The following is a 72,089-nucleotide window of genomic DNA, read 5'->3' as shown; positions in this document are numbered from 1 at the left end:
AATTCTCCTGTATTTGTGGTTAAGAAAAAAATCAGGTAAATGGAGAATGGTGACAGATCTCAGGGCCATCAACAAGGTTATTCAACCTATGGGCCCTCTGCAATCTGGAATTCCTTTGCCCTCTTTATTACCAAAAGGATGGCCTCTCATAGTTATTGATTTAAAGGATTGTTTTTTCACTATATCTTTGCAAAAAGAAGATAGAGAAAAATTTGCCTTTACAGTGCCTACTTATAACAGTTCTCAGCCTTCGAGGAGGTACCACTGGACCGTTCTCCCCCAGGGTATGTTAAATAGCCCCTCCCTGTGCCAATATTTTGTGAACCAACCATTGCAAATAATACGCAAGAAATTTCCCAAATCTATAATATAACATTACATGGGCGACATTTTGTTATCTGATTCAAACATGGATACCTGAACAGACTGTTTGAAGAAATAAAGATACTTTTACCTAAATGGGGATTGCAAATCGCTCCTGAAAAGATTCAGAAGGGACATTCTGTTAATTATTTAGGTTATAAAATAGGTTTGCAAAAAATTAAGACACAAAAAGCACAAATTAGGAGAGATCGCCTACGGACTCTTAATGGCTTTCAAAGACTGTTAGGAGACATTTCCAGTCTACGACCAGCTATTGGAATAACACCTGATCTAATAATTCATTTGAACAAAACCTTGGATGGTGATAAAGATTTAAACAGTCCCAGAGAATTAACAGCTGAAGCAGAAAAGGAACTGACAATGATTGAAGAAAAATTACAACAGGCACATGTAGACAGGGTGAATCCAGAGCTCGATTGTATTCTTGTCATACTACCATCAAAAATTTCTCCTACAGGAATTTTAATGCAGAGAGATGATATTATTTTGGAATGGATCTTTTTACCACATAAACCAAGTAAGAAACTGAAAACTTATGTGGAGAAAGTCTCTGAGTTAATTATAAAAGGCAAGCTGAGACTTCGTCAACTAGCAGGCATAGACCCAGCAGAAATTATAGTGCCTTTCACTGCTGATGAACTAAAGAAATTATGGGAAGATAATGAACCATGGCAAAGAGCTTGTGCTAATTTTTTGGGAGACATTAATAACAACTATCCAAAAAGCAAGAGGCTTAACTTCATAAAGAGAACTTCTTGGATTCTTCCTCGAATCGTCCGTGATGCTCCAATAACTGGAGCCCGTACATTCTATACTGATGCCAATAAATCAGGGAAGGCAGGTTACAAATCAGAAGACTTGAGTAAGGTGGAACAAAGTCCGTATAATTCTGTCCAGAAGGCGAAATTATATGCCATTCTTATGGTGCTAAGGGATTTTAAAGAACCTATTAATATAGTCACTGATTCACAATATGCAGAAAGAGTTATTTTACATATTGAAACTGCTGAATTTATACCTGATGATACTGAACTAACCTCATTGTATCTCCAGGTTCAAGATTTGATCAGGAACAGGCTTTGCCCTATGTATATAACACACATCCGATCCCATACGGGTCTACCAGGTCCTCTAGCACAAGGTAATGCAGAAATTGATCAATTATTGATTGGCAGTGTGCTACAAGCCTCTGAATTTCATAAAAAACATCATGTTAATAGCAAAGGTTTGAAGAAAGAATTTTCAATTACATGGCAACAAGCTAAGGAGATTGTAAAGAAATGCCCTACTTGCTCTTTCTATAACCAAACGCCACTGCCTGCAGGGGCTAATCCAAAGGGCACCCAAAGGAATGAAATCTGGCAGATAGATGTGTTCCACTTTGCAGAATTTGGCAAATTAAAATATGTTCATCACACCATTGACACTTATTCAGGCTTTCAGTGGGCAACTGCTTTAAGTTCAGAAAAAGCTGATTCAGTAATCACTCATTTATTAGAAATCATGGCTATCATGGGTATACCTGCACAAATAAAGACGGATAATGGTCCTGCTTATGTCTCTAGGAAAATGAAACGGTTTTTTGATTATTACAATATCAAGCATGTTACAGGTATACCATACAATCCTACAGGTCAAGCAGTCATAGAAAGATCAAATCGAACTATAAAGGATATGTTGAACAAACAGAAAGGGGTGGAAAACACCCCCAGAAATAGGTTACATAATGCTTTGTTAACCTTGAATTTTCTCAACGCTAATGAGAAGGGAACAACGGCTGCAGAAAGACATTGGATAATGGAAAAGTCTACTGAACTAAATCAACCAGTTTATTTCAAGGATGTGCTGACCTCACAATGGAAGCCAGGAGATGTGCTGCGTTGGGGAAGGGGTTTTGCTCTTATCTCCACAGGTGAGGAAAAATTGTGGATACCATCAAAATTAATAAAGGTTCGGTTTGAAGAAGATAAGCCACTTGGAAAAGATAAATAACAATTCTTTCATAAGGATGGCGAACATACTGATGGTAAGAAATACAGATAGGTTGGAGGCAGGGTTCTTTTCTTATCTCCACAGGAAAATACTCATCTTCAAAGAAATTGAGGGACCCTGAATATTTAATTACTGATGGATGGACACATTTTGTAAGTATTAATTTATATATATATGTCTTATTAAACATTTCTTTATAAATATATAGAGCTGGTTTTGAAGTTGGACTCTGGCTCAGTCCCGCTCCAATTCCAAGCCTGTTAGTAAGAGAAAAACCCAGAGTTTCTGGAGTTTCTGTCTCATGTCAAGAGCCATGATATGGGACAGAAAGGAATATGAGTTTAGAAAACATCTTTGCTTTTCTTCATATCTATCATACTTTTCATTGAATATATCTATCATGCCTTTCATTGAATATATATATATATATGTCTATATATGTCTATATGATTAATGTTTAAGTTTTTCACAATGAACAATGAGTTTTTCCTGAAGTGACATTTGAAGTTTCCAGGAAGAAGATGGGGCCCCACAACAACAACTCTACCTGGTTGATATGACGTCATGATACTGATAGTGCTACTACAAGACCTGTTTTGGATACCAGCTGCACAAGACGATCCCAACTTGGTTAGCTGAAATGGTGCACATCTTGTACAACATTCTGGCCAGACCTCCACAAAATACTCAGAGATTATTTGCAATTTTAAAAGACATTGATCTTGAAATTTAACCATCATTTTACTTTCACAGGATCCCCCAGAAAGAACATCGCCCCCATGACAGCTGGAAGTAATTCTAGAGGACGACGTCCCCTCTCCCAGTAAAGTTTACCCCTGGGTATAGGGACATCATTTAGGGGTTGGGAGGTTGGGGGAGGAATTTTATAAGCTCAGGGATCATTTTGAAAAAAAAAAGAGGGAATAATGGGATAATAGATTTATAATTGTGAGTTACTGCTTTTAGACAAATATATTGGTATCGATTCTTGTATATTGATACAAAGTTAAATTATATTGACTATTGTATGCATGCATGTTTCTATGTCTGTTTAAAACATTTTTATGTATTGACATATATTGTATTGATATATATATATTGTATATATTTACCATATTGCAGTGTACATTTCTACCTCTGATTAAGATACTTATATAATGTTTGTGTATTGATATATATTTACCATATTGCAGTGTATATTTGTACAGTGTTTATATTTGGAGGTCATTATCCTCATTTGTTACACAGTTGTTTATTGTCTTAGTCTTTAAGTTAGATAGATATTGAGAATTATATAGATAAATAGTCATCTAAGTTTGTCATTTATAATTAGACTAATCAGGTTCTCTAGATATATAGAGATTATACTCAGTATAGATATATAATCTTCGACCTCTTCAAAGAGCTGTAGAAAATGGCCTTTAATCTAACTCAGAGTTTCGTGATAGTGAGACACAATTGCTCCTGGCAACACCTCTCTATTCCCGAGAGAACGTTGAGCACCAAAGACACTCCATCTGGAGCCTTTTTTATTTGGCAGAACTGGCCTTTGGGCAAAGAAATGCCCATACCTTGACCACTGACAGAGATACAGAGTATGCATCAATGGATAAAACAGGACTGTCATATCCTGCCAAGACAGGGTAAGATAGTTTTGAAAAGTTCCTTGCCTTTAATAATGGTATGTCAGTTATGTTAGGCCTTAGCCAAAATTGGTTGACTCAACGTTGCAAACGAGACTTTGGGTGACTGCCCAGGTAGTCAGTTGTCTCTGTCAATTGTTGCATATTTTGGATATATCTCGTTTGTTGAGTAGTGTTTATTCCCTTTTCAGATCTTTGACGGAGTTGAAGATTATATAATTGTAGTTACTCTCTACATTATTTGGACTCCTTGAGATAGAATGTTTAGCAAAGATTTTGTTCTCAATATTGTTTGTTATATTTATTATTTGTTGTTATTGTATATAGTTGTATTTGGTTTAGTTCTGTCTTATTTAGACAAAAAGGGGAGATGTAGGGATAAGTTCCGCCCCTTAGGGGGCGTGTTCGCCTTGGGCTAATGTTTGCCTATAAATTTGGCAAGCGTGCTCCCAGCCGTCCCTTCTGCTTTTCCTGGTCTCCGCAGGAACGGAGGTTCTGTAAGTCTATTTCGACATTAAAGCTATATATATATATATATATATATATATATATATATATATATATATATATATATATATAATCTGTCTGCATTCGTTTACGCCGTTACAACAATGAGAGATAACAAAGAAAGTCCCCTGGCCCCTGCTGGGAAAGAATCAATGTGCATACTGTAAGGAACTAGGGCATTGGGCGAGAGACTGCCCAAAGTGCCCAAAGAAGAGGACCAAGGAAAATGCCAAAGTCCTTAGCCAGAGCTGGGCAGTGATTAGGGGAGATGGGTTTGGTTCTCCTTCCTGAACCCAGAGTAACCCTGAGAGTGGAGGGGGAAAACGTTAATTTCATGGTAGATACAAGAGTTCAAAATTCAATACTCAAAGGCTGATGGACCCATGGCCAACAAAATTACTTGGATCCAAGGGGCCTCGGGGGCAAAGCTCTGTTCATGGACTGCCAGAAGAATGGTGGGCTTAGGAACAGCATACGGGTAACCCACTTCTTTCTGGTAATTCCAGAATGTCCCTATCCCCTATTGGGCCAAGATCTATTGACAAAAATGAAAGCCCAGACACATTTTTCTGATAAAGGAGTTAAGAAGCTCCATGAAGACAGAAAGCCTGTTAGTAGTGACTAATAGCTTGATTGAAGACTATAGGCTGCATCAAGTGGCCATTGAGTCTGAACCCTAATTGGAAAAATGGCTCCAAAAGTTTCCATTGGCATAGACTGAAACAGGGGATATGGGATTGGCAGCTCACCTTCCCTTTGTTTATGTAGAGATCAAATCAGGGGCAGATCCGGTCAAAGTCTGCCAATATCCCACGTCTCCAGAGGCCAAGAAGGGCATCACCTCACACATCAGGCTACTATTTGTCTTGGGAGTCCTCCGTCCTGTGCAATTGACCTGGAACACACCTTTGCTGCCTGTTAAGAAACCACACACCAATGACTATAAACCAGCTCATGACCTGAAAGAGGTGAATAAAAGGGTGTTGAGACCCTCAGGAATTAAAACCAGAGATGGACCACAGAAAATCATAAACCTTGTCTCTAAATGTAAAGCCCATCAACTAACCAATGCTGTTGCTGATCCTAAAGGTCCTGGAACCCGACTCAGAGGAAAGAGGTCTGGTGCATATTGGGAGGCAGATTTCACTGAAGTTAAACCTGGAAAATATGGATATAAATATCTGTTAGTGTTTACAGACACCGTTTTGGGATGGACAGAAGCATTCCCCACCAAACATGAGACAGCACAGGTTATGGCAAACAAGCTCCTAGAAGACATCCTGCCCAGGAATGGATTTTCTACTATGACAGGATCAGACAATGAACCAGCTTCTGTGTCCCAGGTAAGTCAGAGTTTAGCACTGGGGAGTGATTGGAAATTACATTGTGCTTATAGACCCTAGAGTTCAGGACAGGTAGAAAGAATACATAGAACTCTCAAAGAGACGTTTACCAAATTAGCCCTGGAGATGGGCATGGACTGGGTGAACCTCCTCCCCCTTGCCTTGTTTAGGGTTAGGAACTCACCCTATCAGAAGGGGCTGAAACTCTTTGAGATTATGTTTGGGACCCTATTCTCTATTATTCCCAACCTGCAGGCAGACTTCCTGGCAGACAGAGCTGGATGACAGAAGCCTTTGATGCCATACTGGGAGTCCAGTGGGCTCATAAGCATGTATGGCCAAAATTCAGAGCCCTTTATGTGTCTGGTGCCCCTCCTAAATCCCACATGTTCCAGCCAGAGGACTGGGTCTACGTCAAAAGGAACCCCCAAGAAACATTAGAGCCCAGGTGGAAGGGATCTTCCGTCATCCTACAGAGGATACCCACTGCTGTTAAGGTTGATGGCATAGTCTCCTGGATCCATTACTCTCATGCCAGACCTGCAGATCCCTTCACACTCAGAGAGGAGTACAGAGGAGAAGGATGGGGAGTCAACAGGGACCCCGACAATCCCCTCAAACTTGGGGTGTGATGCTGCAGATGGTTCGGCCCCCTTGGACCATGCTGACTGCTGCCTTGCTGCTTCTGCCAGTCAGTGCCAGTGTCCCATTGAACCCCCACCGTGCAGTGAGTCAAACCTGGGAGGTCTACAACTTGGCCACCCAAGAGATTTGGAGTGCAAATGTCAAGGTAGCCCCCCTTTGGACTTGGTGCTCAGACTTGTACTTTGATCTAGGCACATTCTTACAGTTGACCATATCAGACAACGTCTGCCAACAGTACCACTTTTATGCCTGTCCTGGTCACACTGGTGGGGCTAAACAGTGGGGAAAAAATATGGGGAACTGAAAGTTTCTATTGCAGGTCATGGAACTGTGTGTCTCCGGGGCACATTTGCTGTACGGCACCAAAAACTGATGATCTGGTCTCCATAAAAAGGCTTGTCCCACCCCAATGTGTTAAAGGGCCCCGCAGGACAATGAGACAGGTCTGGATGGGGAAGGGGGCTCAGGTGTTTTCAAGGACTTGGGTAGAGGGTCACTGTAACTCTTAAAGATTTCTTTTACCGAACAAGGAAGGGCAGGTGAACGCTGGCAGAGAGGGTTAACTTGGGGCCTAGGCTCTATGATAAAAACCGATCCACTCCTACTGATCCAGGTTTACTCCTTGGCATCCAGGTGCGAATAAACACCCCAAAGTCTTCAGTGGTAGGACCCAGCGTAGTGCTGGCACCATCAAAGCCAGTGCCACCTCCACCAACATTGATGCAATAATCAGTCACAATCACCCTCCTGGAATCGGGGATCAGCAATTTTTCAGACATCCTCCCCAGAGTGCCCCCAGGAAGTTCACCCCCTTCTCACCCTACTATACCAATTTTTCTCTGTCTTGAATGCTTCCAGACTGGTGCTGGTTGGGTATGCTACAACACGGTCCCTCCATATTACAAGGGAATTGCAGTTATGGGATCCTATTCCAACATGCCTAAGCCCGGAGACTGCCATCAGCAGTCTACGGCCCAATTACCTCTTCAACAAGTCACTGGGAAGGGGCTCTACTTGGGCATTGCACCCTCAGAGTAACAGGCACTTTGCCACCAAACCTTATGGCTACCTAGCTCTCAGGACTCCCTAACTTCCATTAGTGATACCTGCTGGGCTTGTGAGACGCGTAGCAACAGTCTCCATGGAAATAGTCTGCCCCTTTATTTTCTGTGTTGCTCGCATTTTTCTGTCACACAACAGGTAGATCGCCTGATATGGGAAAGAGATTTTGGAGGAAACCTATTTTTAAATATTTTTTAAAAATAATTTTATAGCCAGGCGACGGTGGCGCACGCCTTTAATCCCAGCACTCGGGAGGCAGAGGCAGGCGGATCTCTGTGAGTTCGAGACCAGCCTGGTCTACAGAGCTAGTTCCAGGATAGGCTCCAAAGCCACAGAGAAACCCTGTCTCAAAAAACCAAAAAAAAAATAATTTTACATACCAACCACAGTTCCTTCCCCCTCCTCTCCTCCTGCTCCCCCAATACCTCCCCTCAACCCACCCCTAAGAAAGGGTAAGGCCTCCCAAGGGGAGTCAAAAAGGCCTGACACATTCAGTTGAGGTAGGACCAACACCTCTCCCCTCCTCAAGGCTGAGAAAGACATCCCACCAAATGGAATGAGCTTCAGAAAGCCAGCTCATGCACCAAGGGTAGATCCTGGTACCATCGCCAGGAGCCCACAAACAGACAAGGCTACAAAACTGTCAACCACATACAGAGGGCCTAGTTCAGTCCCATGCAGGCTCCCCAGATCTCAGTCTAGAGTTTGTGAACTCCCACAAGTTCGTGTGTCTCTGTGGGTTTGGAGAAACCCATGGAGGAAACCTTTTTTAAAAAGAAATATTCTTATTGAATTATGCATTTCCCCCCGCTCCTCTTCCTTGGAGGAAACCTTTTAAACAAGCATGCTTGGGTCTAGAGGAAGGGGAGCTATACCCCAACTGCAGAGTCAACTTTCAATTGAGGTGGGACAGCATAAAACAATGGTCTAACACCACTCATACATAGAAGACACCTGAATTCCTGTAAAAGTGAGTCCAGTAAGCTGGGAACAAAGAAAGCTTAAATATAGGAAAATTTTGAGCACTAGCCATAGATAAAGAATGCTGCAGGAAGAAGCTGAGAGATGCACCAGCCAGGGAGGAGTGTGTGCCAGAGATGCACATACTGCAGCTGGCCTACTCCTTTGCTTTCTACCCTCACTGGGTTCGGCTTCCAGGTCCTACTTTGCAACAAGCTTATTGCCTATCAATGGTAGCTCGAAAAGACTTTACAGTTACACAATGTGGGAGTGGGGAGATCAGACAAAAAAAAAACCCTGGGCTTGGAGTGAAGAAAAGAGAAAGCTTGAATATAGAGAATGGATGAATCTCTTTCCATTTCCGCAATTACTCACAGTATTTGTAAAGCTCTCAAATAATATTAGGGTCTAAGGCCATTAGGTGCCCATTTGGATTGATTATTTAAGGGGCATTGAAGCCAAATCTAATTGCAAAAGTGAGTATGTTTAGAGCCCTTCAGGTCAGGTGCCAGGTGTACCAAAGAGGTGCCAGACACTCAATGGTTACTTCCTTGAACACAGGGAAATGTTTACACTGACCAAAGGGGAAGCTTACCCAATTGGTGCTGGTGGATGGAGTGCTGAGTTATTGGTGAGACAGGTGAGTCTGTTTTGAGTGGACTGGAGGTGAGGGATAGTGTCCCAGTGCAGCTCACTCAGACCAAGAGGGAGAAGCACAGGCACTGTGTGAGTCTATCTGAGTCATGACACCAAATGTAAGCATTGCAGATTGAATGGAAAGGGATCCTGGAGCACAGGCACTGTGTGAGTCTATCTGAGTCACAACACCAAATGTAAGCATTGCAGCTCAAATGGAAAGGGATCCTGGCAGTCAGGAGCCAAGGAATACCACAAAGTCCCCATAAGCCTAGCAGTTTACAGCGCTGCTCCTGGGAAAGATTCCCCAATGCAAGTGTAACAACTGTGCTCTGACAAGGGAGGTTGTTACAGCTCTGCTCAGTTCTGCTGGGGAGAAGTGTTACAGCTCTGCTCAGTTCTGTTGGGGAGAAGTGTTACAGCTCTGCTGGGGAGAAGTGTTACAGCTCTGCTCAGTCTTCCTGGGGAGAAGTGTTACAGCTCTGCTCAGTCTTCCTGGGGAGAAGTGTTACAGCTCTGCTCAGTTCTGCTGGGGAGAAGTGTTACAGCTCTGCTCAGTCTTCCTGGGGAGAAGTGTTACAGCTCTGCTGGGGAGAAGTGTTACAGCTCTGCTCAGTTTTCCTGGGGAGAAGTGTTACAGCTCTGCTCAGCCTTCCTGGGGAGAAGTGTTACAGCTCTGCTCAGTTCTGCTGGGGAGAAGTGTTACAGCTCTGTTCAGCCTTCCTGGGGAGAAGTGTTACAGCTCTGCTCAGTCTTCCTGGTGAGAAGTGTTACAGCTCTGCTCAGTTCTGCTGGGGAGAAGTGTTACAGCTCTGCTGGGGAGAAGTGTTACAGCTCTGCTCAGTCTTCCTGGTGAGAAGTGTTACAGCTCTGCTCAGTCTTCCTGGGGAGAAGTGTTACAGCTCTGCTGGGGAGAAGTGTTACAGCTCTGCTCAGTTCTGCTGGGGAGAAGTGTTACAGCTCTGCTCAGTTCTGCTGGGGAGAAGTGTTACAGCTCTGTTCAGCCCTCCTGGTCAGAAGTGTTACAGCTCTGCTCAGTTCTGCCGGGGAGAAGTGTTACAGCTCTGCTGGGGAGAAGTGTTACAGCTCTGCTCAGTCTTCCTGGGGAGAAGTGTTACAGCTCTGCTGGGGAGAAGTGTTACAGCTCTGCTGGGGAGAAGTGTTACAGCTCTGCTCAGTCTTCCTGGGGAGAAGTGTTACAGCTCTGCTGGGGAGAAGTGTTACAGCTCTGCTCAGTTCTGCTGGGGAGAAGTGTTACAGCTCTGCTCAGTTCTGCTGGGGAGAAGTGTTACAGCTCTGTTCAGCCCTCCTGGTCAGAAGTGTTACAGCTCTGCTCAGTTCTGCGGGGAGAAGTGTTACAGCTCTACTGGAGAGAAGTGTTACAGTTCTGCTCAGTTCTGCTGGTGAGAAGTGTTACAGCTCTGTTCAGCCCTCCTGGTCAGAAGTGTTACAGCTCTGCTCAGTTCTGCTGGGGAGAAGTGTTACAGCTCTGCTGGGGAGAAGTGTTATAGCTCTGCTCAGTCTTCCTGGTGAGAAGTGCTACGGCTCTGCTGGGGAGAAGTGTTACAGCTCTGCTCAGTTCTGCTGGGGAGAAGTGTTACAGCTCTGTTCAGCCCTCCTGGTCAGAAGTGTTACAGCTCTGCTCAGTTCTGCTGGGGAGAAGTGTTACAGCTCTGCTGGGGAGAAGTGTTACAGCTCTGCTCAGTCTTCCTGGTGAGAAGTGTTACAGCTCTGCTGGGGAGAAGTGTTACAGCTCTGCTCAGTCTTCCTGGGGAGAAGTGTTACAGCTCTGCTCAGCCTTCCTGGGGAGAAGTGTTACAGCTCTGCTCAGTTCTGCTGGGGAGAAGTGTTACAGCTCTGCTCAGTTCTGCTGGGGAGAAGTGTTACAGCTCTGCTCAGTTCTGCTGGGGAGAAGTGTTACAGCTCTGTTCAGCCCTCCTGGTCAGAAGTGTTACAGCTCTGCTCAGTTCTGCCGGGGAGAAGTGTTACAGCTCTACTGGAGAGAAGTGTTACAGCTCTGCTCAGTTCTGCTGGGGAGAAGTGTTACAGCTCTGTTCAGCCCTCCTGGTGAGAAGTGTTACAGATCTGCTCAGCCCACCTGGTGAGAAGTGTTACAGCTCTGCTCAGCTCCCCAAAGTGTTATGGCTGCAGTGAAAGTGTTATAACTTGGCTTTGATCCCCCAGAGTGAACAACTCTGCTCTACTATGGAAAAGTGTTACAGTTCTGCTCTGCTTCACTCTGGCAAAAATTGTTACAGAGTCTGCTCTGGCAAAACTGTCACACCGCACAACAAACCTCACTCAATTTTTTTGGGGGAAGGAAGAATGCAGAAGGGTGATTGCCTCTAAAGTGAGAAGCAGCAGCAAACTGAACATGGTATAGAGTTTATATAGGGTTTTTTGGGGTGAGGCAGAGATTTCTAGGGTGCCTTGAGATTGGTGGTTTTTGTGGTCTGATTCTGGGGCAAGCTCAGGAATTGAAATTTCAAACCCTAGTCCTGAGGTCGAGTCAAGGTCAGGATGTTTTTCCTTGACCTTTTTCACCCTACAAGGACAATAATAAATAACAGAACATAAAATAAAGCAAGACAGGATGACCTCAGTAGCTAGAAGATACAAATAGAGCAGAATAGAGCTGGAGAATGTTTACATGCAGGCTTTGTGAGCACAGGAGCTCAATGCTTCTTTGTCAAACACCAAAGGTTAGGGCTGTTGATCTGGGACAAGCATATGTCTGATGCCTGCCTTGTCCCAAGCCTCAGCTGCCACCCTCACAGCCTCCAGGCCACCCACACCTGTTCTTCAGTACATCTCCTTCAGCACTGGATGGGCTAGGAGTACACATAGTTACTGATCCCACAGCTACCACTTAGTAAGGAAAACCTGCTCCCCAGCAGCAACACAGGATGGAGATCCCTGACAATGGCCAAGCTACTGGTTCTGGGAGCTGGAGGTGGGTGGGGGAGGTGGGGTCCACTGACTCCTGAACTCTGCTTGTGGCTCTTGCTCCGTGTCTCTCTGGGGTTCATTTTGGCTGGCTGCACCCCAATCTTCTCTGCTTACCCCACATTGAACCTGACCTGTGCAACACCTGCGAAGCCTAGGGGGATGTTTGGCTGCTCCTCACTGATACTTGGGGCTCATAATGGGTTTAGCACCTTTATAGCACAATGATTTCATAGCATGTTGATAGGTATCTTAGCCTCAAGTGTGGGTGTAGGAGCCTACTCCCACAAAGTCATCTAAGGTTTCTGGATTTGGAGGTTGTTAAGGCTAAGAAAATGTCATATGAAAGAAACTGAGACAGAAAACACAGGATAGAATCGGGAAGTCTCTTTGGTTTTTGCCAAAACAGCCAAACAGCCTAGAGTTTACTTCAGAACTTGCTTTTATACAGAATAATGGCAAAAGGTGGACCAAAGAGCACTACAGTCAGTTAACCACCTCCCTGTGCTGTCCTTGGCAGGACATGCAAGCAGATTCACTTTCTCTCACATGAATCCTGCAAGCAGCAAGTAGTTTCTATTTCTAACTGGATGTGCCCTCAGTTGGCATTTGCCAGCCTGAATCTTTGTAGATCTCATGGGCAAAAATGCTCTTTCCCATGGGCTTAATCAGAACTTTCTCTCAGGCAAGCTTGAACTCAAATGACTTTTAAGTCTAAATCAACTCAGTTCTGGAAATTGAGTCACACATGGCCTCCAACATGTGGACCGTGGAAAAGAATGGGAAGCTGTGGAGAAGCCAGTCAACTGCCTACCTTCTATAGGGCAGGAGGAGCGGTGTCACATGCATGTGCAGGGTTTCCCTCCTTTTAAACCATTCCACACTGCCTAGCTGCCTTTAGCTGGACAGACAAAGATGTTGGCCTATTTGACTCTCATTTCTCTGCCTTCCATGCTTACCCTGCATCCACATAAATGAGCTTTGCCCCTCCTCCTACCAGCTCCCTCAGAGGTCTTGGGGGTTACTTAGTAACTTCACCAGAGATGAGCACATACTAATCACCCTAGCCACAAACCTGAAGTTTTCTAGAACATCAGACACAGCGAAGGGATGTGGACTAACCCCCTGTGCAGCCCTGGTGGCTTTTAGTTTCACCATGAGTTACAATTCCATCTAGGGCATCTCCAGAGCCATATTAACAAAAAAGAAAGAATGGGGGAAGGCCTCTTAGGAGTATTTTAGAAGGTAAACAGAGAGTTACTGAAATGGTATATATGGCTGATACTACGACAATCACCCACTTCCTCTTGGCTAAGTCCACACCCACCACCCTTGGGTGTATTTTACTCTCTGCTAGTTGTTCTTTGAAAAGTCCACACTCACAAGTCAGTGTATGGTGATGGAGGTTTCTGTTCCACCCAGTTCCAAAGAAACACACAGAGGCTTACATTAATTATAAACTGGTTGGCCTATTAGTTCAGGTTTCTTATTAACTAATTATTACATCTTAATTTAACCCATAATTCTTGTCTGTGTTAGCCACGTGGCTTAGTACATTTTATCAGTGAGGCATTTTCATCTTACTTCCTTTGTGTCTGGATATTGACTGTAGACTGAGCCTTTTCTCTTCCTAGAATTCTCCTATTCTGGCCACTCTGCCTATACTGGCTAATCAGAGTTTTAGTAAACCAATACAAGTAACAAATCTTTATAGGGTACAAGACCATTGTCCCACAGTAAGTGTGTCTTACTTTCTTCTGGATGATTCTTTCTCATGCTTCTTATAATATAGCTTAAGACTATGTCTTAGTTAGGGTTTCTAGTGTTGTGAAGAGACACAATAACCATGACAACTCTTATAAAGAAAACATTTAATTGGGGAGGCTCACTTATAGTTCAGAGGTTCAATGCATTGTCATCATGGCAGGACATGGTATCCTGCAGGCAGACGTGATGCTGACTATGTCTTGATCAGAAAACAACAGGAAGTGGACTCAAGGTAGGAAACTCCCATTTTCCCAGGGTGGCACTGTCCAGCTCTGTCCTGCTCCCCTCACCACCGACGTTTCCTTCTTCTTTCAAAATATTAAGGTGTGATAATATGAATGCATGTAATATAGGTGAGAGGAATTTCTTGGGCAGTAGAAATTGAGAAGAGAAAAGAGAAGCTTGCCATGTGAGATCTGATTAGAACTAGAATCTTTACAGACTGTGAGAGCAGGTATTTCCCTTGGCAGCGTGTTTTTCTTCTTCTTTCCACTTGAAGATACATTTTGAAATTGCCCAACAAAATGGCCTGAGAAATTTCTGCCATGAAGCACTTGTGTCTCTTGGTATTGGTAAGTAACTATTTGTTCTGTTCTTGTCTTTGAGTTCCATTTACTTGATTGCTATTTCTTGACACCAGAGTAGAACATGGGCAGCCCCTCATTCTGATTCCTCCTGTGTAACAAGGAAGGACACCAGAGACACAGAGGATGGCGTGGCTGGGGAATCCTTCACTGGCCCCTGATACACAACTGTCTCGGTGGCTTTGGCCATGATTCTAGCTTCCTGCTGTAAATGAGGATTGGGGTAGAGGTAGAAATTCAAGTTCCAGATAAAGATCTGTGGCCATAGTCAGTAGCCTCTGGTTCTACTGTGTTCAGTGTTGCCAGTGTGAGGATGTGAACATGGAATGGGAACCATGTTTGCATCCACAAAGCTTGATTTTGAGTGTGCCTGTATGTGACGTTTTGTCTGTCTTTGTATTCATTAGATAGAGAATCCCTTAGATTCCAGCATTATTTTTTTCTACTTTTATTACTGTGGTATTGGGAACTAATACCAGGGCTCTGTACATGTTACGTGAGAACTCCTACCAAAGTACTCTCTCGGACTTTTGTATATAATTAGTATATATTATAAATATTTGTAGGTATTTATATGTTTCTATATATATATTTTGAACTCTCTGTGTGTGTCTCTGTGTGTGTCTCTCTCTCTCTCTGTGTTTGTGTGTGTGTGTGTGTGTGTGTGTACAGGTGCCAGCAGAAGCCAGAAGGGGTCATTGCTTCCCTAGACTCCTGGTGATTGTGAGTCTTTTAATATATGTAGGTGCTGGAAACTGAACTCAGGTCCTCTGAAAGAGCAGCAAAGAGCTCTTCACTGCTGAGCTATCTCTTCAGCACATCTTTTTCAGGAATTTATTTTTTTATGCATACATGTTTGTCTGCATGTATGTATATATAGCTTATGTGTGGCTGCTGCCTGTGTAGGCCAGAAGAGAGCATCAGATCCTCTAGAACTGTCTTGGAATTAGATACTCGGGTGCTTAGAATCAAACTCAGGTCCTCTGCAAGTCCTGCAAGTGCTTTTAATCTTTGAGACATCTTTTCAACCCTTAATGCCATCATTCTTAAAGCAAAACAATCGCAGGCTGTCAAGGAGGGTTCATTGGGTAAGGGGGCCTGCTACTAAGCCTGATAGCCTAAGTTCAAAATCCTGAAACTCCCATGGTGGGAGGAGAGAACCAACTCCTTGCAAGCTGTCCTCTGACCTCGACAAGCATGGTCTGATATGTGCACACACAAGAAATAAACGTTAATGTAAAGGAATCAATACTCCACACCATTGCAGAACGACTAAAGGTGCTCATAAAAATCAAATTCCAAACAACATGAGGTAGCTTATCAACAGCCAGGACAGTGTTCTCTGGGCTCTGGAGGACAAAGCTGCATTCTGCCTTTCCCACTCAGAGGCCAGGCCAGGAGAACCCCTCCACACAGCACCCCTCCACACAGTACCCCTCCACACAGCACCCCTCCACACAGCACCCCTCACCTCTCTGCAATCTACAGAGTTCTTCCCACCCCACCAGTGACACTTCTGAGACTTTCCTCAGGACCCACCTCCCTGAGCCTATCTTCAGCTGGGCTCCTGGGCGGGCCTGCCTTTGCAGTGAGGCCATACCCAATTCTGGCAGGGTTTGGAGACTGTTCCACAAGGAGGTAGCTATTGGCCCTAAGATGGTATTCCTGGGAGTATGAAATGCCGTGCTGATATGGAAAAACCTGTCTCCCACTTTAGAGGCTGGCTTCCAGGGAACACCATAAAAAGAGCCCCGAGGTCAGATGTATCCTTGGGAGGGACCAGGGAGAGTGTGTGGCTTCTTCCTAGGAAGATGAAGGGTAGACAGCAGTCTGCAATCCAGGGACTCAGGATGCGAGACTGTAATGTTGCACTCTATCTGAACTGTTCTAACAGATTCTGGCTTCTACTGCAGGTCTTTTTGAATAGACAGGTCAATATAATCCCTTTATGTCTAAGTGATAATAAATAGAGCCAAACTGTGCTGTGAAAGTCTTGGTTTACTTTATCTCTAAGGCAGAGCCTCATGTAGCCTGGGCTGGTCTTGAACTCACTGTGTAGCCAAGGATAAAGCCTTGAACGTGTGGTCCTCCTTGGAGGCCTCTACCTCCCACCTTCTGGGATTATAGGTATGGACTACCATTCCATTTATGTGCTGTTAGGTGTGGAACCCAGGGCTTTGTGGAAGGTAGTCAGACTCTCACCACTGAACTGCACCACCACTGAACTGTACCACCACTGAACTGCACCCCAGGTAGGGTTTCAAAGGGCAAGCCCTCACCATTGACACGAACCTCTTCAGTCTTTAAGTATTCTTTTGGAACACGCTTTCTATGGAAATGCACTATGCTGTAGTAACGTTTAATTGTACTTTGGTATATTTTTCCCACAAAAGAAAAAGAGTTCTAGGCTTAAACATGTCGCTCTGTACTCTAGAAACTGCACTTGAGATGCAATTGTACCAGAAAGTCTTGAGTCCCCAGGTAACAGTTTTCCAGGGGTTCTGAGGAGACCCTGTGTGTTGGATAGTTTTATGTCCACTTGATACAGCTAAAGTCATATGAGAGGAGGGGACCTCAATTGAGAAAATGCCTTTATAAAATCGGGCTGTAGGCAAGCCTGGAGAGCTTTTTCTTAACTAGTGCCGCATTGTGGATGAGGACACCCCTCAATAGATAGTCCTGGGTTCTATATAAAGCAGATTGAGCAAGCCACGGGGAGCAAGCCAGTCACCAACAATCCTCCATGGCCTCTGCATTAGCTCCTGCTTCCAGGTTCCAGCCCTCTTTGAGCTCCTGTCCTGACTTCCTTCAATGAGGAACAGCAATACAGAAGTGTAAGCCAAAAAGCCCATTCCTTTCCGAGTTGCTTCGTAATGGTGTTTCATGACAGCAAGAGTGACCCTCACTAAGACAACCTGGTTCATCTGGTTAGAAACTGAACCCAACCCTTCTAATGCTGAGGCCAGCAACCCACGGATAGAAGATTAGCTCCAGAGGGACAGCATTTCTTTTGTTTTCTGTTTTCATAAACCTAACAATTTGAAGATGTCAAAAATGATTACAATAGGACCACTAAATCATACATTGTATGGCATGAAGTTATCCCCAAAGCAAATCTTTTATGACCGTCATCCCACACGAAAGCCTTTGTTTTGGCTCAGAGGTAAACTGTAACATTCATTTTGTCCAACTCACTCTTTTTGCTATTTGCACAGGAGCAAATAGGAACAGTATTTCTAGTGGCAGAAGGAATGAAGGACGGGCACTGGACAAGGGGAGGAGCCAGACCTGAAGTCAGCAGAAATGTCACCATCTTCCAGGGTAAGTCAAGCATACTTGGTCCCCTCCTGAGTGAGAATGAGCAGACCATACCCATGTGGTGGACAGCAGGAGCATGGCTGTCTTCCTAAAGCCTGGAGGAGTGAGCTTCCTTCATGTCCACGCCTTCACCTCCCTGAGCAACAGTCACGACGGATGACAGCAGCTATGTGAGCTCGAGTTGGTAGCAGACGGGCGGAGGTTGGGGGACAATGGTTCTCTTCTTCAGCTCGGAATGGAGACCAGCTGCCCAGGCCTTAGCAGAGCTGGAACCAGGATCAGTTTCTACTCATAGCCAGTCCTAGAAGTTCCCTGGCAGCTGCCACTGGCATAGGCGCTGCTGAAAGTTGTTTGCCATGAGGAAGCTGGAGGGAGGTGCACACGTATGCTCTAGGTGCAGGGCAGGGCTATGAAGGGCCGTGGGGAGCTCTGCACAGTGGGAGGGGGATGCTGATCCTGTCTCAGTGGTTCCCACTTCTCCTTCAAGTGGCTGGAGAGATAGTGCTGAGGAGCTTCTCTGACTCACCTCAGGATCATCAGTACCAATTGCTGTCTGTCTTCTCACTCAAGGACAGAGGAGCCCTAGTCTGGCAAGCCACTGTCATGGCATCCCCTCTACACTGTTGTAGGTGACGTACTCTCAAATAACTCTCTATGGATATTTGTGTATCTAAAAGTTTGGATCGTGCACAATGGGATTTGAATGAAGACTTCAGGTGGGGAAACTCCTTGAGGTCATCGGCTATGCCATATCCTGTGGGAAGTGTTTTCTGGGGATGAGGAAGCTAGGTATACCTGAGGCTCTGAGACCCAGGCAGGAGCATGGACTAGAGAAACTATGAGCTCTTTCCTATGTCAGTGAGTCCATACGGGGCTGTCTGTTGTCTGGCCATCCCCTTGCTACTGAAACACAAGCTTCTCAGCCTCAGGGCATTACATCTGATTGGTGGACATCTGTTGGGAGGTGTACACAAGAGGCCTGATTTGGGTCTGGGGTGTTGTCCCTCTGTGTAGCGAGCTGCATGGTGTCACACCTGATGATCACGCAATGATTATCAGCTGCCTGCATATGCGTGAACCTATGGGCAGTGCCCACCTGGCAGTTCAGGATTGGCAGCCCATGCCTACTTAAGGGCTGGGAGAGGTTTGCCCAGAGAGAGAGGTTTGCCCGAGGAGAGAGGTCAAAGAGAGAGGGGAAAAGAGAGAGAAAGTGAATAAAGTCCTGGAATAAACTGCAGTGAGAAGAGCTCTGGTGGTCACATCATCCTTGCGGGCCGAGGGTGAGCTGTCACAGTTGGTGGCCTAGTACGGGGAACCTCCAAACCTCTCTCCATGGAGCCCAGAACTTGCTGCAGTCAGGGGGTGCACCAAATAATCCTCAAGGTAAAGATTGGGGATCCACGACAAAAAGCGGGTTTTCCGCTCTCCCCTGTAGAAGAAGGGAGAGTGGGGGTAATAGGGCCGCGACCAAAGCGGACGGTTTAAAGTCAGAGCCACGATCAAAGTGGACGGTTTAAAATGAGGGCCACGACCAAAGCGGATGGTTCAAGAATGGGAGTTTAGAATGGGCGCTTCAACATCACACCTGACTTTTCTGGCTCTTAATGAGCTGTTACGGAGCACTTTGGAGAGGTTTTTGGCTAAATGTGACACAATTGTTTCTTGGTTTGCCGTCTCTGGCAATCTTAATGTGTCATCCTGGGATAAGCTTGGTAGAGATCTGGATTTTGCCACTGAACAAGGTATGCTAAGGAAGGGAGTTATATTCTTGTGGTTTGAATTACTGATGCCTCCAGAGTTTGCAGTGGAGTGTGAGCAGCTGCAGCTCCAAGACCAAGGAGCTCTAGGCGGCTCCAAGGCCGAGCAGCACTGAGGGTCTGCTAAACTGCAAACACCAGGACCTGCCTCAGGGCATAGAAGTGCAGCACAAGCACATTAAGATCTGAACCTCTGTCCTAGCCCGGGGCAACTGGCCATGACCAAGTCAGGGCAGCTGCTTAGCCACGCCTCCACCTTACAGCCGCGACCTTAGTCCCAGTGCGACTGGAAAATGGCAGTAGATTGTAGTAAATAGGGGGGGCTGGAGAGATGGCTCAGAGATTAAGAGCACTGACTGCTCTTCCAGAGGTCCTGAGTTTAATTCCCAGCAACCACATGGTGGCTTACAGCCATCTATAATGAGACCTGGTGTCCCCTTCTGGCTTGCAGGCACACGTGGAAGGAATGCTATACACATAATAAATAAATTAAAAAAAATAGGGTTAGCTCAATATATAAGAGCTAGCCAATAAGAGGCTGGAACTAATGGGCCAGGCAGTGTTTAAAAGAAAAAAAAAAAGAATGCAACATCCCCGCTCAGCAGGAAGTAGCCAGACGGATAGACAACACCCAAATTCCCTAAAACATAGTTTGAGCTGGGTCCCTTCAGAGCAGAAGCAGGATCAGCTGAGCTGCTAGAGAAACCAAAGAGGTGCACGAGGGAGAAGGTGTCTTCCATGCACTCAGCTGACAGGAATAAATGAGCCACGGGGGTATGACAGCTGGGGTATGTTATTTGGGGGACTGCTGAAGGAGCAGTGGTTTCTGACTGTTCCTGGGGTCATGGCAAAGCCACTCCTAAAAGTCAAACCCCCAGGAATGACATGAGCAGGCAGAGGAAAGCCAGGGAAGGGAAAGCAAGATTGCCTCCCCTTCCTCTCCTCTGTGCTGGCCCCTCTGCTACCAGTTCTGACTGCCCTTGCTGCTGTGGCAAGCACAGCCGTGGCTGTGGCAATTGGCTCAGCTTGGCTGTGAATGGAAGTATCTGGGGCTGTGTGTGATATGAAAAATTTAAAGAATTGTCTAGATATCTTTTAGGTAATTGGTCTGGTGAATTCGAACAACTGGAAAAGTTGCGGGTGACGATTGTGACTGCAGATTCCACACGCATGGATACCAGCCTGGCAGAAGAACTATCTTCCTGGATCACTCCATGGATCATCTGAAGGAGTGGGCGGGAGTAGGTGCCCTAACAAGGCTTAATGGTGCTTGCCTCCCTGGTATGCCTGTGGTTCATTTGTCACATAAGGGTTTCACAGCATTGCAATGCAGTTATGATCATTCAGGCCTTCACGGCCATTGAAGCAGGACAGTCTCCCCAAGTTTGGCTACAAAACAAAAGGGGGAACTGTAGCGAGCTGCATGGTGTCACACCTGATGATCACGCAATGATTATCAGCTGCCTGCATATGCGTGAACATATGGGCAGTGCCCACCTGGCAGTTCGGAATTGGCAGCCCATGCCTACTTAAGGGCTGGGAGAGTTTTCCCCGGGGAGAGAGGAAAAAAAGAGAGAGGAGAGAGGAAGAAGGAGAGAAGGGAAGAGAGAGAGAGAGGAGAGAGAGAGGAAGAAAGAGAGAGAGAAAGTAAATAAAGTCCTGGAATAAACTACTGCAAGAAGAGCTCTGGTGGTCACGTCATTCCTTGCTGGACGAGGTGGGCCGTGACACCTCTGGAAAGGTTCCAGTGACAGAGGAGACTCTCTACCAGGGGTGCTCCAGAAGCCTGGGGCAGTGGGAAGGGCATAGTCACCCACCCGCCCACTTTAGACCTCACAATGTCACTGTGATCTTCTGTCTTTACTGTCCACTCCTGGTTCTGAGGACCCTGCCAGAGTGGGTGAGCTGATGGATGTCACTCTGGTCTTCCTGAACATGGTCCTTCTGGAGAAGCAGTGACAAGCACCCCACTCCCACACCACACCCACACATCTTTCACCCAATCCTTAATCAATGGAACTAGGAACAAAGCCCCATCTCCTTGTGCAGCTCATGTCCCGTTGCCCCGTAGGCCCGTCCACGGCAGGGCATAAATCCTAAAGGACCTGTGGGAGGCAGTCATACAATGAGAGTCCTGCTGGCCATGTCTGTAGACAACTAGACTAGACCCAACAGTGGAGCTTCTAGGAAACATGGCTTCCTGCCACAGTGGTCCCGCCAGACCTTGCGCTGGCCCAAACCCTCACTGTGACCCTGACTTGCTATGTGCCTTTCTTCCCATTTGGTGCAAACCTTGGTAGGTCCTGATGATTTTTACATGGCTGTAAATCCATCCTGTGTAGGTTTTACATGCATACTAGCATCTGTGTATAAATGACTCCATGGCTAACAAACTATCATCTCTAGCCAGCTATGCAAGTGCCGAGAAGACCCACTGTTTCCCAATTCCCAAGGCATCCCAGACTCAGGAAATTCTCCTGTCATGTGGGTTACTTCTAAATTCTCTCCCACAGGGCACAACACCACCCTAAGCATACAGGTTCTCATGGCTTGGGTGGACAGTTTATAATTAGCTCGTGACCTGGGGGGTGGGGGCTGACAGCATGGCCTTGATCTTCCAGCCAGAGTCTTCAAAGGAAGACCAAGGTGCTGGAGGCTGCTAAGGAGAAAGGAGATGGCTAGGAGGAAGGAGGAAGGAAAAGACAATCAACGTGAGGAAGGGGTGTGGCAGGAGGTCGGTACAAGATAAGAGGAGACATTAATACTGAGGCTGTCTCTCAGAAGAACGAGAAGAATTAGGGCTTCTTCAATCTAGGGAAGGAATCTGGGCTGGAGAAGAGCCCCGGAGAGCCCACACCCTTTCCTCCGCAGAGGTGAGCGATGAGGCCCCGAGACAGGAGAGGAGTAGGAGTTGAGCTCCGGGGCAGGACACCCAGCAGCAGCAGCAACAACAGCAGGGCCTGCAGTGCACCACACCCGTCTACACTCTATGTGCCACCATACAGTTCGTGAACCGGGCAAGGGGCTGGAGACTGAAACCCACAAAGACTCACAGAGACACAGGTCATGCTTGATGCCAGACTGCCCGAAGAATGCCCCCTTTATTGTGTCCAGGGGCAGCTTATATAGGGATAGCCACGCCCCAGCCAAATGCACCAGAAAACATTTTCCTGCCCTCAGGAACTCCTGAGGGTCTCATGCTCAGAGCAGCTGTACGCACTCAGATCAGGAGAAAACAAGTTGTTTACTGTCAGGAGCCAATTTCCTCCTAAAATCATTACAGGAACCATCACCCTGGGGAGTCTGCAGAGAACCCCACACCCCTAATTGTGTTAGGAATCAAAGCCTACCCCACACCCAAATTGGCTGTTAATGAGAGCTATCTGTTAGCGGAACCCACCCCACATTCCAAACTATCTAGGGAGCTAGGTGTGTGTCAACTTCCAGGCCTACAGTGACCTGACTGAAGATAACCTCCTGCCTACGTGACCAACTCGGACCATGTGACCAACGTGAACCACGCGTCAAGAGCCCAGGACCCTGTGCCCATCCCCCAACTCTTTACTCTATATAAAGCTGTACCCCATCTGTAATAAACGGAGGCTCTGACAAACTTTGCATGGCCTTCTTCCTGTCTCCTAGCCCATATCTTCCAGGTAGTGCCTCTCCGGGACCCTGGAATAACTGAACTGCCAGGCGGGCTACTAACCCTAGACTGAGTAGCCCGCCAAGGCAATCAACAGTTTACAAGAAATACAGGATCTGGGGATTCACAGCTCCCAACAAGGACCCACGCTCCCCTCTAAATTTTTAAGTCCATCCCTGTCCCAGGCCATGTTGTCACCACCTCCTTGTACATGGAGAAGCCTGTCTCACAGAGTCTAAGGATTAGGACCACCAAGGAACTCTGTGTCTTTCACAGTCAGTTTCTTCCCGGCGAGCCACTTGCAGCTCTCCCCTCACCCTCTTTCACGCTCCCGCCTCAGTGAGTCACTCCTGCCCCAACTCTGAGAGCCCCCAGTAGCCTTATACCTGGGCGAGAGGTTCAGACTCCTGCACAGCCTTCTGTGGGGACAGTGGCCCGGGATTCTGGGACTCAAGGGTACTGCAGCAAGCTGACTTACACACAAGGTCAAATGTCAGAAGTCGCCCACGGCCTCTGCCTGTGCACAGCAATATTCAGTAATGTTGCAATTGCACCGAGGCAGCTTCTGCCCTGGGGACGCCTTGCTCTGTGTTCAGTGTTGGACGTTTGACTCTGAAGAAGTTCCAGTGTCCCTTTCATCTTTTGCCAATTCCCAGAGGAAAATCCAGGGAAGGTGGCAGATGCCATAGTAGGACAGGAGGAGGAAGTGGGTGTGCACCACAGTTTGAGGCGGCAAAGGTACAAGATTCCTCTGTTTGCCAAATGGGCGAGGGGACCCTGCCATGCTGCCTCCACCCCAGAGCTGTGTGGTTACCATTCAGCACAGCACCAAGGCAGGGAAAGGCAGGTGGATTTCAGAGCATCAAGAGTACATTAGGGGTGAGTCTAAGGCCACAGCGCTGCAGTGACACCCAGTCCTTCTGCTCTATCCAAGGGGTGACTTCTCCACCTGCTGCCTCCAAAGCTTAGCCAAAGAGCACAAGAGATGCAAAAGGAAGCTCTAGACATAGAGTCTCCTGGCACCCACTCTCATGGCTGCTTCAGGGTGCCCCGTGTCTGAGACGAAGCATAGGTCCCCTGCCCCAGCTTCCCTCTCAGAGCTGCTTCTCTCTCCTAGCCCTTGGTCCCACTACCTCACAGACACTTATCAAGAGAGAGGCGGCTTGCATCCCTTGCACAGGGACAACTCTGCCCTTGCTTGTTCCTTACTTAGCCCTTCTTGTCAAAGCCATGTGGGGGCCTCAGGATGAGGAAGAGGAGGAATCAGGCTCTGCATCCCAGAGCCTCAGCTGCCACAGCAGCTGCAGGTACCAGATTTGCCTCCCCAAAGCCTTCAAAACAGAGTCCTCGGTTCCCGTGTGAGGGAACCTTTCCTCTCAGAAGACTCCTTTCTCTTGGAATATTGGTGTCCGTCTCCCATCCTGCCAATCACTGCCTCTGCCCTGAGTTCCAGCCCATTGATCAGTATATCTGTAGGCTTGGTTTACTCCCCAGTCGGCATATGAAGTTGGAATCCCCTAGTGGACCTCGGGCTGTCTTCCCAGTCTCTCCTCCTGGGGTTTCCTGCAGACTCCAGCTCCTTTCGTCCTGTCCAGTCCCTCTAATCCATACATAAACTGTGGCAGCCTGACTTCAGGCATGACTGTCTTTCCACTGCTTGCCAGGAGTTTATACCACTCCATACCAAATACCACTCCATACCAACTGTGAAGTTTCTCCTTAGCCCTGGAGACACAACCTAGTCCACAAGTGAGGTCCTAACCGAAAGCTGCACAAAGCTCCACCTCCAACGGGCTCTTTAGCTTGGGACCTGGCAGTTCTCACTCCTGCTCGTGCCCTGCTTCTTCCCCAAGAGGCACAACCGGAATTTGGCACTCATACATGCCCCCTCAGCCACCCATGGCAGCACCCAGCTACCCTTTGCTAGCTTCTGTCAGGAGCCAATTTCCTCCTAAAATCATTACAGGAACCATCACCCTGGGGAGTCTGCAGAGAACCCCACACCCCTAATTGTGTTAGGAATAGCTCTATTGACAAAGCCTACCCCACACCCAAATTGGCTGTTAATGAGAGCTATCTGTTAGCGGAACCCACCCCACATTCCAAACTATCCAAAGATCTAGGTGTGTCGACTCGTGACTTCTTGGCCTACAGTGACTTGACCGAAGATAACCTCCTGCCTACGTGACCAACTCGGACAATGTGACCAACGTGAACCAGGCGGCAAGAGCCCAGAACCCTGTGCCCATCCCCCAACTCTTTACTCTATATAAAGCTGTACCCCATCTGTAATAAACGGAGGCTCTGACAAACTTTGCATGGCCTTCTTCCTGTCTCCTAGCCCATATCTTCCAGGTAGTGCCTCTCCGGGACCCTGGAATAACTGAACTGCCAGGCGGGCTACTAACCCTAGACTGAGTAGCCCGCCAAGGCAATCAACAAGCTTCCTTCCAGCGACCCCATACTCATTGCTTCTGGGTCTGCAGCTGCCAACTGCATGCTCGGTGTCTGGCCCAGCCATGGTCAGGGTGGATGAACACTGCCCTAGGTATGCCTGGCCGCCTTGAGGTTGGCAGTTTTAGCAGTACCAGTGAGCTTGGTTGGAGAGGGATGACCCTCAATCTGGCTCCTTTTAGTTATACTACCTTAGTCATGATAAGGGGATTCCCCCTCCCCCCAAAAAATAACCCTGTGTTTGGAGCCAATGTTGCCCCATCTTTTAATTCTCAAGCCCCTCCCCCACAGAAACCTCTATTTTCTATTCCAAGGCACAGATCATAGCAAGCAAAGCTACTTTCAGGCGCAAGTCCATACAGACCTCAAACCCTAACCATTATGTTTCCTGGGTGAGCACAGAGAGAAGGGTCCTAGCCTCAGAGACCCTTGTCCAGAACACGGCTGTCCACAGAGACTCTCTTCCTCTGGGTCAGGACCCACTCCTGCAGAGGGCATGAAGAGTGTGCCGGACTAAGAGAAAAGCATCCTGGGGCAAGTTGCTACTCTGCCCTTCTTCCCAGCTTTGGACCTCATATGTGAACATGAGAATTGCCCTGCTTCTGCCACCCTGGTACAGACAAGAGGCAGAGAGTCCCAGCTCGGCACAATGGGCCCCAATGCTGCTGCTCTGACCCCCGCCAGGCCATGGCAGAAGTGGGAACACATGGTGGGGAGGACAACCAACTGTTGAAGTGGAGATTCAATCCTTTCAGCCACCTCTGCTGCTCCTGTGTGATGGGGAAGCTCTGTTAACCAATCACACCTAGTTAAGGCATGGCTACCTGGAGCCCAGGAAGAAAAACTGGGATGGACCAGCTGTGCACTCTCTCTCTGGGTGATTCCCGCCAGACACAGAGGAACTCGGACTTCCCATTCTTGTGGCGTGAGTTTTCCCCTTATAACAATCAAAACTATAATTGTTTATCTTTAAGCCGGCCTGGTTTTTTTCCGAATCGAACTAGCCCCAATACTGTGTGCCCAGCACCGAGCAAGGCCCTAGGAGTGAGGTAGAGGAGGGACACTTCCTTGCACCCAAAGAGTTCCTTGAGGATCACAGAAACCCACATGCACAGAGAACTTCATCACACATTGGATCACCCTTAACTCCCATCACAACCAGGTATTCCATGCTTTTATTACCACAAAGCCATGCTATGACCACTGAGGGGCAGTCACACAGCTGGTCACCGTCAGGACTGAGAACTGTAGCATTTTTCTTTGAAATTTACCACCAGAGACAACTTTCTGAGGACAAAATGGTGTGTTTTGTCTGCAAGCATGTTCAGCCTGCTGCGTAGACGTGAGCTTCATGGCCACTCCTCTCCACTGCTCTGTCACAACGGCCAGCATTTACTGAGACATCTATGTGTCTTCTAGGCAAGCTTCAGTTTTTGACTCATGCCAAATCCATTGTAATTTTGTACAAGCACCCTTCTGTTTGCGGTTGTTTCGGCTCTAGTTCCCGCTCTTTGTCCTCCTCCCCCCCCCTTCTGTGGACGGCCTCACTATGGCCATCCTTTGTACTGGGGTAGCGGAGAACTTACACACGCCGCCATTTGTCTTACTCTTAAACCATAACTTAACATGGACAACCTTGCTCACGCCTTACTGCAGAGCGAGGACATGGCCTGGTCAGGCCTGCTCTCCCTAAAGCACTGTTGCCTCTGTCTGCTTCCGACACCCTTGCTTGGCTTGTCTCCTGTTTACGGACAGTGCGGTCTTATCTGGCATCTACTTTCCTTCGCACTGCACTGGCTCTGTTGGACCCAAACCCATCCTTCCTCCTTTCCTTTACCTGCCTACTTTCCTCTGACATCCTTATTTTCTTTGCTTGCTGTCATTCAAAATCTAAGATGTCCACCAAAGGCCCTTGTGTTGAAGGTTTGGTCCCCCAGACTGTTGCTGCTTGTCAGGAGCCAATTTCCTCCTAAAATCATTGCAGGAACCATCACCCTGGGGAGTCTGCAGAGAACCCCACACCCCTAATTGTGTTAAGAATGGTTCTATTGACAGAGCCTACCCCACACCCAAATTGGCTGTTAATGAGCGCTGTTAGCGGAACCCACCCCACATTCCAAATTATCTAGGGAGCTAGGTGTGTCAACTTGTGACTTCCTGGCTTACAGTGACCTGACCGAGGGTAACCTCCTGCCTACTTGACCAACTCAGACCATGTGACCAACGTGAACCACGCGGCAAGAGCCCAGGCCCCTGTGCCCATCCCCCAACTCTTTACCATATATAAGCTGTACCCCATCTCTAATAAACGGAGGCTCTGACAAACTTAGCATGGCCTTCTTCCTCTCTCTCAGCCCATATCTTACAGGTAGTGCCTCTCCGGGACCCTGGAATAACTGACTGCCGGGTGGGTTACAACCCCTAGACTGAGTAGCCCACCCAAAGGCAATCAACAGCTGCTGTTGGGGAGTTTAGGGAGGGACCCAGAAAAGGGTGGGTCTTTCCCTGTCTCTGCTGCCCAGCTGTCCTAAGGTAGCAGCTTTGATCTGCTGCTCTCGGATATCTATCACAGACTGCTTTGTCACAGTCCTGAAGCCATGGGCCAGGCTGTCACTGACCACACTGACGTCAACATCTTCAGGGAGCTGTCATTGTGATGGGAACCTAACCCTTTTGTTTTGAATAAAAACAGACATTACTATATACACATTCTGTCTTGGACATGAAGGGTATTGTCTCAGTTTCTTTGGATCAAGATTATTTCTTTATTTTTATAACTTTCCATTTGGTTTTCTTGAGGTCTGTGTGCCTCCATGAATCTGCAGCCACACTCTTAGGTTTATAATTCATGGCTTTTATCTTGTCTCATAAAGCTGGGGGATTTCTTCTCTAACCTAACAAATGCTCAGACTGTTTTTTATTTGGTTGCTTTTGGGGTTTTTTTGTTTGTTTGTTTGGTTGGTTTGATTAATTTTTGTTTTTATTTTTTTGTTTTGTTTTGTTTTGTTTTTGTTTTTCAAGACAGAGTTTCTCTGGCTGTCCTGGAATTTGCTCTGCAGACCAGGCTGCCTCAAACTCAGAGATCCTCCTGCCTCTGCTCATGTTTTTAATTCCACATTTAGCAGGATCTGTGGTATTATTAAAGTACTTTTAATATTATGACAGTTATATTACCCCAAACACTTGGGAGACTGCTTTAAAGCATGAACATACAAGAGTTTCTAAAGATCTCACTCCTAGGTGTGTGTTTCACACAGAATCACACAGGAATCAAGCACAGGGCCGGGGATGTGGCTCCGTGCCCGTGTGGTCGTCTGTGTTCTTCCGGAACAGCTCTGGGTGCCTCTCTCTGCTGTGTTGTCCTACCGGGGTAGGACAGAATCTCAATGTAGCTTCAATTTGCTAGTGAGATTGAACATTTTTTCATGTTTATTGGCCATTTGTATCTCTTTGTTTCTAAACTGTTCATTTCATTAACCAAGTTACTGCCTAGGCTGTTTGATCTCATTGTTTAGATTTATTCTATGAGTGTTTTTCCTGAATGTATGCATGTGCTTCACAGGACCACCTGCTGCCCAGAGCTCAAGAGAGGGTATCAGATCCCAAAGTGGGTGTTAGATTTTCTGGAACTGAAACATGGATGATTGTAGACATCAGGTAAATGCTAGGAACCTAACCCAAGTCCTCTGCAAGAGCAACACACTCTTAGCCATCTCTCCAGTCATGGTTCTTCACTGTTCTGAGTTCTTTGATTACTGTGGATTCTAGAAAGTAACCCTCTGTCAGAGGTTCAGCTTGCAAAACTTTTCTCCCATTCTGGAGGCCACCTCTTCATTCCATGGCTCCCTTTGCTGAACAGGAGTCTTTTAATTTCATAAGAACCACTTATCAGCTGCTGGCTTCTTTCTGAGCAGCTTAAGTCCTGGTGAAAAGTCATTTTCTGAATCTATTTCTGGAAGTATTTTCTCTATGTTTTCCTATATCAGTTTAGGGTGTCAAAAATTACATTAAGGTCCTTGTTTCATCTGGAGTAGATTTTGCATACAGTGAGAAATATATGCGTATGTGTATATATATATGTATATATATATCTGTGTTGTTGGTGTTGTGAGACATGGTTTCTCTATGTAGCCCTTGCTGGCCAGGAATGCACAGACACCTCACTGCCTATGTCTCCCAAGTGATAGGATTAAAGGTGTTCATCACTATGCCTGGCTTCGATTTTTCTCATACTTAAATTACGAACAATGGACACTTAATCCAGATTGTTCCAGAAAATTCCACAGCCTGACATGAAGCCGTCCACTTCCCATCAGCAGGGGTAACCACAGTGCAACTGCAGGGCCGGCCTCTGTGCTGGGATTCAGTTCTACAAGCTGAAGGTAAAGTCCTCCACAAGACTCGTCAGTCAGCTGCTCAGCTAGTGACCCTCTGACGGACCCATGCTTCGGACACGGGCTGTGTATTTGAATACCCCTGAAAGGACCAATACAAAATGACTCCTAAATCTCCCTGGTTCTCTTGTTCTGCCCCCTGAAGCAGTCTCAATGAGCTGGGAAGTGCCATGGCCGCCTGCGTGTTTGCTGGTGAACTATTTGCAAAGGCCACACACAGAACTGGGCTGCCAGACCACAGAATAAAATGGACCCCGTCTTGCAGGGCTCTGTCAACTCTGACCACAGAATAAAATGGACCCCGTCTTGCAGGGCTCTGTCAACTCTGACCAACTTGAAAAGCCGTATCTGCAACCATCATGTAATTTCCCACCTAGCAGTCAGTTTTGCACAACTTCCCCCTCCCAAGCCCACCACCCCTCCAACCCTCCTCCACCCCCACACCAACCTTTCCCTGGACTCCCTTCTAGACTCCAGCCCCTGACAAAAGCAGAGCCAACACTTCGTGCCTCAGCTGTTCTCTGCCTCCTTAGAGTGAACAAGCTTCCTCATGCTGTGGGGGTGCACATCTTTTCCTCTCCCAACTCTAGCCTAGGTTTGCACACAACCGTTCTCCCATCTCCCCCGGTTTAACAGTTCTCCAGAAGTGACTGCTTACTAAGGAAAACACTCTCTGCAATTACAAAGGCCGTGCATGGGCAACATCCAACTGTCCCAACTTACAGCTTCCTGCCCTTTCCTGAAGTTTCCTAGGCTCTCATGGGAAAGAAAAAAAACTGAGGCCATGAAGGCTCCTAGGTATAGTGGAGAAGGTTCACTGTAGATAAAAGGGGTAGCATAGTCAGACTGAACTTGGCCCCGAGTGCAAGAGGGATGTGGGCAAGAGGACCAAAAGAGATCCAGGAGTGGAGCTAGCCAAGAGCCAGGGGCCCAAGAAACCTAGTGTCCAAAATGGCTGGGTTCTGTTGGGTGAGCAGCCTGAGGAAGGGCACTGAAGTGCAGCGGCTGGAGGCTAAACATAGGGGGTGTGGGGACATGGGGATGTGGGGGCATGGGGACGTGGGAATGTGGGGGCATGGGGACGTGGGGCGTAGGGATGTGGGGATATTGGGGTGTGGAGGCGGGACAAGCCAGCTAGAGACCAAGGGAGACAGGGGCAGAATCTGCTTTGATGTGTTAAATGGGCACTTCCAGTAGCTATTAGTCCTGAATCTGAGACCTACCAGCAGCCAGAACGTTTCGCAAGGCTGACCTCCTCTGGGTTTCATCACAGAGGCGCCACATAGTACAATACTGGCCACATAACTGAACCCAGTCTCCTGACTCTGTTCACCAAGTAAGGAGGCTGGTCTTTCCCTTGGTCCCTTAGCCTGCCCCTGGCTTCATTTGCATAGCAAAGGCAATCCCACTAAACAGGAAATGCTAAGGTTTTGAAGTTCTGTGTCCAGAACGGAGGACAGTGACCACATTAGTATACTGTGGTAACGTTTGTCAAAATCTGTCAAATTTTAAACTTTGTTTGTTCAGTATCTTGTATACTAAGATTCAGGGATGGAACTATACCACCATTAGGAAAAGAGGAGTTTTTTAATTTTTAAAATTTCAAATTGTATGTGTGCACATGTGTGTGTGAGCATGCATGTTTTTGTGAACACACCAGAGTGCAGGGGGTCATCATGGAGCTTGAGTTACAGGTCGTTGTGAACTGAACTCAGGTCCTCTGCGAGAGCTCTATGTGCTCTGAGTCACCTCTCAGTCCTAGAAAAGGCCTTTAAATTATGTTCGTCATTACCAAGATTACCGCATTGCACACCCGTGTCCATGCCACAGTGCGTGTATGAAAGTTAGAGAACAACTTTCTATCAGTCCCCCCGTCTGCGGTGAGTGGGTTGCGAGGATTGAGCTCAGGTTCTCAGACTTCCAGCAAGTGCTTTCCTCATGAGCCCTCTTGCTAGCCTAAGTATGAGTTTATAGTGGACAGATAGTTTCTCAGGATCCTAGTACGGTGCAGAAGGATTTCCAGGGTACAGCTCACCCCCGAGTTATCCTTCACATTCCTTCCATGGGATTTTGATTGGTCAGACACAAGAGAATAGACCATAATTGTCATTTGACTCACGAGGAAAGGGGGTGATGGAGAGACGCTATCAGATCCCACGCATGTCCTTCCTCTGTGTGGAAACATAACTGAAATGCGCTGTCTTTTCTGTCAAAGGTCAAATGAAGGAAAGGAGGCCCCATCTTTATGGAAGTTTAAAGATGCCATCTGGCAAACATCATTTTCCTGCCTCAGCGTTTTCCTAAGCCTAAAGCATGTACTGAAAATTGTGTCCTGTTCTCCTAAGGAACACTCTGATGATTATCAACTGGCCCTCTCCAAGGTAGCTGTGGAGGTCTGAAAGAAAGTGGCCCTGTAGGGAGTGGCATTATTAGAAGGCCTTGTTGGAGGAAGTGTGCCACTGTGAAGGTGGGCTTCAAAGTCTGCTATGCTCAAGTTACGCCCGTCTGCTGCTTGCAGATCAAGGTTTAGAACCCTCAGCTCCTTCTCCAGCACCACATCTGCTTACGCGCTGCCATGTCCCACCATGATAATGGACTAACCCTCTGAAAACAGTTTCAGCCAGCCCCAGGTAAATGTTTTTCTTGTAAGAGTTGCCTCTTCACAGCAATCGAAACAGAAACAGTCTTAGTCAGGTGAGGACAAGAGACTGAGCTCTGACCACTCAGAGTGAGTCGTGCAGCCCCCAGCTATGCTCTGTGCAAAGAAGTAAAACCTTTCGCCTTGTCAAGTTACGCCAGATTGTGTCAGAAGTAAACCAGCAAAGAAAGGAGTGCATGAGGCAAGTGCCATGGCAACCAGCAACCAGATTAGCATCTCAGAGAGAAGGGCACGAGGCAAGCACCATGAAAACCAGGTAACTTCATGAACAAATCAAGGTAACAAAATTGGACTGTGCCTTGGTGACTGAAGATATTTGGGTGAACTTAGTCTGAAAATGAGAAACAAAGGGGGCAACGTCTAGTACAGGGAGTGGGGTGTGTGAGCAACTCCAGGAAGACAGAAAAAGGGAGAAAGGGGGAGTCTCTGACTCTCGAGCAATGGCTCGTTAAGGTGAATGCTGAGGTTCTGGTTAGACAGCTCTTGAAGTGGTGGGAAGAATAGAGGACATAAGACTGATAAAAACAGGGTTGTTCAAATCGTCCTGTGAGGCACCCTGATGAGGACTCTCACAGGATATCCATATGGAATTGCTGGCCAGTTGAATCAATCCTTTGGACCCAGCTCTGGGCCTACCCTGAGCTGATGTTAATGTCAAGTGTTTGCCTCACATCCCAGGATGAGAAAGGGATAACAGTTACTGGGGCCATAGTTACTTGGAAAGAGACAAGGATCCTTAAGCTACACTTTGTGACTAACAGCTGCTCAGACACAAGAAGTAATATAATGCCGGGAAGTGGTGGCACACACCTTTAATCCCAGCACTCGGGAGGCAGAGGCAGGCGGATCTCTGGGAGTTCGAGGCCAACCTGGTCTACAAGAGCTAGTTCTGGGACAGGCTTCAAAGCTACAGAGAAACCCTGTCTCAAAAAACAAAAAGCAAAACAAAATGAAACAAACAAAAAACCAAAAAAGTTTCAAATGATTTGAGGGGGAATCTAAAGGGAAAAGAAATGATGTTTCTGGCTGACTTGAAGTGCGTGCTCCTTTCTTTCCTGGTGAGAACAAGGGACATAAATGTCTCTGCCATCATCTGGAAGTGCAAACGCAGAGTTTACACCTGGAAGGTTTTTATTCTTGTGATCTGCCTTTTCTACTTTGCAGGCAGTGTCCCTACTCAAGGTCATTGCTAATGTGCCACAGATGTAATTTAGATTCAGTTTTTATTTAGGGAATGAAATTTCCAAAGAGAAACAATAGGAGGAGCATTAAGTCTAAGTTGCTTATTGTGCTTGCTATCTTGAAGACAATGCTTGGGCTAGAGACCAATGATCCAGATCCCACCCAGAACTAAGGAAGTCCACGTCGTAGCTGGTAGAGGAACGGAGGCTGGGCCTGAACACACCACAGCCTGTTTGGAAGGAGGGCTTGAAATCAATGCTCTACGCCATTGCCGTTAAGCTATTTTAATTTGCTGTTTGGCAGCAGGTGGCTTCGTGAGGCATTCAGAGGCCTCCTTCTCACAGAGCAGCGAGAACACTGCACGGCCTGGAAGGCTTTGCTGGGTAGGAGAAGGTTTGCTTGCCAAGCCTGTAGGGATGACAGCTTCTTCATCCGTGGCTTGCCAAAGCTTGCTTTCCCCAAGCTTCTAACAGGGAGGATGCCTGCACACGGAAACACACCAATAGCTCAAAACCTGGCTATCAGCATATTTTGGGAACGGATGACTGACATTAGAAATACCTATTGTGCTCTCAGATGTTGATTTTTTTCTTCAATTTCCTGTTTTTAGATCTCACCCAGCTTGCATCCAGAACCCTCCCCACTTCTGCCTCTCTGCCCTCTTTGGGCACATAACATCACCCAGCTCAGCCTGGCTGGGTGCTGGGATCGAATCTGGAGGGCAGCCGGGCGGGCGGGAATTCCTTTGTTTCAATAGCCTGCCTGCAGCAAGCAAGGTAGGCGCTTTGTTTATGAGCTACCCAACCAGCACAGAGATCTGATCTGGGCACTGGGAGAACCATCTCTGGGGTGAGTGAGTTTCTGACCGGGAGCAGCAGCCCGGGACAAGGAACTTCTTCCTGCAGGGCCTATACTCCTGCATACTGCCTCTCTCTTCCTATCTCATCCAGCGTGCATCCAGAACCCTCCCTACTTCTGCCTCCCTGCCGTCTTTGGGCACATAACATCTCCCAGCTCAGCCTGTCTGGGCACTGGGATCGAATCCAGAGATTTCCTGTTTTTATTAATTAAATTTTTAAATTTATTTTACAAACCAACTACAGTTTCCCCTCCCTCCTCTCCTACTGTTCCCTCACTCACCTCCCTTCTGCCCCCCTCCAGACCTCCTCTGTTTCTGTTCAGAAGGGGGCCCATGGGTACCAACTAAGCATGGCATACCAAGTTGAGGTGGGACTAAGCTCCTCCCTTTGTGTTAGGCTGGGCGAGGCAACCCACTATGGGGAATAGGTTCCCAGAAGCCAGCTCAAGCATTAGAGACAGACCCTGACCCCACTGCTAGGAGTCACACAAATAGACCAACCTACATAACTGTCATACAGATTTCCTTTGATTGATCATACCCTGCACCAACAAGCTGGTACTCATACAGTGGACAGTTCCCAGTTGGAGCCGTGAAGCAAGCCAGATTCTAGGGCTTATTGGCAGTAAGAAATGTTCCCAGGTACATAGTCACAGAAGATAACGGTAAGTTACAGATACACCCATTAGCACGAGATAACTGAGTTAGAGTGGAGATTTCCAGGTTAGAATATTGTGTCAAGAATTCTAAAAGAAAGAGCACTCGACAAAATTCAACATCCCTTTAGGATAAAGGTCTTGGAGAGATTAGGGATACAAGGGTCATACCTAAATATAATAAAAGCTATTTACAGCAAGCCGACAGCTAACATTAAATTAAATGGAGAAAAACTCAAAGCCATCCCACTAAAAACAGGAACACGACAAGGATGTCCACTCTCTCCATACCTCTTCAATATAGTGCTTGAAGTTCTAGCAATAGCAATAAGACAACATAAGGGGATCAAGGGGATTCGTATTGGAAAAGAAGAAGTTAAGATTTCGTTATTTGCAGATGATATGATAGTATACATAAGCGACCCCAAAAACTCTACCAAAGAACTCCTACAGCTGATAAACACCTTTAGTAATGTGGCAGGATACAAGATCAACTCCAAAAAAATCAGTTGCCTTCCTATACATTAAGGATAAGAAAGCAGAGAGGGAAATCAGAGAAGCATCACCTTTCACGATAGCCACAAATAGCAAAAAATATCTTGGGGTAACTCTGACCAAGGAAGTGAAAGATCTATTTGACAAGAACTTTCAGCCTTTGAAGAAAGAAATTGAAGAGGATACCAGAAAATGGAAGGACCTCCCTTGCTCTTGGATTGAGAGGATCAACATAGTAAAAATGGCAATTCTACCAAAAGCAATCTATAGATTCAATGCAATCCCCATCAAAATTTCATCAAAATTCTTCACAGATCTGGAGAAGACAATAATCAACTTTATATGGAAAAACAAAAAACCCAGGATAGCCAAAACAATCTTATACAATAAAGGATTGTCTGGACGCATTACCATCCCTGACTTCAAACTCCATTACAGAGCTACAGTATTGAAAACAGCTTGGTATTGGCATAAAAACAGAGAAGTCAACCAATGGAATTGAATAGAAGACCCTGACTTTAACCCACAAACCTATGAACACCTGATTTTCAATAAAGGAGCTAAAAGTATACAATGGAAAAAAGAGAGCATCTTCAACAAATTGTGCTGGCAAAACTGGATGTCAATCTGTAGAAGAATGAAAATAGATCGATATCTATCACCATGCACAAAACTCAAGTCTAAATGGATCAAAGACCTCAATATCAGTCCGAACACACTGAACCTGATAGAAGAGAAAGTGGGAAGTACTCTACAACACATGGGCACAGGAGACCACTTCCTACGTATAACCCCAGCAGCACAGACATTAAGGGCCTCATTGAATAAATGGGACCTCCTGAGACTGAGAAGCTTCTGTAAAGCAAAGGACACTGTCACTAAGACAAAAAGGCAACCCACTGACTGGGAGAAGATCTTCACCAACCCCACAACTGACAAAGGTCTGATCTCCAAAATATATAAAGAACTCAAGAAACTAGACCGCAAAAGGCTAATCAACCCAATTATAAAATGGGGCACTGAGCTGAACAGAGAATTCTCAACAGAAGAACTTCAAACGGCCAAAAGACACTTAAGGTCATGCTCAACTTCCTTAGCGATCAGGGAAATGCAAATCAAGACAACTTTAAGATACTATCTTACACCTGTCAGAATGGCTAAAATAAAAAACACCAATGATAGCCTTTGCTGGAGAGTTTGTGGAGAAAGGGGTACACTCATCCATTGCTGGTGGGAATGCAAACTTGTGCAACCACTCTGGAAAGCACTGTGGCGGTTTCTCAGGAAATTTGGGATCAACCTACCCCTGGACCCAGCAATACCACTCTTGGGAATATACCCAAGAGAGGCCCTATCATACAACAAAAGTATATGCTCAACTATGTTCATAGCAGCATTGTTTGTAATAGCCAGAACCTGGAAACAACCTAGATGCCCTTCAATGGAAGAATGGATAAAGAAAGTATTGAATATATACATATTAGAGTATTACTCAGCAGTAAAAAACAAGGACTTCTTGAATTTTGCGTACAAATGGATGGAAATAGAAAACACTATCCTGAGTGAGGTAAGCCAGACCCAAAAAGAGGAACATGGGGTGTACTCACTCATATTTGGTTTCTAGCCATAAATTAAGGACATTGAGCTTATAATTCGTGATCCTAGAGAAGCTAAATAAGAAGGTGAATCCAAAGACAAACATATAGGCATCCTCCTGAATATTAACCTTCATCAGGCCATGAAAGGTGACAGAGACAGAGACCCACATTGGAGCACCGGACAGAAATCTCAAGGTCCAAATCAGGAGCAGAAGGAGAGGGAGCACGAGCAAGGAACTCAGGACCACGAGGGGTACACCCACACACTGAACAATGGGGATGTTCTATCGGGAATTCACCAAGGCCAGCTGGCCTGGGTCTGAAAAAGCATGGGATAAAACCGGACTTGCTAAACATAGCGGACAATGAGGACTACTGAGAACTCAAGAACAATGGCAATGGGTTTTTGATCCTACTGCATGTACTGGCTTTGTGGGAGCCTAGGCAGTTTGGATGCTCACCTTACTAAACCTGGATGGAGGTGGGCGGTCCTTGGACTTCCCACAGGTCAGGGAACCCTGATTGCTCTTCGAGCTGATGAGGGAGAGGGACTTGATTGGGGGAGGGGGAGGGAAATGGGAGGCGGTGGCGGGGAGGAGGCAGAAATCCTTGATAAATAAATAAATTTAAAAAAAAAAAAAGAACTTCAGCGACAGGAGATTTATGTCCCTTTGCCCAAGTGCTAGGTTTGCCAGGGTCATCACAGATTGAGCAGAGCAATTTCCAAGATTATCAGATGTTACCCTAGGGTGTCATCAATGTGTCAGAGTACAATGGCAAGTGTCAAGACACATTTGTCATCAGTCCCTCAAAGACGCCGGACATCAGGTATAACCAGAACTACAGGATTCCAGTATAGGCGAGAAATTTACAACAGCAGCGACCTGGTCCAGCCAAAGCAAGACAAATCCTGCGCAAGTTTTCGTGACCATCGAGAACATCAAACAGGGATGACAAGAGGAAGACACAGATGGGAAAGCGCTCCTCTGCAAACTGACGGGAGGCGAAGCCGGTGGGACCAGGTCTGCTGGTCGAGCAGCAGTCACAACTCCCATTGAGGGCAGCAGCGGTGGTCCCAGTGGTCACGGTGTCACGGAGCTCACCACACTCACCCTTTGTGGTGGTTATTCTTGGTCGCCGACTTTTCCATTTCTGGAATGAGCTACAGTTCAGAAATGGAGGGCACACTTGTGACCCGGATCTTGAGGCAGGAACACAATGAGCAAAGGCTCATTGGATCATGGGGTGGAAGGCACAGCTTTAATCTGGGCCACGCCTTCTGCTGGAAGCCTGTATAAGGACAGTGGAAGAGGGAAGGTTTGTTCTTCTCCTGCTTGCCCTCCCCCTGTCAGCACATCCATCCCTTCCCTGGCACTGGAGTCTGCTTCATCAGGATTCCAGCATACACAGAAGACCAGCTGAGACACCCAGCCTGGTTTAAGAGCCCTCTTGTTTGTTCCCAGCTGCTCAGCCTCGAAATAACCACACTGAAACTGTGTTAATTAAATCACTGCTTGGCCCATTAGCTCTAGCTTCCAATTGGCAACTCTTAAATCTTAATTTAACCCGTTTCTATTAATCTATGTATCACCACGTGGCTGTGGCTTACCAGCAAGGTTCTGTAAGGTGTCTGGCTCCATGGCATCTCTCTGACTCCACCTACTCTCTCTATACATATATATCTCTTCCAGCCTGGCTATATTCTGTTAAGCCATTGGCCAAAAGCAACTTCTTTATTCATTAACCAATAAAAGCAACACATATACAGAAGGACTTTCCACACCACAGCTTCATGGAACTAAGCAATTACCAGATTCTTGGGATCTCTGTTCATGGCTAGCCTTGTTGGACTGCAGCTTGTTAAGTCATTCAACAAACTTTCTTTATATGGGGTGGGAGGATTCATTCTGTAAGTTCTGTGACTCTAAACCCTGACTAAGGAATGTAGTGGCTTGAATAGTTGTGGCCCCCACAAACTCATGTGTTTGAATGCTTTGCCAAGAGAGTGGGTGGCACTATTAGGAGGAGTGGCTGTGTTGGAGGAAGAGTGTCACTGTGGAGGTGGGTTTTGAGGTTTTATATGTTCAAATTATGCCCAGTGTGATTCATAGTTGCTTCTGCTGCTTGTAGATCAACATGTAGAACTCTTAGCTCCTTCTTCAGCATCATGCCTGCCTGGACACTGCCGTGTCTCACCATATTGATAATGGACTGAACTTTTGAACTGTAGGTCAGCTCCCAGCTGGTCATGGTCTCTACACAGCAATAGAAACCGTAACTAAGACACCGTTCCCAAAAGCAGAGGGCCAAGGCAACTCGATGACAAAAGAGATGCTGGAGTAGAGACTACATGACATTCCACTGAAGCCAGACCAGCACTGACAGCTTCCTATCTAGTGACCCTGAGCATCCTCCGGAATTTGAAGAGGAAGGTCATGGCTCAAGGGCTCTTGCATCTATGGCAGGTGGTGGAGAGAAGGAACCAGACAATCTAGATCAGAGGCGGTTGGTTCAACACAAAGACAGGGTACAATAGGAGCACATATCTTCAGATCATGGACGCAGAAGAACTCTCAAGTACAGCTTAGCATTTGTGAGCTCCTGCAGTCAACACTCAAGGCAAACAAGCTACGGAAGGGCCTGACTTTCAGGCTGGACGGGGCAGTGCCCTGCTGCATCGGATCCTCATTAGATCGGCTATCCTCTTTCTAGGCACTTCTACAAGTTTTTATGCAGTTTTATAGAAATTCAATTAGAACAGATGAAGAGCATAGGGTAAAAAATTAGCAAATGTGAGAGAAATCTGTTGAAAAATATGAAAGTATCAGTTTATATTTTTGGCTAAAGGAGTTAGGGAGAGAGTAGTTTTGGATGAATTTTGTAAAGCCAGGTCAAAGAAGGTCTTAGTTAGTTATACGAGATTTGTAGAGGACAGGACTTAAGGATGACACTGTTTGAAGGGGGGACTGAAAACCTAACTAATTGGATCTGAGGGTAAAATGAAATAAATCAACTCACGGACGTTACTGCTACATGTTCTTTATTCATTGGAACAAAGAAGCAGTGAGAAGAAGAAGCATAAGGGTGATCTCCGCAAAGTTTAAACAGGCATACAGTTTATATAGGCATACAGACAAGTTAGCAATCCCATAGGTGGTAACAATAGTATCAAGCAGGCATTTTCAGAGTCAGTCCCAAAAGCAGTGGATCTGGCAAGGTGGCGCCTTATGTCTCAGAGTGGGTGTCCCTGTGAAGTTCCCTGGTGGCTGGAAACATGGCATAGGTAGCTATACTAACCTGCGGGCTTGATTTACATTAGTGTCTGGCTGGTTGAGTTAAAAGGAATCTCTTTTGGGGACTTTGCTGTTGACTCCAGCAGGATGCCCACGTGAGAATTTTTTTTCTCTGAAGCTAGTTTTAGTGACTCAGACCTTTTTCCTTATATAAACGGTTAATTTCTTGGGCTATGATCTTATGTTAGTTGAAACCAACATGAAGGGTAAATATAGAATATTAGTAGCCTGTTAAGTCAGAGCAGAAGACCCGTAGATCACACCTGCTGTTAGACACACTACCTCCCATATGAGGCTCCTTTCTTATCAGTGACTACTGTCAATAAAGACAGATTGTGAGGGACTAGTTTTATGTAGATTTTAGCTATGAGAACAAAGGTTTGACTGAGTGAATCCTTTCACGCCGGGGGCTTCAGCGTGTGGGGAAGGTGCCATTGCCTTCTAGGAAAAGCCAGGTTCATACACTGCTGGGATACTATAGAAATGCCGTGGTTTTGCAGGATTTCTACAGAATTAATAGTGACTTATCCAAAGGCCAGGTGTGCCCGTAGCTCTGCATAATCATGTGGGTGTGCACACACACTTCCCATGGATAGTCCAGTAAATCGGTCGGCTGTACATCCACTGTAGAACACTTGTGGGCTTACCACATCCTGTTGGTCTGCTCAGGGTAGCATTTATCCGAACCAGATCAAAAGAACCAGAGCAAACGTCTAGTCAAGATAATCATGTGTTAGCCTTTCACCATTAGGAACACTGGTCTTAACAAATCCAATATTTCTTTTAAACATTTTGGGTGGTTTTATCTAAAAGTTACACAGAAGTTGAAATTATATGACTGGTGAATTCACCCTCCTGTGTATCCGATATCAAAGCCTGGACGCTTACACTAATCAGGATGGGAAGGTTGAAAGAGGACAGGCAATATTTTGGCCTTTGCCCTCCAAGGCCAGCAGGGACTCAGAGAACCACGGACCTCCCTGATAAGTCATCTGTCCTCTCCATCAGAGAAGCCATGAAACCTCCAGAGATTTGCCCCTGCCCAACCAGTTGAGCTATGGAATGAGACATGTCCCTGTAGCCTTGGGCATTTGAATACTTGGTCCCCAGTTGGTGACATCATTTGGGGTGATACAAGGACAGGCTTGAAGTAGAAAGCCCTGCCTGCTTGTAGCTCCACTCTCTTTGCTTCATGCTATGGTAAAGGGTGTGGGCTTTAAGTTTCCTGCTGCGGCCACTACGCATCCCACCTGCCACCATGCTGTCCCCACCATTATGGACTCTAACCCTCTGGAATTGTAAGCCAAATGAACTCTTACTTATGTAAGTTGTCCTGGTAATGTTTTATGACAGTAACCGGAAAGTCACTAATCACACTCATACACGCCTTGTGAGAAGTTCACTGGGGACCTCAGGCTACGTGTGTCGTTACACAAAATCTATCATTGTGTAGGGGTCTACACCACTGCTAAAAGGTATGGGTATGTATTATTTCTCTGATTATAAACCAAAAGGCAGCAAATAGGAAAACAAACCTCAGATGAGAGGCTTCCTCACCTGGAAACCTGTTATAATTTTTTTGTACACTGTGAAGATATGTCTTTGCCAAGGAGCCTTCTGATTGATTTAATAAAGAGCTGAATGGCTAGGCAGGAGAGAATAGGTGAGACTCCCAGAGAGAGAAGGGAAGAGGAGGAGGGATCTAGGTGAGCAGATTTCCCCAGCCAACTCAGAGCAAGTCAGACGTGCTGTGCTGAGGAGAGGTAACTGAGTCATGTGGCAGGATGTAGATTAAAAACTGAGCTAATTAAGTTATAAGCGCTAATTGTAAACAAACCAAGCTAAAGATTGGGTTTCCATATTTAATAGTCGCTGTGTCATTACTAGGGAGCTGGCAGTCCCACAAAACAAAGTCCAAATACATTTGAGAAAGATTGCTTCAGGAACCTTGCAAAGCATCCAAGGGGGCTTAACAGAAATACCTAAGGTAGAAAAGTTGAACTATTTACTGATGATGGTGAACCACCACCTCCTTGGGTAGAAAGAGGCTCCCTCCCTGTCCCCTTCCAGTGGCTACTGTTGGTAATGTCATTATGGTTCTCTTAGAACCAGGTGTGCCATGATTGGCTTAATGGAAAATAGAAATTAAGGTAATGATGCCCACTATATTTTGAGAGGAATTGTAAAAAGATTACATACTAAACTGGAACTGTCCATCAAACTCCTCGGCACCCATTTGTGCCAAGTGTCACCCTAGCCCCCTGGTACCCCCTTTACCCAAGGAGTCTAGAATAAACAGTCCAGTCCAGGCCCCCTCCTCTGGGAGTTGCCTCAGTCCAGACTCCATCTCTGAGAAAGCCCACCAAATGGTGACCCCCTCCCCAGAGAGGTCCGAGATCATGCCGACAGGCTATTTAAACTGACCCCCAGAGAACAAACATGTGGGTTTCCTGGTCTTGTTTCCCCATCTCCTCTCTGAGGGTCTGGAAGGCCATCCAGGAGCGCTGGCATCCATTAAAACTGGGCTTTTTCTAATTCAGTTTCATTTGTTCTGATTTGGATTATTGCATCAGCAGAGAGGTTTGTTGGGACATAAAAACTTTTCAGCACCCTCCCTCCTTAGGCAAAACAGAAACAAGGCAGCAGACCCTTAGACAGCGAAGCACTGAGCTAATTCTAGACACTACACTGCCTTGGATCAAATGTTTGCCTATAGCATTGTTTAGAACCCACACTGTCCCCCAAGAGGACCTAGGGCTGTTCCCCTATAAAATGCTGTCTGCATTGTGATGTCTGGAAAAGCCCACTGACCTTCCTGTTTGTGGTGGTTTGAATAAGAATGGCTCATACATTCGAAGGCTTTGTCAGCAGGGAGTGGAACTCTTTGAAAGGTTTGGAAAGATAAGGAGGAGGTGGCCTTGTTGGAGGAAGTGTGTCACTGGGGAGGTGGGCTTTGAGGTTTCAAAAGCCTATGCCAGGTCCAGTCTCTTGTTCCCTCACCCTCCCCTCCCCTCCCCTGTCCCTCTTCCCTACTTCTCCAGCACCATGCTTGCCTGCCACTATGTTCTTTGGCATGATGATAATAGATTAAGTCTCTGAAACTGTAAGCTAGCCCTTAACTTTCTTTTATAAAAGTTGCCATGGTCATGATGTCTCTTCACAGCACTCGAACAGTGACTGAGACACTATCTATGAAGTATTGTATAAACAATATTGATTGCCATGCCTAGAAAGGGTCATCAACCATCCCATTGTGGGCACTAATCATCAGTTATGTGTGGTCTCTCCTCTGCTCCCTTTCTCTTGGGTTACAAGGCCTTCTTCTCTCCCAGACCCCACACTCTAATTGCCAGCTCATTCTTTCCAGCTTGGAGACCAAATATTAGTGAAAATCTGGAAAGAGAACTAATTGGAGTGGGCCAGGGAGGAGCTGTAAATCAGCACGACCAAGGTTCAGACAGAAAGAGGTGAGATACATTACACACACACACGTGCGCACAAAGTCACATACACCCACACACACAGTCACATATACACACCAAAAAATATGCTGACAATGGAACTCAGAGAAATACTCTTTCATCAAGAAGATATTTTGAAATTAGGATTTAAAAATAACTGCTTTTAGTCTATTTATTAGGAGGAACTTGATTGATTACATCACTTAAAAAAAATCAAAACCCCTCATCCCAGTGGTGGTGGTGCACACTTTTAATCCTAGCACTTGGGAGGCAGAAGTAGGTGGATCTCTTTGAGTTCGAGGCCAGCCTGGTCTATAAGAGCTAATTCCAGGACAGGCTCCAAAGCTACAGAGAAACCCTGTACCCTGTCTCAAAAAAACAGAAAAAAAAAACCTTCCATACTAACTATTCAGTCTGAAGTGTGTCTAATCTCATCCTGTAAACATTATAAAAGCCAGAGATTCCTAGGCATGACAAAATAGTACAAGTGGTAGAAATTAAATTTTTAAGAGATGCTATAGAGGTTGAAATAGTATTGGATATTTATTAGTTGGGTTATGGAGGTGAAGGAAAAAGGGGAGAAGGAGAAGAGGGGGAGAGAGAGAGAGAGAGAGAGAGAGGAGAAGAGAAAAAGGGAAAAGAGACAGAAAAGGGGGGAAGTGGAGAAGTGGGGAGAGAGGCAGAAGCTGCCTCTCCCAGCAAGGGGACAGGAAGAGAGGAAGTGGGACAGAGACTACAAGGAGGAAGGGAGTAGGTGTGGCTTGTCTCTTAAAGAGCCAGAATACTACAGAAATGGCACAGGGAAATGAAGACAAGGCTGGAACAGATCAAACATGTCTGTGCACTAAAGATGAAGGTCAGGGCTGTGAGACTGAGGCAAAGGCACTCGCTGTCCCTTGGCACAGTTAGAGCCCCTCGCTCAGAACCACTTCTCCTTCCTGCTGCCTGGAAGGGTGTGGGGATGTCACAGCCTCTGTGTGCCTCTGTGGAAATAGGACACCACTCTAGCCTAAGTACTGGAGGGTGGGTGATACTGTGGGAAACCACCACTCCAAATATTCCAGGGCAGGTGGAGGACCCGTGCTTTAATCCAGTTGGCTAGCCCTCTCAAAATCAGCAGGCTAGCCACGGTCAACACCAGCTGTCTCTCTAAGAAAGGAAGTGACTCTAATGGTGTCACATGACTCTGTCTATCTAGATTCCATCAGGGTGCTAGGCCCTGGTGAGTTTAAGGCTAAGAACCAAATAGCAGCAGCATTTCATTAGTGGTCTACCATAATGAAAATGCAGACCCAGCCAACAAAGAGTTGTGAATTACACTAGGAACACTACAGCCCATCAGCAGATGCCTCCAGGCAAATGGTATGATGGTTTGAATGGGAATGGCCGCATAGGCTCCTGTTTGATTGTTTGGTCCCCAGTTGGAAGAACCATTTCAAGAGGATTTGGAGGTGTGGCTTTGTTGGAGAAGATGTATCAGGGTGGGCTCTGAGGTTTCAAAAGACTCCTATTATTTCCAGTGTATGCCTCTTTCTCTCTGCCTTGTGGTTTTGGATGAAGATGTGAGCTCTCAGCTGATCCTTTGCTCCTCCATCACAGACTCTAACCCTCTGAAAGTGTAAGCCAGTTAAATGCTTTCTTTCATAAATTACATTTTCCACGTGTGTTACCACAGCAATAGAAAAGTGATACAAACAGCCTGGGAAAACAGACTAACTACACAGTGTCAGCAGGCCAGGCGTCTGTGTGGTGAGCGGCAGGCAGTATTGTGCTTCCAGGCCATTCCTCGAGGCAGCACGAGGACTCCTCGGGGCTGTTTCATCCACTGAGTTAACTGAAAATCATGCAGGAATAAGGGACCCTTTTCTAATCTTAAGGAATGATGGTTAAACAATAGAAAGGGGTCTTGACTTCCCTGGCTCTGAAGATAGGAACCAGGCTTACAGCACGGTGTTGCACAATCCCACACAGATAATTAATCCAATAACTAATTAAAATTGCAATTAATTAGTACAATTCCTGCATCTTATATATGTTCCACATGTCAAACAGGGAAGTCAGAGGGTGTTAATGGGATTTAAAGGATGAAAATGTACTGTGAAGGGGAAATTACCTGGATAGGAATGAAACGTATCGTCTTTTCTATCAAAGGCCTAAAAGGGTCAAAAGAAATTTTAAAGAAATTTTGTTCTACAAACACCATATGCAAAAATCCCTTCCCAGTCAGCACTCTTCTCAGATCAAAATGCTTCTCTTACAGCTGTGCTGTTACACAAGCGTGTGAGGGCAAGTTCTGAGCACTCAGGGACACATGGGACCCCTTTGCACTAACAAAAATGCTTGCCTGCTTCATTTGACATGGCTACATGTCCTTCAGCAGAAAACATTTTCCCTTGAAAGACTTGGATTATGTGGTAACTTTCTTGAGACTCCAGACCCATTTCTAATACTCTGCTTCCTGGGAGAGATTCTGCATCGGTCATGACCGTCTGGGATGAGACACTCCCAGGGCAGAGTTTAGGGGCACCCATGTACTTTAATCCCTCCACAATTTAGTCATCTCCAGGGTTGTCTCTTCGACTGGTGGCTCCATTGCTGGCCCCTGTCTGTGTTCCCAATGCCTTTCCCTAATCAGAGCCTCATGGTTAATCCTCAGCCTACCTTTAAAGCAAGGTGCCCCAGGTGCTGCCACCTGTCACACCTAGGGGAAGACTCCGGTCACAAGCAATTTTATTCTGACTCTCTTCAGGAAAATTCTGTCTTTTCATTCCCTTCAGATACAGTTCCTAGATGAGACTTCTGTCTTCCTCAGGGTTGTGCCCTGGACAACACACACTGTGTGGCCTGCAGCGAGTAGGACCGCATTCTCCAGGGCTGAGTGTGGGCACACGCTTCCCTTGCTAGGAGAAAGGGAGGTTGTGCTGCAGGGTGGGCCAAAGGAAACTCCGCCGTGGGGCAGACGAGCACCCACTCCCATCACTGCCCGACAGAACTTGAAATACAGCTGCTTTGGAGTTCCCTCCTAAGAATGCATGTCAATATGTTTATAAAAATGCAAATACAAAACGAGACAACTGCTGGTCTGAGGGTCTCTCAGATGGTGAAGTTCTTGTATCTAATAGGATTAGATCGCTTCCCTGGGACCAATATTGTCCTACCATAAGGACAAGAAGAAAGTAGGGCAAGATAGAAAAAGAAAATCATAGGACTGGGAAAGAGACTCTCGCCCCGGGATCTGAAACCTCCCCCGATGAGAAGTAGGAGTCCCAGCACTAGTAACATTTGCTGTGAAGGCCCCCAACGAGAGCTTTCCTCTTGCACATAGATGTTTTCTGCGGAAGCAACAGAGTAGGGCTTGGGACCTTGGGAAGGGTCCCTCTTCCCAGCCATCTACTGAGAACCCTGGAGTGCTTCTTTTGTTTACAGAGACAATATCCTGCTTTCTGTATCCCTATGGTCTAGACCTTAACCGTATCAACTGTAATCCCGTCAGGGGCCCTCAAGAACCACCCTGTGCTCCCATTTAGATCCTTAGCCACCCTTTTGACAACAGCTTCAAACCCCACCAAGGTCCTACATACAGCTATTGCACAACAGACGTCGTTGATTCTCCCAGATGCCCGCACCTCCGCTCTTAGGTCTGAGCACCCTACTTCTCTTTAACGCTCACCTTTGAGTCCACAGTAAAGTCTTCACTAAACCTGGACTCTGCTTCATAATGGTGAGTCCTGAAATTTTTTTTCTGAATCAAAGCCACAAACCCCAATTTGGCTTGAACCAAGGTCCCCAAAGATTCGGGCCCCATCAGTGGCCCTGGGAAGCTGTGCCTTTTCCTGTATTCCCCACAGTGCTGACAGGACTTGACCGAATGACAGACATGCTTTCCACTGTCAGTTTGCCCTAAGCCCCACTTTCTGTAATGGTTTTCCCCAGTGCTTGAAGGATTTGATCTAACTAAATGCCTAAAGAGAGAGCTACAAAACTAGGGACCAGGGGAAGGCACAGGCAGCTGGCCAGTGTAGTCTGCAGCAAAGGCAAGCTTGGGGCTGCGGTTGAACACCTCAGAAGGAGAAAGATACAGAGCATGGAGGTTCTTTAACAGTCAAGTAGGTGGAGATCACCACCCGCGTCCAGCCATGGCCATTTATCTCTGCGCTCCTTCCACAAGAGGAGAATACAGGGGGCCGTGACTGAAATCTTCTGAGATATCCGAGGAGACATGGTTACTCTCCTGTTTCATTTCTTCTTCAGCTATGAGGGTGTGCCAGGCACTTTCCTTTGTGGCATCTGGTGGGAGGCAAGGTAGGAATCAGGGTTCTGCTCCTCAGACCCAGACTGCAAAAACAGATATGGAAGGGCAGGCAGACAGGGGGGCTCTAAGACCTGGTTCGCCTGAAACCGGGACATGGCCCAGCCCCTATTTTTCTCCCGCTCTTAGAAGTCACCTGTAAGCAGCCCTGGTGCCGAACCTGCTAACCCATGGTTTTTCTTCCCAGAGCCACATTTAAACGGAAAGCCATAGGAGGCCACTTCACTAGTACAGTTGCCAAACATGCTGGCTGCAGGGAAGACAGGTGCCATGGGCCACAGCGCAGACATACTTCATATAGCAATAAAGTGGTCTCTCAGTCATCTCTGCTGTTCCATTGGATGGCCCTGAGGATGCCATCTTGACAGCATCGTTGACACATGTTAAGATGGTCAGTTCGAAACTCTATGTTCTGCTCACAGATAGAGGGATCTTGGTCCTAGACGCTACTCCAGCATAGGACTCTCCTTGGGATACTCATCACTGTGCACTGCTGGTCCCCATGAGTTTCTGATGCTCATGGCTGGGATCTCCCTCAGGTCTGTGGAAGTGTGCTGAGTCACACCTGTGCATATACCTGCCCAGGGCTTCAACACAGGGCCAAGAGACAGGAGGGTGGCGTCCCAGGGCCCACAGCCTGCCCTCTGTATAATATCCTACTACACCGATGTGTTGAGTGTTCACAGGGCTCTCCCATCCCGTGTACATTCCCTGCCAGGCTTCCTCTGCCCTAGCTGCAGCCTTCATTATTTCAACACCCCTGGTGCCCCACAGAGTACATGTACCCAGGGAATATCCACAAATGAGAGATCCCCACCCAGGAGCCAACTCTTCCGCAGGGGAAGCCCCAGGACAGAGAATCCTGCCTTCTTCATCCTCAGGCTCTAGAGGCCTGAGCTATCCAGTATGGCCACTGTATGAATGTGCTTTAGTAATGAATGTATTTGAGCAATTAAAGAGAATCTAATCCTTTAGTCACACTTGCCCCATCACAAATGCCCCGTAGAGCTGCACACCACTGACGATCAAGAACGCATTCTTTGCTTGGGACACCTGGGGGCATCTCTGACTCAACTTCTGCCATGGCCTGCTTTCCAAGCTCACTTAATGCCAATGTCACAGTGGAGCATCAGGGCGGTGTGGCTGGAGGCGGAGCTTAGAGGCCGGCAGGCGATGAGGAAGTGACTTTGCACAGGCTGACATTGGCTCCCCTCCCTCGTCTTCAAGTTTGCAGCGGCTTGCGGTACATTATTAAAGACCTCTGACTGGAAAGACTCGGGGAGGGTGTTGTGCGAGCCGCGGCGACCTTAACAGGTACTGGCAGAGGAGCACCGGTCACTACTAACTTGCTGCTTCTGTGTGTGAGCCGAAGCCTCGTGACTCCAAGATGAGAAGGGTGACTCTCAGGCAGGGCCCAGGGGCAACAGAGTCCCCAGCAATCAGGCACCACCCATTGCTTCCAAGACTTAACGTTAGATTGGGAAGTAAAAGAAAATGTGTGCTGGGTCTGCCAACAGTCTCTGGTGTGGAGTGTGCTGGCGCCGGCTCTAAGGTCATCTTCCCTAGCTCTGGTGTTTAAAACTGCTTTTTCCAGGGAGGCCATATCTTCCTGCCTTTGCCCCAGCAAACATCAAATCCTTCAGCTGTGCTGGTGGTACCTCCAGGGAACTCAGCACAAGCTATGCATGATTGGGTCTAGGGTGTTGACCCAGGAGGGAAATCTGCTGTGATAAAAGAGTTGCTCTGTAGGCACAAACTTGAGCTGACAGCTTCCCCCGTCACATGTGCCCAGTGGAGACAGGAAGTTGACCCCCTCAGAATTTTCAGCACTTCTAGGTTATAGCACAGACCAGGCCTGAGAGGTGTGAGGTTCAAGACATTGGTGAATTGTTGTGTTGCTTGAACTTGCTGAAAAGTTGGCTTTAGAAGTCAAGGTGGCCCCCTCATTTCAGATCTAAGCAAGTTTGCCTTAACTTGTCCTTTAGACTCCTTTGTCTGGGGATGTACTGGCCTCCCTAACTCTGTGAGGGATAGCAGAGAACAGCAAAAGAGCCACAAAGGAAACACTGTGTCCTTCAGGGAGCGGTGAGCAGCTAAAGAACAGCAAAAGAAACATGGTGTGTCCTTAAGAACAGCTAAGCAGTAAACCACTTCAGAAATAAGTTACCACTGTTTATTTCATGGAAGCCGGGGAGTGGTGGTGTGCACCTTTAACCCCAGCAATCAGGAAGCAGGGGCAGGCGAATCTGTGAGGTCTACAGAGTGGGTTCCAGGACATCCAGGGCTACACAGAGAAACCTTGTCTTGATAAAACAAAACAAACAATGCCTGCAATGGGAAAGGGAGGAAAGTTGGAAGTTCGGTCATGGAGAGAAAGCTCAATCAGTAACTCCAGTTTACTGGCCTCAACTTCACAAGTTGATCTCCCGTGGATGATTTGAGCACCCTATTTAACGATCCCCCCCATTTATCTATCAGTCCCTGGTGTGTATCTTTTCCTTTGCTCACTGTGCAAAGTGACTACAGAATTGACAAGGACAACAAGGTCTCCCCCGAGACTGCTGTGTATGCTCAGACTCCTAGGGCGATGAGGAAGAAGCATAACCTAAGCTCATGGGGGCCTCCACCACTCTCCCAACCCTAGCTCAACTTGCTTGCTTATATGAGGCCTGAGTCTGGCTTGCCCCTCTGTAGCCAGGCAAGATCCCAGAAAGGTGTGGGAAGGGCCAGTCACTGGCCTCTGGGAAGCGGGACAGAGTTTCCCTGTCCTGAGATGCACTGCCCCAAGTGCAGTGGCTACCAAGCTTCCTAGTTCTGCTACCCTCATGCCTGTCATATACACGCTCCTTCCAGTCCCTGGGCACCAGTGCAGACTCCAGCACCAACTGTCATGGCTTCAGCTTCTTGCCTTACCTGCCAAGTAAGGGGGTTTGAACAAGTCATGATAGCTCTAGTTCTGTCTTTTTTATCTTTAATTCCTCCGAAAGCAGAGTTTATATGAGGATTAAACTCACCCCAGATAATCACCACAACTGAAACCCTTCAGTGTCCCTGCTCTGTGCCACTCAGAAGGTGACAGTGAACGGTGAACAAAGAGCATGAGATTGCGTCCACTTTGTCCCTTCCCCTCTTGGCCTCCTGGACCAGCTCCGCCCCACTCCCTCTGCTCTTCCATCAGTTTCCTCCCGGTCTCATCCACACAGCTGAGGTGCAGAGGACATCGCTGCATAAACATGTCTCCCTCCAGAGCCTCCTCTCAGTGTTAACCTCTTCCATACTATTGAACAAAGGAGCAAGATCCTGAGGAACTAGGTTGTGGGTTACAACAGCTGGCCTTGGTCCTGCTGCCCTGGGCACACCCACCCCACCCCAGTTCTGCACTGAGACTCTGGGCACGCATCACCGTTATTCTCTTTGTGGAATCCCCAGAGAACAGTGAGGACGGCAATGGATGTGAGGAGAGGGAGGAAGGGCATTAGGAGGAGGGGCGGTGAAGGCAGCGCAGCGAGCACACCCCGTGGGCTGAGCAGTGCCGCGGCAACCCTGACCACCTTTTCTCTCGGGCTACTTGGGGAAGGACGGTCCACTTGCCCCAATGTGCCCATCCCGTGGGGGCTGAGCAGATTCTGTGATCAGTGAGCGCCACCGCAGCATCCCAGACAGTTGGGTTGTGAGTGAGCTCAGGTACTCAGCTGTAGTGGAGTCTGGATGGCTCTGGGGAAGACCTGATGGTACCAGAGGTACTGGAGTTCTCTGGGCTTTTCATATGTGTATAATAAACAAAGCACACACAAGAGATCAAAGCAAAGCCATGGCAGCTTCGGCTCGGTTTATGTTGATGGCAGGACCCTGAAGAATTACGTGTGTTCCTTTCATTTTTTGTGCTTATATAACAGTTCGTCCAGGCCTAGTCAGTTAAATCCAAGCTTATACTTGGATTTATTCTATTTTAAATGGCATTTTTCTGCATTATTATACTAATATACTGAAAATACGTGTATAGATATATTTTTTTAACTACCACAGCGTAATTGTTTCTATTGAAAGACACGGACGAGGTTTGACGGCAATGGATACTGTTTTCAGGAAAAGGAAAGAGCTCCTGGAAGCTGTCTGTGTTCACAGTGCAAGACCTGGCTCCATCATGGTCAGCGGAGCCCGTTCCTCGGGTGCCTGATGAAGCTAAGGGCTTTCCATCCTGAGGCTGTAAAAACCTCTTCCAGCTGGGCCAGATGGAGGCTGGGAGGTGTGCTTGTAAGCTGGTTGTCAGGTCACTACTTGGAGGGGTTCGTGCTTTCCCTTCTGAAAACAGGGCTTCCCGGTGGCAAAGCCCTAAACAAAGACTGCAAAAGAAATTTAACTGGGCCCATTGTTTTGTGGATCCCCACACAGTTACCCAGAAACGCCCTAGGAACTTGCTAAATACCTGGCACAGCCCAAGTATTGGACAACAAGGTAGTGTTGTCAACCTAGTTAGATGATGTCACCAGGCACAACAGCACCCCACTTCTACATTATTCCCCAAGACTAAAGGACGACACTGTGTCCCCCCTAATGGCTGAAGCCTTTAGATCAGACCCCTTGCCTGCCCCAGGCTTTTCCCTAAACCTAACCATTTATAGTAACCACAATGTCCGTGTCTGATAAAAGAAGTCTGGCCTTGCTGCCCAAGGCCACCTCCCAGGGCTGCTGAGGCCTGGAGTCCTACCCAGCTTTCCCACAAGATACCCCTGCTCCCTCATCTCTGCGTCTCCCGGTGATCAGATCCTGTGTCTGTGCTACAGATGCTAGAGCAACATGTGGGGGAGCAGTGACCTGAGGTCCTCAAAATGAGGCATTCACATCAAGCCTGAGGTCAGAGGACAGGGGCCATCTGCACGTCTCATCCTCTAACCAGATTAAATTTGTGACCACTTGCTTTTTAGTTGTATAGCTTTAGAACTAGCTTCAGAAAAACACTGCATATTTAAAACTTAAATTTTCATTGTTGTTAAAAATAAATACACATATATCAAAACACAAGCAGCCCACACAAGGTAGACCTTTGTGGATTTTGTGAGCACAGTCACCAAGCTTTGGCATCTCAGCTCCGCAGCAGAAAGCCCTGGGGAACACTGAAATCAGCCTCTGGCCCCACCCTCCCCCCAGCGAACTGCCACACCCACCCATGCTAACAGTGCTCAGAATGCGCATGTCCTAACTCCTTTCACTCTTGTAACCTTTCAGTTTAGACATTGCTACTCCTTCACTCACCAGGAGACTGCTATTGTGACTGAACTAGATCAGGACTCTGCCCTGACTGTCGGCATCCGGTGCATAAACTTATAGGGGCCAGAATTCCATATGTAGTCATACAGTGAAATAATCAGCATCAATTAAAACAACAGAAAGGTGCATTTTTCAATGAAGCACTCTTTGTGCCAGGGAGCTACATCTGAATTCTACCCAATATTTCATGCAGAAATGAAGCCCTGTCCAGCAAGGCAGGGACCAGAGGGGAGGAAACATTGCCACCCTGTTCTCCTTGCTTCAGTAGTAAACACCACAAGAGAGGTGACTTAGAGACTGAATTGGGCCTGATCAGATTTGCCAAATCTGACGCCAGCCATTGATGCTCTGGCAGAATGTTCAGAAAGGGAAGAAACTTGAGAGGTGAGGGTAGGAAGTTCATGGGCTGATGAGAACGTGATCCCTCTGTTGGGCACTGCTGGGGGTAAGGAGGAGGAACAGTGGGCATTTGGTTGTAGCAGGGCCTAGGAAATCAGTGAAGAGGGCAATCTGGTCCAGCGGCTATCAAGTGACTCTTTAGAGGAGTGATATCTTCGGCCTTGGCCCGCAGCACCTGGGCTGGCCGACAGGCTGTGGGGTGGGTTCTGCTGAAGAGGGAGGCGGTTGGGAAGGAGCACACTTAGAGCGGATGCAGATACCTTCTGTTCTCAGCCAGGTCTGCCTCTGCCTGCTGTCAGATCAGCAGGGACCACACGTCCTATACTAGCTTCTGTGGCATGAGGCAATCGGACCACTTTGTCCCTAATAATTAGCAGTAACAGTTCATCCAGGCCTGGCCAGTTAAATCCAAGCTTATTCCCCGTGAAAGCATTCTGTAAGTGGATTGGAAAAGGCCTGAGATCTGAGCCGCTTTGGAGCCAGAGGAACCGTGAGCTGTCATCTGACATCTAGGGGGAAGCTGATGGGTAAAGACACTGGGGAAGAGAGACCTGAAGTGGGCTGCCTTGGTTTCCGCAGAGGGAAAATGGCAGAGCTTATCTGATAGCTTATTTGTTGACCCCGACTTGGTCTGGGCCAGCAGTTGCCCTTCTCTTGGCTCAGGCCTCATACAGGAAGGACATCAACAATCTCCCATAGCCAAACACTTGACAAAACTTGGGAAATGGAGTGGAGGCCTTTGCCTCTCTGGTCAGAGGTCAGGTGAACCAATGTTTCACATCTTGGGCCTATCACCCCCTGTCCAGCTGGAACAGTGGGCATGACCACTGCTCAACTCATGCGCAGCCCTCCCTGCAAGGTCGGCGTGGTGATCACAGATCCTCCGGATAAACTACAAGGCACCAGACCCATGGGAACCCTGGATGGTGTCATATCTTCCAAGTAACATCTTCCACCCCCATTTTCTTGCAAGATGCAGCCACCTCACAATCTGGCTCAGGCACACCACAAACGCACCAGACATTCTTCCTCAGGTTCTGTCTGCGGTTTGAGGCTGCACCTCACAACACAGCACTAGTAAGTAGGCCCCAAGAGCATACCAGTATCACAGAGTAAAAACTAAAGACAGTTCCCTGGGTCACACTGCTCATGTGGGAGCTGAGTACACACTAGGCAGCAATCATACCCAGGCTTTGGCCATTGTATCGCCTCCTCTCAGTAAGAGTTGTGCTCTCCTGTCAGCCCCCCTCCCCATGTGTGTTAAATTCATGGCACACAGAGACTTTTCTTCCTATGTCTAGTATAGACTCATTTGGCCCCGGCATGTCAAGAACAAAAGAATCAGGAACCTGAAAAAGATAATGCTTTTTTTTTTTTGCCACCTGTGTGTCAAAAATTACCCATTGTGAGTTTGTTTTCTAAGACTGCAGATTAAGAAGCAAAGACACTAAAACATTCAAACATAAGACACACCAGGAACTGAGTCCCCAGTCTAGGAAAGCTACCACCTGTGCCAGCAGGGCCTGCAGCCTCCTAACCGCCTCGGGAAAAGACCACGAAGATTGGGTACTACCCCTCCACTCTCTGCAAGTCTTGCAGAGACTGTGACAATGACTGATATTTACATATCAATGCTGACACTGTCAGCACAGGCTGTGACAGGACAGAGCCAGGAGTGGACGCCTTGCTGGCAGCTCTCAGCCTGGCCTCGGTCTACCTGCTCAGCCACCAGGTCAGACTTTAGTCAGCAAAGACCCTGGGAAACCAAAGACTTTTTCTGAGACATCTGTAGCCAACCAGCCACCTTCCTGCTTCTTGGGGCTTAAGTCTCATCTCCAGACTTGGTCAGTTAGGGAGAGGCTATTTATCTATGCAACTGCCGTGTTGGCAGTTGGTTTGGAATGCTCTGAGTTCTGAGCCAGTTGGTAGTCCAGTAGTCCACAGGCCCTCAGGGTGGCCCTGGAGGGCAGCAGGCCTCCTGGGTGGTCAGTAGGACTGATCTGAGGAAAGACTTTGTCTGTCGGTTCAGAGGGTGAAATAGACAGGAGCTGACTCAGGGCTCAGACCATTCTCTGAGGGCCAGGGCCCTCAAGGAAACCACTTGTTTTTCCCTGTCACCATCTTGAATCAGGAGGACTTGGAAAGATGATGTTAAGTCCTAGGTTTACTGTATAGGTCATGATCCAGAGATCTCAGAGGGTCAGGAATCTCTTCCTTCATGGAACTAACACATTTTCTGCCCCACAGTCATTACCGCCCTGTGGCGTGCTTTGGGGAAATCCTCTCGGTCTAAATTTCAGTGTGCTCAATCATAAGGTAGCACTAGTCATGGTCCCTCATTGCCACATCCTGCATCACGTGTGTGTGTGTGTGTGTGTATGTGCACGCGCACACATGTGCATGCATATGATGAATTTGAACAGGGAGGTCCTGGGTGGGAACACCCAGTAGGAGCTGGAGTGAAGAGAGGAAGGGATAGAAATTATGTAAATGTATTATACTAATATATGAAAGTCTCAAAAATTAAAATGAATAAAGGTATTTGTATACATTCAATCTTTGTATTTTAAATGCACACTGTGGTGGTTTGAATGAGAATGGCCCCATAGGCTCATATATTGAAAGCTTAGCCCCCAGTTGGTGAACTGTTTTGGGAAGAATCAGGAGATGTGGCCTTGTTGGAGAAGGTGTGTCACTGGGGGTGGGCTTTGAGGTTTCAAAAGTCCACTCCAGGCCAATCTCTCTGTCCCTATCTCATGCTTGTGGACCAGATGTAGGATCTCAGCAGCTGTTTCAGCACCACATCTGCGTGCCTGTTGCCATTTTCCCCACCGTGATGATTGTGGACTCACCCTTTGATACTGTGAGCAAGCCCCCAATTAAAATCTTTCTTCTACAAATTGCCTTGGTCATGGTGTCCTTCGCAGAAATAGACAGTGACTGAGACACATCAAAATGCAAGGTCTGCTATCATAAGCTCTGCTGTGACCCAGTGGCTCCCCAGCTAGAGATAGAGATTGCAATACCTACTTCTACCAGGAAGATGAGCTGCCGTCTCCATGAAGGCATTCCCCTGCACCTTGTTGCAGAACATGGGATAGATAACAATGGATTCAAAGTTTTCACGTGGGGGCTGATCCCCCCAAACAAAATAAGTTGTCTTTCCACTCAAAAGCATTCAAAATGAGCAGCTGGGATAGGAGTCAAATCTCAATATCCCACTCACCAACTCACGAAGCCTCTAGGAATTCTGTTGCTGACTCAAGTAAATAAGTAGTTGGTTTGATGAACTGTGGAGATCACAAAAATGTCACACTATGTGATGCTGTTGGATAGAGCTCTTGTATCCTGTAAAGATTTGTCACCCATATTGGTTTAATAAAAAGCTGATTGACCAGTAGCCAGGTAGGAAGTATAGGTGGGGTGACCAGACTAGGAGAATTCTGGGAAAAGCTCAGTCTGCAGTCACCACCCAGAAGAAGCAAGATAAAAATGCTGCACTGAAAGGTACCAAGCCATGTGACTAAACATAGATAAGAATTATGGGTTAACTTAAGTTATAAGAGCTAGTTAATAATAAGCCTGAGCTAATAGGCCAAACAGTTTATATTTGATTTGTGTTTCTTTGGGACTAAACAACTGTAGGACCAGGTGGGACAGATGTTAGGTATTTTGTCTTAGACAAGCCTCTCTGCTGAGGCAAATAATTTTAATCGATGTAATTAAACCAAATTAAAAGATGCCCATGTTTAATGCAATGCTCCCAGTGGCCCCGGGATAGCATGGAAGAGGAAAAAGAAAGAAGGGAAAAACATGTGTTTATTCTCTGAGGGGCAGTTTAAATAGCCTATGGGAGTGGTCTTGACCTTCCCTGGGGGAGGGGTTACCATTTGGTGGGCTTTCTTAGAGGTGGAGTTTGGACTAAGGCAATTTCCCAGAGAAAGGGGCTTACTACAGGAGCTGGTGTGAAGCTCCCAGCCAAACAATCGGACTTTCCCTTTAATTGTCTTCTAAAATGTTCCTGTTCCGGTTGTCTTACAGATACCTGCAGGTTCCTGGAAAAAAGTTCTGCTGCTGTATCAAAAATCAGGACTGGTAAAAACTAAGTTTCCAGAGCATATTTTAACCCCACCCATTTTTAAGCATATTTTAAGGTCACTCCTGCTGTCTGGGCCAAGACCAACTTACAAAGCACTCTCCATACAATGCAAACACCTGCACCAGTTCCTGGGACTTCACCATTGGTACCAACTCTCCCAGATCAAGGGCATCTACCAACTAAAATCTGGTTTTATCTGCTATTATGTCCCACTTATAACCCGTGCCTCACCTGTACAACCAGGGCTCTTCTCTGTCCCATTCTTTCCGACAGTTAATGACCCTTCCCATGACTAGCTCATTCATAGGGCCAATAATAACAATATATTGTTGTCCTAGCCACCTGCCTTCTCATTTCCCTCAAGAAACAGCTGCCTGAGGACTCCAGGATGAGAGTAAACTGGATGCCGCACCAGCCACACCTCTTGCTGAGTGTGAGCCCACCAAATCCCAGCTTCTCCCCCGCACTTGCCCCATGCCCACAGGAAGCAGCCAGACTTGAGCCGGTGCCCCTTTATCCAAGGAGTCTAAAATGTTTGGTTGGGGGGCTTCACCCCAGCTCACTGGCACCCCTTTATACAAAAAGTCTGGATTGTTTGCCTGGGGGCTTCACCCCATCTCCTGGCATAAGATCCCTCCCCAGGGATTTAAACTGTCCCCCAGAGAATGAACACATGGTCTCCGGGTTTCGCATGGTCTCCCCTTTCCTCTCTTCCCCTCTCCATGCTTTCCCAGGGCCACCCAGGAGCATTGGATTAAACATGGGTGTCTTTTCATTTGGTGTAATTCAGTCTGATTGGAATTATTTGCATTGGCAGAGAGGCTCGTCTAAAACAAAATACCTAACAACAGAAACTTCAGTCTACCATGTGAGATAAACTCGTATTTCATAAACTCATATTTGAGAAATGGTTTAGGCATCAGGTCTCTTGGAACTGGAGTTAGAGATGGTTGTGAGCCAGCACGTGAGTCCTGGAGATCAAAGCCCTGTCCTCTGAAGAGCAGCCAGTACGCTCAACCCCTGAGCCATCATTCTCCAGCCCCAGGACATAGTAAGTTTTACACACACAGCGTTGCCCTGAAAAGAAACTGTACCTGGTACCAGTCCATCTTTCTCCGTACCCACCTGCCAGTCATAGAATTGCCTTCATTTTTTTTATAGGAAGGCTACCTGTTTGTGTCTGGCTACTTCAATAAACAGAACATTTCTGAGGTTCATGTTGAGAATGTGCCCCAGCGCGCCATCATGCAGAGTTGGCGTTTCCCGCCCCGCCCTCGGTCAGCTGCATTCTTTCTATCTATGATTTTTGGTTACTTGGCTACAATCAAGATTCATATGGATGCTTTCATGGGAACTTTGTGAAAGTTCCTGACTGCATACCTAGAGATTGGATTCCTGGCAACTGTTTAGCTCTCTGCTTTGTCTTCGCTCCAGGAGTGTAGGAAGGCTCCGACTTCCACAGCTTCCCTCCCAATGTCACTGATATTTCTTTCCTTGTAGCCATTCTAACAAGTGTGGGTTCTCCCCGTGTCTTTGTACTTCCCTCATGAGAAGTTATTGTAAAAGATGGTACCTTCAGAGTGACAATCACCGCAACTGCTTTGTAGAATATCTGCCTTTTTTATTGTAAAATATTGATTTGTGATGTTTTCACCATTGTTAGTGTTTCTCATAGTTTAAGATACTGGCTCTTCTGAGCTACCACTTCCTTCCACTTTGTGGGCTGGAGTTTTTGACACACAAATGCTGTCAGTACTGTCACATTCCCCAGGCCTATCACATTGCCATGATGGACTGTATGCCCTCTGCAAGCCGAAGAACACCCTCCCTTCCTTAACTGTGTGTGCGTGTGCATGTGTGAGTGTGTGTGAATAAATATGAAGTCATCTAGACACTGACCACCAATGCAAGACTCTCCCATCCCCCACCCAGCTCTATGCTACTCAGCTGAGCACCAATGTGAGGCTCTCCCAACCCCCACCCAGCTCTATGCTGCTCAGCTGAGCACCAATGTGAGGCTCTCCCAACCCCAGCTCTGTGCTGCTCAGCTGAGTGTGGTCTTTACAGTGAGTTTTGTTAATTTTGCTTCTACATGGTGCTTGGGACTTGAGAAATTGCTCTTTTCTGTAGTTGTTTTTTTTTTTACTCTTTTGGCTTTTGGGGGGCCACCACCCAGCTCCCCAATAATCACACAGAGACTTATTCTTTCTCATGAGTGCCAGGCCTTGGCTGGGTTTGTTTCTATCCAGCTTTTTTTTCTTTTCTTTTAAGATTTATTTTTATCATGTATAGTGTTCTACCTGCACTATGCCTGCAGGCCAGAAGAGGGCACTGGATCTCATTGCAGATGGTTGTGAGCCACCATGTGGTTGCTGGGAATTGAACTCAGGACCTCTGGAAGAGCAGCCAATGCTCTTAACCACTGAGCCAACTCTCCAGCCCTATCCAGCTTTTCTTAAATTATTCCCTCTACCTTTTGCCTCTGGGCTTTTATCTTTCTCTATTCTGTATACCTTTCTTTACTTCTTACTCCATGGCTAGCTGGGTGGCGGGGTGAAGGGTAGTTCGCCCCTGGAGTCCTCCTTTCCTTCTCTCTTCCTCGCTCCTCTGATCCTCTATTCCCAGATTTCTCCTTCTATTTATTCTCTCTGACTGGCAGCGCTATCCTTCCTCCTGCCTGGCTATTGGCTGTTCAGCTCTTTATTAGATTAATCAGGTGTTTTAGACAGGCAAAGTAGCACAGCTTCACAGAGTTAAACAAATGTACCATAAAGAATGCAGCACATCTTTGTATCATTAAGCGAATGTTTCACAGCAGAAACAAATGTAGCACATCTTCAGCTAATACCCACAGCGCTTCCCCAGCCTTTACACGGGTGTGATTCTCCACCCTTGTCATTCCTCAAGTTCTTTTGAGTTTCCAGCTGAAATTTTAAACCAACTTTTAAGTATTTGCAATTAGGCAACTCAGATTTTTTGTTGTTGTTGTTGTTTGTTTCAAAACAAGATGAGTCAATATAGACACTTTTTATTTCTTTGAAAAAAGTGGTATGTCTTATTTTGGAGGAAAATGGCTAGCAAAGGCACCTGGCACACAGGCTTCTCGTCTTGTTCCTCATTACTCTAGGAACATAAATACACTTCAACTTAAAAGCTGGTCTACTAAAATACAGAACTCCCCCCTGTAACAAAAATAAATTTACCTCATAGTTGAAGAAAGAGCAATTTGGCATAGGTCTCTGATGAATTTGAAAAACAAGTCAGGATTTGCTTCGCCTGTGCAGAACCCACCTAGACAGAATGGGCTGCCTGTTTCTGCACTTGTTCGGCTCCATAGCAGGACAGCAGGCAGATGGGAGGATACTCAAGACTCATGACAGCCGCAGGACCACTTACTCCAAATTAATCAAGATTTAATGAAGAACAATAAATGACGTCAGTAGAACGATCCCAACAGTTTCCCAGTGCCTGAGAGTGGGTTGTGAGCTTAGAACAGATACCTCAGCAGGAGCAATACAGCCTGTTCTAAGATTATGGAGGTGAGAAAACATTTTCATTCATTCAAGGTGCCTTGTGCACAATACAACAGTTTCCAGGACAGCGAGGCCAGCAAAGCATAAAGAATAAATCCAAGCTGCTTAACTTTCCATAATTCTCTTGAGTAGTAAACCCAGGAGGCCTTTGGTCACTTGCAGGGGAGTCTTTTCTTCTTTATTCTCAATAAATACTTGCTCCTTGGGTCACCGGTAACTTTGTTTCTTCCACTCTCCCCTCATCACAGGCTGTGTCCTTGGCTGCTGCCCAGTGCATTGCTCTAGCCTCACAATGGTCCTCAGTATCTGAGTCCGCCCCACCTTCTAGTAACATGACAGCAATCTCATGCCTATTTTTTGAGGCTGCATAATGGAGAGGTGTGTCGCCATTTTGATTGACAGCATTCGCTTGTGCACCTTTCACCAGAAGGGCTTTGACAGTCTCTTCCTGGGCAGCAGAGGCAGCAGTATGGAGGAGACCAACCTGCGTCATCTTATCATCCCCTGGCACTCCAAGGTGCAGCAAGAATTCAACAATTTCTATATGGCCAGCTATGCATGCCCAAGCAATGCTGTTCTGCTGTCTTGATCAGTTCTAGTAGATAGAGACTTATGGGCCAGCACGCTCTCCGTCAGCTCACCCAGCTTCCCAGTGTAGGCCAGGCTGCAGACCCTCAGGTTAGACACACACACACACACACACACACACACACACACACACACACACACACACATTTTTGCCTTCCCAGGATCTCTGCACAGCTCAGATTTATAAAAATTTTGGAATTTGTTCAAACTATAAATAGGACTTTATAGTATTTTTACAGAGATGTTGAAATTTATTACATGGTTTTCCTTTTTTTGTGCATGTTAAACCTCACTGAGGTATGACCGATGTACAGAAACATATACACACTTAACATATGCATATTGGTGAGTTTCTGCATGGCCTCGGTTTGCCAGCTTTCCCCCGTGATTGCTGAAAACCAGGCCTTTCCCAGAGCTGCTAGCTGGAACCATGTGGGCAGTCGGAGCTAACTAGGCAGCTCCCTTTTGGAATGACTTCTCAGACAGGAAGTCTCTGGGTGCTTCCAGTCGGCTGAATTCCCAGTCTCCTTCAAGGGGCGGGTCTCCAGGAGCTTGCCCAGTGCGGTTGGTCAGGAACGCCTAGGCCTGCCGGTGAGGACATGCCACCAGTTCACTTAGTAGTCTGTCGTTCTTGAGCATGTCTGTCAGGGTGTTTCTAATGTGCCCATGCGCTGTGCCAGCCCTGGGGATACAGATGTAAAGGGGCCACGCTGAGCATGTGGCATGGTAGACTCTCAACAAATACTTTCTCTTCTAAGATAAGAAAGAAAAGGTGACGGGAGGCAGAGGCAGGCGGATCTCTGTGAGTTCGAGGCCAGCCTGGTCTACAAGAGCTAGTTCCAGGACAGGCTCCAAAGCCACAGAGAAACCCTGTCTCGAAAAACCAAAAAAAAAAAAAAGAAAGAAAGAAAAGGTGAATTACATAGTCCATAACTCAAAATCACAGGAAGGAGGGGACGACAAAGCCGTGAACCGGTTGAAGGACCAGGGGTGTCTTAGAGCACACCCTTCTGGTCATGGTAAGGAGCTCACTTCCAGCAGAATTGGGAGCCTCTGGAGATCTGTAAACCAAGACTCTATTTCAAAGGGTAAGGAGGAGGAGGTGGGAGAAAAGGAGGGAGGGAGGGAGGGAAGGAGGGAGGGAGGGAGATAAGAGGTGGAGGAGGGAGGGAGGGAGGGAGGGAGGGAGAGAGGGAGGGAGATAGAGGTGGAGGAGGGAGGCAGGACAGGTAGGAGGCAGAGGCAGGAGTTGGGAGAGGCAGAGGCAGAGGCAGAGGTAGAGGCAGAGGCAGAGGCAGGGTAGGCAGGATGCAGAGGCAGAGGCAGGGTAGGCAGGAGGCAGAGGCAGGGTAGGCAGGAGGCAGAGGCAGAGGCAGGGTAGGCAGGAGGCAGAGGCAGGGTAGGCAGGAGGCAGAGGCAGGGTAGGCAGGAGGCAGAGGCAGGGTAGGCAGGAGGCAGAGGCAGGGTAGGCAGGAGGCAGAGGCAGGGTAGGCAGGAGGCAGAGGCAGGGTAGGCAGGAGGCAGAGGTAGGGTAGGCAGGAGGCAGAGGCAGGGTAGGCAGGAGGCAGAGGCAGAGGCAGGGTAGGCAGGAGGCAGAGGCAGAGGCAGGGTAGGCAGGAGGCAGAGGCAGAGGCAGGGTAGGCAGGAGGCAGAGGCAGGGTAGGCAGGAGGCAGAGGCAGAGGCAGGGTAGGCAGGAGGCAGAGGCAGGGTAGGCAGGAGGCAGAGGCAGAGGCAGGGTAGGCAGGAGGCAGAGGCAGGGTAGGCAGGAGGCAGAGGCAGGGTAGGCAGGAGGCAGAGGCAGAGGCAGGGTAGGCAGGAGGCAGAGGCAGGGTAGGCAGGAGGCAGAGGCAGGGTAGGCAGAGGCAGAGGCAGGGTAGGCAGGAGGCAGAGGCAGAGGCAGGGTAGGCAGGAGGCAGAGGCAGGGTAGGCAGGAGGCAGAGGCAGGGTAGGCAGGAGGCAGAGGCAGGGTAGGCAGGAGGCAGAGGCAGGGTAGGCAGGAGGCAGAGGCAGGGTAGGCAGGAGGCAGAGGCAGGGTAGGCAGGAGGCAGAGGCAGGGTAGGCAGGAGGCAGAGGCAGGGTAGGCAGGAGGCAGAGGCAGGGTAGGCAGGAGGCAGAGGCAGGGTAGGCAGAGGCAGAGGCAGGGTAGGCAGGAGGCAGAGGCAGAGGCAGAGGCAGGGTAGGCAGGAGGCAGAGGCAGGGTAGGCAGGAGGCAGAGGCAGAGGCAGGGTAGGCAGGATGCAGAGGCAGAGGCAGGGTAGGCAGGAGGCAGAGGCAGAGGCAGGGTAGGCAGGAGGCAGAGGCAGGGTAGGCAGGAAGCAGAGGCAGGGTAGGCAGGAGGCAGAGGCAGAGGCAGGGTAGGCAGGAGGCAGAGGCAGGGTAGGCAGGAGGCAGAGACAGGGTAGGCAAGAGGCAGAGGCAGAGGCAGGGTAGGCAGGAGGCAGAGGCAGGGTAGGCAGAGGCAGGGTAGGCAGGAGGCAGAGGCAGAGGCAGGGTAGGCAGGAGGCAGAGGCAGAGGCAGGGTAGGCAGGAGGCAGAGGCAGAGGCAGGGTAGGCAGGAGGCAGAGGCAGGGTAGGCAGGAGGCAGAGGCAGGGTAGGCAGGAGGCAGAGGCAGGGTAGGCAGGAGGCAGAGGCAGGGTAGGCAGGAGGCAGAGGCAGAGGCAGGGTAGGCAGGAGGCAGAGGCAGGGTAGGCAGGAGGCAGAGGCAGGGTAGGCAGAGGCAGAGGCAGGGTAGGCAGGAGGCAGAGGCAGAGGCAGGGTAGGCAAGATGCAGAGGCAGAGGCAGGGTAGGCAGGAGGCAGAGGCAGGGTAGGCAGGAGGCAGAGGCAGGGTAGGCAGGATGCAGAGGCAGAGGCAGGGTAGGCAGGAGGCAGAGGCAGAGGCAGGGTAGGCAGGAGGCAGAGGCAGAGGCAGGGTAGGCAGGAGGCAGAGGCAGGGTAGGCAGGAGGCAGAGGCAGGGTAGGCAGAGGCAGAGGCAGGGTAGGCAGGAGGCAGAGGCAGAGGCAGGGTAGGCAGGAGGCAGAGGCAGGGTAGGCAGGAGGCAGAGGCAGGGTAGGCAGGAGGCAGAGGCAGGGTAGGCAGGAGGCAGAGGCAGGGTAGGCAGGAGGCAGAGGCAGGGTAGGCAGGAGGCAGAGGCAGAGGCAGGGTAGGCAGGAGGCAGAGGCAGGGTAGGCAGGAGGCAGAGGCAGAGGCAGGGTAGGCAGGAGGCAGAGGCAGGGTAGGCAGGAGGCAGAGGCAGAGGCAGGGTAGGCAGGATGCAGAGGCAGAGGCAGGGTAGGCAGGAGGCAGAGGCAGAGGCAGGGTAGGCAGGAGGCAGAGGCAGGGTAGGCAGGAGGCAGAGGCAGGGTAGGCAGGAGGCAGAGGCAGAGGCAGGGTAGGCAGGAGGCAGAGGCAGGGTAGGCAGGAGGCAGAGACAGGGTAGGCAGGAGGCAGAGGCAGAGGCAGGGTAGGCAGGAGGCAGAGGCAGGGTAGGCAGAGGCAGGGTAGGCAGGAGGCAGAGGCAGAGGCAGGGTAGGCAGGAGGCAGAGGCAGGGGCAGGGTAGGCAGGAGGCAGAGGCAGAGGCAGGGTAGGCAGGAGGCAGAGGCAGGGTAGGCAGGAGGCAGAGGCAGGGTAGGCAGGAGGCAGAGGCAGGGTAGGCAGGAGGCAGAGGCAGGGTAGGCAGGAGGCAGAGGCAGAGGCAGGGTAGGCAGGAGGCAGAGGCAGGGTAGGCAGGAGGCAGAGGCAGGGTAGGCAGAGGCAGAGGCAGGGTAGGCAGGAGGCAGAGGCAGAGGCAGGGTAGGCAAGATGCAGAGGCAGAGGCAGGGTAGGCAGGAGGCAGAGGCAGGGTAGGCAGGAGGCAGAGGCAGGGTAGGCAGGATGCAGAGGCAGAGGCAGGGTAGGCAGGAGGCAGAGGCAGAGGCAGGGTAGGCAGGAGGCAGAGGCAGGGTAGGCAGGAGGCAGAGGCAGGGTAGGCAGGAGGCAGAGGCAGGGTAGGCAGGAGGCAGAGGCAGAGGCAGGGTAGGCAGGAGGCAGAGGCAGGGTAGGCAGAGGCAGAGGCAGGGTAGGCAGGAGGCAGAGGCAGAGGCAGGGTAGGCAGGAGGCAGAGGCAGGGTAGGCAGGAGGCAGAGGCAGGGTAGGCAGGAGGCAGAGGTAGGCAGATCTCTGATTTGGAGGCCAGCTGGGGCTACATAGTGAGAATCTGTCTCAAAATCTGTCTACAACCTCATATTCAGTGGATATTATCTTTTTCAACTCTTGACTCAGAATTAACAGGGCCCTTGTCCTTCATTTCCTAGAGGAGCCGATGTTTTCACCTTGCATAGTTGGCCCAGTGGATCTCTGGTTCAGTTGCTATTATTCTGCTGGTGTCATAAACACCATGACACACAGTGGGCTGGGCCTTCCATCAAGTAGCAATTAAGAGAATGACTCACAAATATGGTCACGGGCCAGTCTGAGCAAGACAATTCTTCAAGTGACATTTCCTCTTTCTAGGTGAATTGTAGGTTTGTGTCAAATTGAAAACTAAAGCAAAGTAGACCCAAAACTTCCAGAAGAACATTCAAAAGCCTCCAAAGCAGCCTGACTGTACCGCAGAGGCCTCTAAGTGCCTGTTAATGGAATCCATCTTGCTTGAGAGGGTCCTGCAAAAACTGTCCACGGGCTTGCCGGTTAACAGGCGGAAGATTGGGTGTGCTCTGGCGCCACCCAGTGGCCCTTCTTGGATTGCAGGCTCTTAAACAAAGGCTCTTTCCTGGCGATTAAATTATCTCTTATTGATTGTTCCAGACCACAACTGTGTGGCCCTATAAGAATCATTAAATCTCTTTATGCCTGGATCTCTGGAATCTATGTAAGCTTTCCAACACTATGACAAAATAGTTGAGATCAAGTTGAAGGAGGAAGCCTTGGCTCAAGATGTCAGAGGACTTAGTCCATATGGCTGACGTCCACTCTAAGGTAGGGTGTTGTGGAGCAGAGACGCTCGTCCCACACAGCAGCTGCGAAGCAGGATGGAGCGAGTGAGGGCAAAAGACTGGGGACAAGATGTCACCTCTAAGGACACATCCCAGCGACTCTCCTACCGACTTGGCCCACCGCTCTACAAATCCATGAATGGGTTTATCCTCTGATGGCGCGGAGGCTCTGGGAACCAAGTTCACGAGCTGTTCAAAGGCATTCCCGATCTTGGGAATGCCACTGGTGGGCGCCATTTTGCTGCCCAGTTTTAGAAGGACAGACACCATCTGGATGTCCAGTGGAAGGAAGATGCGTTGGAAGCAGAGTAACCCACACCCCCGCCGCCAGCCCCGCCCCCGCCGCCAAGCCACAGCTCTGCCTGCCGTCTTCTAATTACTTTTTCCTTTACTCTTATGGAGTCTGACTCACAGAGATGCACTCAGTCCCGTGCCAGATGCCTTTCAGCTGTTGTTTCACTGGGTAGTTCTCTGGACATTCCTTCACCATACATGGTTACTGTCCCCATACTGAGCTCTGTGGTAACTGAGGGAGACATGGCTGTTGAACCAAACCTGACCATTGTGCGCCCCCTTCTGGTGGTCATCTAAAACTACGGGGTCTTTCCCCTCGCCAACCCCACTGTAAGGAAGCCCCGGCGGCACACGAGGACCTCCTTGCAGTTCTGTTGTGGAAGCAGTCTGGTGCTCTAACAACATCTGAGTCTCTAGTCTTAGGCCTGGTGGGCACCGCTAAAGCGTCGCTCTCGCTCTGCTTACACTCATCAGAACTTAACTGTGTCTGCTGGACTCTGGGCATTCTAGTTAGAGGAGAAAGGAAAAATAGATGGGAAGGTAGACCTTCAAGAGCTACAGTTCCCAGCACTTCGTGCTCCACAGTGGGGCCCTCTACCCTCTAGCACATCAGATGAAGACGAAGCCTGGATCACTTCTGAGATGGCCCCTCAACCAATGATCTAGACCTGAGGCACAGCGTCCACAGCTCACTGCAGCCGCAGGACTCACTATGTGAAGGGGAGGGGTCATCAGTGGGGCTGTGAGTGGGACTTGGGGCAGTGTCTGTAAGTGGCCTTGGGGCAGAGAACAGGGGCACTTCTGGGCCTTACCTCTGTCTCCTACATTGCCAGAGCCCGAAGAAGCAATCAATTGGCAGTGTCTTCCCGGCCCACCTGGGACTATGTGGCATCCCTGGACTACAACTCCCAAGATTCCCTGCTCCGCGGCAGCAACTTCTGATTCAGCGGGTGAGTTCACGGTGGGCTCAGATCTTGCTCTGAGAGTCTGGCTCTGCGTTGCACACCCATACACACCGTTTGTTCATTCATCCTTCTCCTCCAGTGTCCCTGCCTGCCCAGCTAAGCAGCCAGCCGGTGTTGTCCACTTCTCTTCTTGCTGTCCACTCATCCTATATCCGCACAGCCACACGCGAGTTGTGCATTCGTCTAGCGAGTTTTCACCCCTCCTCCCACTCATCAGTCAACCTGCCATACAGCCATCCACCCATTCACCCGCTCATCTACTCATTTTCTACCCCACCTGTTGTGAGGCATTTTCCCCGCCTCGCATAACAGATGCCATCTTGAGGCGAAGATTAGCTTGGCTACTAATGATGAAAGCATTATAGTGATAGCCTGGTCTATTGTAAAAGCAGCAGAGCTATTGACATTTCCTGGTAGATGAGAGAGGGAAGGGTCATGAGTCCCTCACCTGGGATGCAAGCGATTGTCCCTTCCGGGTCCCCCTTGCAGCTGCAGGTAATCTTGGAAGATGTTAGTCTATGTAGAGAATGAATGGTTACCTGTAAGGGGAACCCCATGATGCAGCTACCTTGGGGTCATCATCCAGGAGAGGGTGGGACTTTGTGTGACGATGCTGTTCTCTAAGTGTCCTCCCACCTGTGCTGTGAGGAAGCGTGATAAACTCATCGAGTTGGGCTTTGGTGGAATCATACTTTGGTCTGACTCTTGTTCACATCTCCCCCAGAAAAAGCTAACAAATTGGCCCAACCTGGGCCAAAGATGAGCACGAGAGGAGAAACCATGAGGCCCTTGCTCCAGGCAGTAAGGCATACAAAGAAGGTCGAGCCTCTGAGGGGATCCCTGAGAGTCTTAGGGAATCCCAACATGGCCATTCGTTCCCTAGTGGCGGTGTGTCCTGTTGCTGTGGTGTTGGTTGCCCGGCTGGTAAGACGTGCACCTGAGGTGAGCTGTCTGGAGACCGAGTGTCCGTGGGGAGAATGCCGACATCCATTGTCTTCTCTATGCTATGGACTCGGTATGCTTGCTCGATGAGTGAGTTCTGCCATGTGTCCATGAGGACACTCTGAAGATGGCTGGGAGACCGGTGCGGTTCCTGAGCAGCACAAGTGGGAAGAGGTTGTCCCAAGCCACTGCGGCAGCTGTGTGACTGCTGCCCTGTGTGATGGCATGCCACAGAGGCCGAGGCCGTTCCCCTCCACATCAGCCTCAGGCTTGGTGAGTAAAGAGGGAGAGCTGGGAGCCGCGGATCATTGTTCTTAGGCTGGAGGGCTGAAAGGGAAGAGAACTTGCTAGAGTCACGCTAAAGAGCCATGTGGATGCCAAGGCCATGTGTCAGGTAATGAGGAGAAAGTGAGACAGAAGTGACAGCGGGCAGCCCTCAGGCCTGGCCTTGGCTCTGTTGGCACTTTTAATTCTCAAGCCAACACTCCCCTGGAGCTGCCATTATTAGTCAGTGTACGGAACACGACGGAGACTGCCAACAGTTCTTTCTACTGCTTGCAAGTTTGAGCATTAGGCTTGTAAAAAAAAAGCTCGCTGGGACAGGCTTGAATGTAGAGCTATGGGGCTGTCTTTTACTTTCCTGAAATGTTTCTTTTCATACCATTCTGGCTTTTGTGCTTGCTGATGAAAAACTGGGGAGAGTCTGATATTCCTGTCTTGATATGTGAGTTGTTTTTCTCATGCTGCTTTTACTAATTTTTTTTTTGTTGTTTACTTGTTTTGAGACAGGTGTTCACTATGTAGCTCTGGGGGTCATGGAATTCATTATGTAGACCAGGCTGGCCCTGAACTCACAGTCATCCGATTGCCTCTACCTCCCAAGTGCTGGGATAAAGGTGTGTGTCTCTGAGCCCAACTCTGCTTTGCATTTTTCACACCATGACAATGATGTATCATGAAGAGTTTCTCCTTTGGTTATGTTTGTTAGGGTTCTAAAACATATATATATATATATATATATATATATATATATATATATATACTCTAAAGGTATCTTGACTTCAAATTTTGGGTCTAAGGATATGTTGCTTTGGAAAAGAGGTTTTGCTTTTGTTTCCACAGAGGATAAGAACCTGTGGACTTCTTCCATACTAATGTGGTTTGACAGACCAAGAAGCAGTTTGGAGAGAACTATGCCCAAATTCCCAAATATTATTTATAAGTGTTTGTTTTCTTTTAAAGGGAGATATGGTATAGAGATAAATACTTTGCTTTGATATGGATCTTGGTTTATTGATAAAAATTTAAGGTCAATTTTGTTATAGGTATATTTCTGCTCTTGATTAAGGTATTGTGTTTGTGCAGCTCATCTAAAAATGTAATATATAGTTAAAAATACAGATTAATAGATAGTCATCTATAATAGTCAAGCTTGTAGTCATGTTAGGGTTTCTAGATGTACAGAGATATATTTTGGATGAATAGATAATCTTCAAATATTTCAAATACTAACAGAATGTGATATTTAAAATGTTTCAAAAACTTAGGGCTTTTCATGACAATGAGACACATCTGCTCCTAGCAGCACCAATTATTTCAAGAAGAAGATGGGCATCAAAGAGGCTCCTTATGAAGTTTGCTAGCCATTTGGGCAAGAAACAGCTCTTGCCTCAACTGCTTGATGTCATGCTGATGAACTGGATATGCAGAACCCACAGAAGAATGACTGCTGAACTTGCCTAAAGGTGAGACGGTCTGGTGTGAGACAATTGTCTATATTCTGTCAATTATGTTTTAAATAAATGCTGATTGGCCAGTAGCCAGGCAGGAAGTATAGGTGGGACAACCAAACAGGAAGTAGAGGCGGGTCAATGAGAACAGGAGAATTCTGGGAAGGAGGAAACCCATTTCTCCCCAGTCCTGTCCCAACCACAGAAGAAGGAAGATGTAATTGCCCCGCTGAAAAAGGTACGGAGCCATGTGGCTAACATAGAATAATAATAAGAATAATGGGTTAATATAAGTTATAAGAGTTAATAAGAAGCCTGAGCGAATGGGCCAATCAGTTTATATAGACCATTAATATAGACCTCTGTGTGATTTCTTTGGGGCTAAATGGCTGTAGGACCTGGTGGAAGGACAAAAACCAGGCAGGACAGAAACCCAGACAACAACGATCCTTCAGGGTTCCTGCTTCATCAAAGAGTCTGCAGGACATTCTGCAGGACACAGAAGAGAGTGACTGACAAACTGCCAATATAGGCAGAACTCAATTTCCTGCTTCATGGAAAAGTCTGCCAGATACTATGGTCCTGTAGGCTGAAAATAGATGCCCCAATGGTACAAAAGAACTTTGGGTGAATGTCCAGGCAGTGAGATGTCTCTATCAATTCTAGAGTTTTGGAAGTTGCTTACAATGCACTTCCTATTTATTTAGGTAATATTATATCCTCCTGGAGTCTTTGATGGAGTTGGAGAATAGTTATAATTATAGTT

The 72,089-nt window shown here is 47.7% G+C and overlaps 1 pseudogene; it reads right to left on the bottom strand.

The window, feature by feature from the left end:
* Positions 1–61,954: 61,954 nt before the first annotated feature.
* LOC142845029 (uncharacterized) lies at positions 61,955–67,629 on the bottom strand (annotated as a pseudogene).
* Positions 67,630–72,089: the final 4,460 nt, after the last annotated feature.

Source organism: Microtus pennsylvanicus, chromosome 1 (assembly GCF_037038515.1).
Source record: "Microtus pennsylvanicus isolate mMicPen1 chromosome 1, mMicPen1.hap1, whole genome shotgun sequence".
NCBI lineage: Eukaryota > Metazoa > Chordata > Mammalia > Rodentia > Cricetidae > Microtus > Microtus pennsylvanicus.
This window is presented reverse-complemented; position numbering and strand designations above follow the sequence as displayed.